General features: G+C 32.7%; 4 protein-coding genes and 1 long non-coding RNA gene across 5 annotated transcripts in view; 4 read left to right on the top strand and 1 right to left on the bottom strand.

The window, feature by feature from the left end:
• LOC128181508 (G-protein coupled receptor dmsr-1-like) overlaps window positions 1-6,688 on the bottom strand; it is a 23,278-nt gene extending 16,590 nt beyond the window's left edge. Inside the window, exon 1 of the mRNA XM_052849933.1 lies at window positions 6,310-6,688. The gene's annotated coding sequence lies outside the window, so the exon portion shown is untranslated. The remainder of the gene's footprint in view (window positions 1-6,309) is intronic.
• Window positions 4,189-5,352, top strand: LOC128181509 (uncharacterized). Its single transcript, XR_008243327.1, has 3 exons — window positions 4,189-4,468; window positions 4,860-4,937; window positions 5,061-5,352. It is a non-coding gene; the product is annotated as an uncharacterized LOC128181509 (long non-coding RNA).
• A 34,778-nt stretch (window positions 6,689-41,466) lies between the features above and the next one.
• LOC128181842 (uncharacterized) lies at window positions 41,467-47,138 on the top strand. The gene is made up of 5 exons (XM_052850385.1): window positions 41,467-41,712; window positions 42,138-42,250; window positions 42,465-42,768; window positions 43,353-44,599; window positions 46,976-47,138. The coding sequence occupies exons 2-4, from the start codon at window positions 42,152-42,154 to the stop codon at window positions 43,736-43,738; spliced, it is 789 nt and encodes a 262-aa protein (XP_052706345.1). The 5' UTR covers window positions 41,467-41,712; window positions 42,138-42,151; the 3' UTR covers window positions 43,739-44,599; window positions 46,976-47,138.
• A 3,282-nt stretch (window positions 47,139-50,420) lies between these two features.
• On the top strand, window positions 50,421-51,920 carry LOC128181841 (glycoprotein 3-alpha-L-fucosyltransferase A-like). The gene has a single exon (XM_052850383.1). It carries the CDS (start codon window positions 50,421-50,423, stop codon window positions 51,540-51,542), a length of 1,122 nt encoding a protein of 373 aa, XP_052706343.1. The 3' UTR covers window positions 51,543-51,920.
• An 11,800-nt stretch (window positions 51,921-63,720) lies between these two features.
• Window positions 63,721-70,766, top strand: LOC128181392 (glycoprotein 3-alpha-L-fucosyltransferase A-like). Its single transcript, XM_052849786.1, has 2 exons — window positions 63,721-64,043; window positions 68,595-70,766. Exon 2 carries the CDS (start codon window positions 68,600-68,602, stop codon window positions 69,713-69,715), a length of 1,116 nt encoding a protein of 371 aa, XP_052705746.1. The 5' UTR covers window positions 63,721-64,043; window positions 68,595-68,599; the 3' UTR covers window positions 69,716-70,766.
• The last annotated feature ends 1,323 nt before the right edge of the window (window positions 70,767-72,089 follow it).

The following is a 72,089-nucleotide window of genomic DNA, read 5'->3' as shown; positions in this document are numbered from 1 at the left end:
TAAGGTGGGTTTTTTTTTTATTCGTGCGTGTTCGTAAGTGCACCAGTGCTGAGATTGGAAGGGGGGGGGGGTGAGTGGGTGGTAGGCGTGCAATTAATCAGCAGGTCAAGGATGTCCTCGGGATTTTTGTTCCGTTATATACATGTATGTATCGTTGCAAAACAATTACTAAAGTTCAACGCATGATTAGATTAACAGTATTTCGTGTACTGAGATCATTTTCTCTTAATGCAATACTCATCTCAAATAATTGGTGCAATCTTTGGTCATGTAAAGTGGAATGAAAAGATTGTAAAAATGATATTATAAATGAATTGATGCTGTGTGGGAGTAAATTCATTTTACACAATTTAGTAATCTCTTCCGAATGAACTTAAATAGTGATAAGAAAAAGTAGTAATTGATTTGTTAAAAGCTGTGCAACTTTCTTAGTAATCAGTAAAACCATAAGTCAATTTGATTACACATCTTAATGTTGGTACACGCCTTGAACATAATTATGATTTTCATATGTTTTACAAACAACATTGTCAAATATCTAATGGCATATGTTGTTTTGTCTTTTTTAGTTCAGAATTATAAATCGCATTTCGTTGATAAAATCAATTGGGATTTTCTCTCCGAAAATTACCGAGTAATCAAAAAGAAAGATCTAGGAAAAAGGTTTAGGAAATTGACATATAAAAGATATAACAGTTGTTTATAGTTGTGTGGCTTTGCCCAAACAATTGTTAAAACGGCTATAAAATTACGTGGCGATCCGATATTGTGCATAAATCGCATCAATTCCTAAGAACAGATGTATTAAGAGAAAGCAAGCATCGTGTATATAAAAAATAGATAGTCCTTTTATGTTTGATCGTTATCTTTGCTTTGTCATAAAAAAGGGCTAACGATAATTCTGTGTTATTTATAGCATTTCTTGTTAGTCTTCTTAAAGAAATACCACGCCATTAAATATCCTAGATATTATGTAGGATATTAAGACAGAATAGATATTCTAGTGTGATGTTGGACGATATAATTTTTCTTTATTGTTATTAGGACGAAATTCGGTTATGCACTCATTGCAAAGATGATCTTTTTATGGATACTGTGATGATTAACCAGCAAATATATGTTACGACAAAAAGAAGAGCGATTTCCAACCTCAACAGTGTAATACCTATGGTCTATCTTAGCAATTGGTATAAATTTTGTTATGCAATGAATATGTTTTTGGAACTGCTTTTGCTGTTTTGGCATATTTATATTCTACGATACGATAATCTGCTCTTTGCAGCTTATAATGGTTTAAGAGTCATCTATACACAATTGAAAAATGGTTCGTGGATTCTGAAGATGATGCATAAAGTTATTTACATATATGAAAATACATGTATAGTGTTTAACAATTTTGTTTAAATTTTTCAAGAGTTAATTTACTACAAATGCATAAAAACTAAAGATGAGTTGAGAAGGTGCATGCACTTACGCTTGAGTTTAGGAAACAGAGTTTTGTATTCTATACTCGATCTCCTTCCTAAAACACGATTTGTGTATTCACCCTCTCAATTGCAACTGTTCAAAAATTTGACCTAAAACGTTTGTAATATATTATCTGACAAAATATATTTAAATCAATCAAAAGGGTAATCGAAGAGAAAATAAACCGACCATAAAACTGCGAATTAAAACAGTTGAAAGTGCTTGCTTCATGCACTCCTAAGGGTTTATACTTTCTTTTGTTTCTATAAATCACCTTGTCAAAGAATACCGCAATCTGTCTGTTATCATCTTAACCTGAAGCCAGAAAATGAAGACATTTCAAGGATATCAGCCGGAAAGCTCGACAACTTAAGTATACAGCTGTTAAAAATCGATAACTCAACTTTCACTTAAGAAATGAAAAAAACATTTATGTCAAATTTAATCAAGAATGGTTCGGTTTTAGGTAGTTTTTATATATACCTTACGCTTTTAGACGAAAACATTTGTACATTTTTTAGATAATAGTCGCTCGTACATGTATAATTTTAAAAAGATTAATCTTTTCATGGGATTGCTCATCGGAATAATAACCTAATTTTTATGATTCTTGTCCAACTAGAATCCACCACACAAGGCGTCATCATCTTGTTTTAATTTCCCCACAAAATTGCTGGATTTCTTGGGCATTAACACAAAATCTTTTTAACTATATACACTGACGTTTCATTTGTAACGCTAAATTGAGGCATTCAAAGAAAGGAAAGTTTTTTCCCTCTAACACAAAATCTTTTTAACTATATACACTGACGTTTCATTTGTAACGCTAAATTGAGGCATTCAAAGAAAGGAAAGTTTTTTCCCTCTAGTGGATAATATAATTTTTGTAAGTTTTAAATAAAGAATTATCTGTTTATCTTTAATCTTTATTCAAATAGGAAACGCAGTTGGCATGTGATTTCTGATTTCCATCTCTCGACTTTTGGGTGGTCGGGTAGCAAGTATCCACCTAATGGCTCACTCAGTTAATAAAACTGGAATCTTAAGATAATCGACACCTTTTCTGGCAGTAGCTTTTCATACAAAACCTGTGAAGTTTGTTCTAATCTTAAGTCAATTAATTGTCTTCGATATCTTCGTTTGTCCCTGTTGGGAATTAATGAACGGTTGCTTTTGAAATATCTTTTGATTTTACTGAGACTATGTCTGTTGATGGAATGATATCGAACCACGGTTGGGGAGAAACATGAAAAGGCGGATTTTGTGTTCTTTATTCTTGGTCTGAATCGTTATTTCGGAGGAACAATGAAGAAACTGTACCAATTAAGCTACAGTCAGACCCTTCAATACAATTCAATCAGCTGCCCACTCGTCGTTATTGCAGTAAGAGAAACCCATTTTCTCCTTAGCATATATTTACGTATTTCAATATAGCGTTTGCCGTAATTATTTTCACTTTGAATTGAAATTTCGTTAACAATGTGTCTTTCGTCCATAAGCAAGGTTATCTTCGGAATCAATCGGATGTTTTTGTATAATATCATCGTTTCCGTGGGGCAATTATTCGAAACGTGTTGGTGGAAAAATTGCAAAAATGAGTCTTAATACTTCCTAATACTTCTTTGATTTATTTCAATAGGAAATATTTTATCGATAGCTCTATTACAAACATTACTGAAACATTTCCCGCCGCAAATTCTCTTATAATAAAACCTAATCGGAAGTAGAATTTCATTAGGAAGAATAAAAACTCATTTGATTCCCTTTTTGATCCCATTTTGCACGATCGCTATGATTATCCACTTGCTTATTTGTCCGGTGACCTAATATCACGACAAAAGAAAATGTGGATATTTTGTACATTGATAGCGGCGTTGCTAGGAAATCTATAACGAGGCGGAAGTGCTCCTACACACGGGCATGCATCGTGGCTTCCGGTTACCACTGACTGGCGATTGCCTACCACGATAAGACACGAATTGGTTTTAAAAGACGCAATGGATCGTTCAAGCCATAGTTTGAAGTTTGAATACAACAACTCTCTGTAGTAGAAACTGTGCCATTTTAATCATTCATTTGGTATGTATTCAATTGGTTTTCTGCAATAAAAACTTTTACAAAATACATTTACATCATGTGTTGCACTTCAATATTTTTAAATTTTTAGTTCCATTATTACAATCATCATAATTTTTTAAGGGAGCACGTTTTTAACAAAATCAGCAGTTGCAACATTGAATTAAAAAAAGTACTTTTAAATTATTTAACACCAACAAGGTTTTTTTTAGTTTTTAAGTTAGTTTTACGTTAACTAAGAAGAATTCTAATCGTACAAAAATAGGTTTAAATCAAACGAAGATCAATTTATACATACATAAACACTGCATGGTGATATTTTATTGAATCCTCATGATTTGCAAAAAAAAAAATAGGTTATGGCAGTTGCTCATAGCTCTTTTCTCAAATGTTTATGATAAAAGCTCAGTTTTGACTATCGATTACATTATTGCTTTAAGGTAATAGTGATTTTTTCCTGGTGTCATTTTGACTCTCATTTACTATGTGATGCAAATTAATCTAACGTCTACATCCTTGTTGCTACAACCAGTTTTTCTTTAGCCACAAATCCTAAAATCGCAAATGATGCCGAATATAAAGAGAAATATAATGAAGTTAATTTGCTTCTTCACAAGACCTTTGTTTCTAAATCCTATGTTAATGGTTCCGTAACATAAAATAGCTGTCGAAAGAACAAGAAACAAAATCCACAGACATAAATGTTACGTAATAAATAATGACACGAAAACTGTTTTACCCATCCGGGCTTTTTTAAAGACGCTACAAAATTCCCCATCATCATCATTATCTGCTCTTGAATCATGTCAATTTTCAGGGGATTAAATACAAAGACCTTGCTAACTGTTATATTAATGTGGTGCGTTCGTAATGAGACTGCTACAATTAACAATCTCTTTTGGATATCCGGCCTTGGAAAGTTGAAGTAAGTACACTGTGTGCTCTGTAGGCTGCCTAAACAACAAAGACAGTGTTCCAGACAGGTTTTTTTAATGGTGAACTATATTAAGAATATTTAACAAGATCTACCGTTTTGTCAAATATAACAAAGCTTATTATATAATATACTATGTACAAAATGTATCTGGAAAGAATGGGTTATCTTAAGTCTTAGTCTTGCAGTTCGTTTCGTAGCGTTTTTCTTATACTAGTATTTATTTTACTTTTTGGCTTTAATGTTCATTGTGTTGAATCTGTAAATCAAAACCACCACTATAAATCTATTTACTTATCTTGATCGTATCAATGTTCTGTTTCTTAAGTATTCTAACGGAATGTTTTATTATTCTAACATTGTAAATGATTCTTCTTTCAAGGATTAGGTTAACCATTCAAGACAAAAAGAAACATCGCAACATAAACAGTCGATTATCACACACTAATGAGTTTAAGTTGTAAGTGTAAATATTTATTATCAACATAATTGGTTTCTTTCCTAACTTTATTTTGTATCGTTTATAAATGTTTATAATAAACCCGATTGCTCTTAATTGCTTTTCCTTCATTTTATTTCGCAGGGGTTGGATTGATGTTTTCGTATGTAGGACACATTGCGAGTGCCATCCTTGATACGTTCACGTATCCTCTTATTACGTTTCCATCAAAATGCAGAAATATCGTACAATATTCTAGCAAGAGACAGATACATCTTGATTTGGTGTCAATATGAACAATTTGCCGCAAGTTATTGCATCAAATATTGCATCAAAATGGAGCTATCTTATATTCAATATTACAAGCAGATTTATATGACATCTGAACTTTTTTTAATCTTCACTTTCGATGTTCTTACTGCGATCTAAAGCCAAATTAAAGCACAACTCTTTGAAGAGTATTCTCTGTTTTTTTTATCGGAAGGACGGTCTATAGCCATGATGCTATCGAGTAGTATTAAGCAGAGCTAAGCCTATAATCTGAACAATATTGAAGGAATAAATACATGATATATAACACTGTAACTAGTTTAACCTCAACGAAAAACATAGAGAGACTGTATTTTGATTAGTCTGAACCAATGACATGAGAGAGAGAGAGAGAAAGAGAGAGAGAGAGTGAGAGTGTGTGTTTTATAAAAGAATATCTTTCAGATTTCCGCCCATTAACTAACGTTGTCCAACCTCCTCGTGCTATCAACAGTGGCTGAGAACACGACGGATAAGCCACCCAGCTGCTTAGCACAAAAAACACTCACAATTGATAGGGCACGCCAAATCGTAACCTTACATAAATCAAACAAAATACTGAAAGGAATGCAGCGCTTTCTAATCGTTTTATTTGCAAAATAAGTAAAGACTTCTATATACTTTGTTTTTAGCAAAGAAAGCTGTTCAAAGGACCGTTTACAAAGTAAGTACAAAAAACCTAAATAACATAAGGAGATCGAATAACATAGATGCGTTTTAAATTATATGAACTGGAGAGAGAGAGAGAGAGAGAGAGAGAGAGAGAGAGAGAGAGAGAGAGAGAGAGAGAGAGAGAGTCAATGAATTAATCATTTTTCGGACAATTTTGTTTCTCACATGTCCCTGAAATAGGCCAAGTGAAATCGTTTACACGAAATATCGTGCATAAAAGTTTGCACACAGATTATTCATAAATTCCGTCTTCATATATATTTAAATAAAAATATTTCTATGCTAATAAATATGAAAAATATGTGATTCTTTATACATTTACGTAAGATGTCTTGGGTAACATTATACAACATGTAATTTTACCATCATTTATTGTTCGGGTATTGAATGTATCCAAATAAAAAGAACTTACCAGTAGAGACTGCTTCCCTCTTCCCTATCCTCCCCAATATCTCCACTCAATGAGTGCGATGCAACACTAATGAAACTTTGAGTCAATTTTCTCTCCCTCATAAACTACTTTCTGTCAATCACTTCCCCCACTTTCGACGGTACAACAGATAAATAAATCTTGTCGAGTGTCTTCAAACTCGTGACAAATTATATTATAACGTTCTATAAGCAATAGAAAACAGTGAATTGTAAATACATACAGACGAAAGCAATGGAGAAGGTTGAAGTGGGAGCCATTGACAGAACTGTTTAATTAAACCCCCTTTTGTAACGCTGTAAGCCTTTAAATGTGTTTACAAGCAGTTATAAGTGATTGGAATATTGATTGGCCGACCTGCTTGATTCAACGGTAGCGGGGATGAGAATCCGCCAAGATCCTTTCGTTTTATAGATCAACCCTTTTCTTGTCCACGTGGTTTGCGGTTGAATTGCATTGTTTAACTTTGATCAGATAGGGAACGGTGCAAGAGCTTTAGTAAAATAAATACACACATACACGGCCAATCAATCGGGCCCTGTGGCGATTAATTGACAAAGGATCAAAACTCACACAGATTTACGCATCGAACGCTCTCCGGAGGGAGGACACAAGAGATGAAACGTTTGCCTATTATATTTTTTTCAAGATCAATTAATGAAAAATACCTTCATAAAACGGACAGAAATCGACATCATCAATAGAATTTCCCCTGTAATCAATTTTTATGACACAGTTTACTTTCTCAAAATTTTCAATTCAAAGAGAGTTTTGATTCTTCATCAGACGTTAGCAGACTCTACCCGAGGACGTCGTTTTTCACGGGGATTTGTTTTAATCACAGTTAATAGAAATAAGGAAACACGGAATAAAGGGAACATTAGCTCCGTTAAATCACGCACTCAGCGGCGATGCGGCAAATTTTTGCGCTGAAATTACGGCAATTTCTTTGATTTGGTTATTATTCACGTTATTTTTAGCGACATGTCTCAGGATGCTATAATTGAATTTTGCCGTGTTAGCGAAATATTCCATTTCAAGTAGCAAGTGCTCAGTTCCACCCTGCCTTAAAAAGATTTATTGATCATGTGTATCATTTTTCACATTTATAAATAAATATTCATTCAAAATGTTTTAAAGATAACGTAACATGAGAAACCCTTCCCCTTGAGTATATGCCATTTCTAAATATTCTATGAGGTTTAAAGAAGGATGAACGAACAACTTAAATGCCTCCAAAACACTATTAAAAACATTAATAGGTTTGAAAAAAAATTAAACAGCGAATCATGTTTCTAGTTTCCTTTTTTCCCTTGAGATTTTTTTATTTCATTTTTCATACCACTTATCACAAACTATTATACAATCAAAGTTATTTTATTTCAAATAATTTGTATACAGTATCTCGTTGACTTGCTTTAAAGTGAAAAAAACAAATAAAAATTCCGGGTTGAATCAAGGTTGAGACAAATTGTGTTCTTTGTTTAAAAAAATACAACAAATATTTGCTGACAAACTGGTATCCCAATTGCATGAATCTGAATCGGCCGACGCGGGACTTCCTTTTTTCCCAATCACACAAGATAAATTCCCGATAAAAGCAAATACATGTTGCATCTCTCATTTTCCCCCTTAACACCAACCATGGAGCTTCAAGATTACCATGGTCCGACATCGATAGTATGTGCGCCACTTCCTAGTGCTAGCCGAACAAAGTCTCTATTCGCTAATTTTGTCAACTGTAATGGAACACTAAAGGCCTATATTGCCTTTCATGATGAGTCAACAAATAGTTATTCTTAAACAATACGGAAAAGATTGAATCAAAATATATGTAACCTTAACATCTACAGCGTTATCGATGCAGTTGCCAAATAAAAAAGCAAAAAAAAAAAAAAATTTGCTTTTTCATTGATGTAAGTGAAAAGACAAAGAAGCATTTTTAGAGCGGGACAATAGATAGGGAGCAATATTGATTACTTTGAATATATTTATTCAATATTAAATCACAAATGATAAATATTCATTAATTGTTTATTTGTCGTCCCTTTGGTGTTTTCAGCCATTCTGACCTCATATGTTATTCATGACGTTTTCTTAGAAATCAAAGTATAACCACTTTTTTCTTGGGGGAGGAGGTGGGGGCGGGGGTTGTCTCTTGGTGTGACGACATGATACCCAGTTTGGTCTTGAGAACTTACAGGTCATGTGGATGACTGGGAACTCCAGTATCAAAGCAAGCACCAGCAAGATAAAACAAGTCCGTCACTACCACTACAAGCAAAGAGCAACGGTTTGACGCCTTGTACAGATACTCTCGACGGATGAAAACAACCAAACAATCAATCAAAGATTACAAAGACTAGTTTTTGATTTAAAATATACATGATATCTTATCAATTCTTAATTATGTAAAGTTATATATCCACCACGTACCAAAGTAATTAAAACATGAATCAAGAAACTCCATTTATGCATGTGATTCTGAATGCGATTCATAAAATATTACGGTTATTTGTTTTTTTTTATTTCTTCCATTTCAAAACGTACAATGTAGATATACACTTCATTTAGATTATAATAATGTACATGCAATTTACTACACCCTACTGAACTAGACAATACTGTGTACTTTATATAGACTTTAAGAGTAAAGGGTTATTTTCCTCATGCCCTCTTAAAAATATCTATGACATTCATCATTGATCCGGGTTACCTCGTTTAAGTTTACAATGCTTCCTACAGTCATACTCGTATGAACCACAAAAGAATGTTAGGAATTACTGCTGATGCATAGGTGATAATTTTCAGGAAAGAATAAAAAGGTTTACTGACAGTTACAAAATGGTTACATTTCAATCTGACAGAAAATGTAGCCAGTACAACTAATTTGTGACATCAGATAGTTTGATTCCTTTTATTGAAGTAGTAATTGTTTGATGTTTGGTGGAAATGAAATTAAGGAATACAGTATGGTTCACTTTGAAAGTTCACTAAATCGAGCATCCGAAGCTTTTAATGGTGCTTTCATGTGAAACATCATGTAAGATTAAAGACGAAATACGAGCCTTTTACACGCTAGGAATTTTTTTCTCTCCAAGTTTCGATGTTCAAGGTTGTCCCTGCTCATTTTTCAAAAGTCGAATATTTCCGGATCAATTATGAATGTCATCCAACTTCTGCTACGATCGCCCCCCCCCCCCTTCCATCGTTCGTATAAAACACTATAGAAACTTCTGTTATTATAAGTTTCTGCATCGTCGGATACCCACGGGTGATTGCGTCTTTTACTTATCTTCTGGAACCTTCTTCAGTTATACAATACCATGTGAAGCGAGTGAAATACATTAAGTTATCGATATTGTTAATCAACACGTTACAATAGCAAATTCTTCCTTATATGGAAAGTTACTAATAATCTACTTATTTGGAAGTCTGATTCCAGTCTGTGTAGCCCACGTGCATTTTTTGTTGTTGTTGTTGTTACTTAATGTATTGTCTATATAATGACAAATATTGTTGATCTGTAAATAAGGGGATCAGTATACTACAGATAGGTCACATTTGTATTGCGAGAATATCTTAGGGTCTGAACCCCTATCACTTTTTACAGTTATTTATCCATTACTTTCATCATTTTGAATAAGTGACATATTTTGTCTCTTCAATCACTTTTTACTCAATTTTTACCCAGCAAAACAACCTAAATGTCAAGCACGAGAAGCCGTGGATCATGAGAAAACATAAATGCAGCCGAAGTTTTGATCGATCACCAAGACTACATGTACACGCTTGCATTATGAACCTCAAATGTTTCAAATACATGTGAAGGACACGGTTTAACATTATGTGATTAAAATAAATAATTGATTTTTAAGTTGTCACGCAATAAAAAGTGCTTATTTTAAAATACGTGTACTTTTGAATGCATTTTTCGGCCCTTTTTTCAAATCACAGGTGTCAGATCACATACTGGTGTCCTCACAGATGTTAATAATGCAGCGCTTGCAGTCTTAAGTGATCTTGTGTGGGTTATATCAAGGACTTCAAATCAAATAAATAAATAAAGTAACAGGAAGATAAATAACACAAGAATATGTTTTATATTTAAGTCTGCCATCTTAAGTGCGGAAAGTTTAAATAACACAGATATATCATGATAATTTATCGAGTTCTCATCCTTTTTCCACACATATCAAGCATTGCACAAGAAATGTATAGTTTTGGCAGAAATATTTATAGATCATTCATTCTGTAAAAAAATAATAATATATAATTTCTAGTTTAAACGAGCAGTCAAAGAAATAAAAATGAGATGGTGTATCTGATAGCTTTATATATAAAATGAAAAAATAGGCATTGACCATATGCATAAGATGGCTGGATATTACATGTAACTTCTGGAAACGATATACTCTCTGACTTATTTAGATGAGCTTTGAAAACATTTTTATCACAATTTATTATCCTCTCGCGCAACTTGTTGCGAAGGGGATATAGCATCGCTGCTGTGCGCGCGCGTATGTGTGTGTGTGTTCAGCTTGGAAGCAAGTTTAAAAGAAAACCCTTGCACGGATATTAACAAACTTCGCACACTTATTTGACATAGTAAAAGGACAGACCCTGTTATTTTCCAAGTCAATTAGTTGAGTACTTTTTAATATATCGTTAAAATTACACAGGTTTAAACAGAAATTTTATGTACGACTTGACAATAACCACTTCCGCTTCGGTGGCAGGGGATAGTTTCGAAGGAAAGACCCGGTCAAAATTTTGAAATAAAGGGAAAACCTGAGGTTTGGCTGGTTATTTGAGGTGTATAAATTGCTAGAATATTTATTGCATTCACTTTGTGGATAGAGGAGCTCATGTCAATTTCATTGATATATGACACTTTAATACTGGTAGCACTTTTCATCAGATATGGAATGAAAATGCGAAACTGTGGCCAAAATTTTCACTTTCGGTTTTGTGCTTGAAAAGTAGGGTGGGTTCAGAACACGAAATGTCACTCGAAAAGAAGGTGATTGACCCCCCATCAATTGGTGATTATTTGCATGGGTATACATTAAGCTACCAATCGTATGGTAGTTTATGGCAGTTGCTCGGGACTGGAGCGTGGTGCTGGACCCGTGAAAATGTGAAAAAAGGGCAATTTTTCAGAAAATTTTGAGACCGTCCCTGGCTATTCTATATAGTGCTATATGTAAGTTGTACTTGTTTTATTCTGAAATGCTTAAAAATTCTCAAGAGTCGGGACCATGTGTCCCCTGCGTGCAAACCAATTTTAGCAAATTTAAAAATCCACTGAAAAATTAGATCACATATATGAGCACTATCTGCCTCACATTTCCTCGACCAAAAAAACTATCCCCTGCCACCTTCAAGAAAATGTCAAATTTTTAATAGGCTTTAAGTTTAACAGCATGGGAACAGAAAAGATGTTCAATGTGTGTAAAATGGGAAACTGGCTGAATTTTTATGATTGCTCAACCCTGTAATGAGATTTAGGGGCCAAAATGTAGCAGGGGGTGGTCCTTAGAAAAAGTGCAATTTTCTAGTATTTTGGGTTTGTCCTTATATTAAAACCCTTTTTATGCATATTATTCCTATTGAAATAAGATGTTGGGTTGAATTTGGATTAACTGAATAATATTGTACCATTTTCATGAAATTTTCTTGAAATTAATTGACAGCCATGCAGTTTTATGAAGTTTTAAACCCTTAGATTTGATAAAAAAAATTGTAAAATGTTGTTCTTTCTCAAACTAAAACAGACAAAAAGTTGATTTTAGGGCTAAATATATATTTTACATGTGCTACATGTAATTTACATGTAAATACATGTAATTCTGAATAGTTAATATCTGCATTTTAAGTCATTATAAACAATTTTAAAATGTCTGATTGTCAAAAAAGCACCCCCCCCCCTTCAATTTTCTTCACCGACAACCAAAAATAGCCTTTATTTCACATTTCTTTTGATAAAATCTCATGCATACATAAAATTTCTCCTATTTAAAACAAAACACATATGTTTGGTTTCTTCTTTATTGAAAATATACCAAGAAAAATTGAATTTGTGTGCATTTTTTAACCATTTGTCATTTGCATGTATTCCCACCTCATTATGGGGGTGTGGTCATGATGTTCAAATTTGGTATTTCTTTGTATGTAAAACATGTATTTCAATCTTTATAACAAATAAATCTAGATCTTTTGGTATTGGTTAAAGAATAAACAGAGAAATTAGGTTTCATCATCATCCGTTCAGCATATTTGGGAAATAAGTCCTTGGGTAAGATGCCTGATTGCCATTTTTTAGGCACCTTTCCCTTTTGAAAATATGAAAGTGAAGGTTTTGTGTAAGCAGTTCAAATCAACAACTTGATATTTTTTGGATTTAGATTTAGTACAGGTAAAGAAAAAGTAGTTTTTGTTGTAATGGAGGGTAAGTAGAATATTGTCTCATCATTTACATTTAACATTAACTATAAATTCCTTAAAAATGCATCCCTTACACAATAATTCATGTCGCGAGGGGATGCTCCTCCTAGCGATGACCTAAGGCTTGTTTAATTTCATTTAAAACATTTGTACAACTACTTTAGGAAAATCATTTAAAACTAAACAGCAGATAGAATAAAGGTGATGATATGTTGTCCTACTAGTAGCTGATGGCGCGTCGGGAAAAATTGCTACATCACACACACCGCCGTCTCGTTCAGTCGCTGTTATAACATGCTTTTTCTGTTAAACAACACGTCTTTGCGCTCAGTGGTCCGTTGCGCTAATGCACCGACCCTCAACAAGCCATCACGTTACGAAAACAAGATCATGACAGCATGACGGCGTTTTGGTGTGACATTATTTTCATTTGAGAAGTGGGCAGGCCTAGCCTATGCCTATCCGCTCCTCAAAAGAGAATAGTGTGGCATCTGAAAATATTAGCGTTACGTACGGCGTATCGTTCAAAAGGGCATGATCACGATTTTGGTTAAATATTTGGATTTTTAATTTTTTTTTATTATAATGCTCTTGTAATGTATTTCTGACTAATGATCAACCCAATTTTTAGTGTCATTCGTAGAGTTATAAGCAAGATACTAAGCTCGTGATTCTTTGTTATGTAAACAAGGCTCGTGCCATGTTTTTGGTTACTATTGGTTTAATATAAATTCCATTCAATGTTTGACCGAAATCGTGAACATGCCCCTTTAATGTTGTGTTAGCACGATAGGTTTTTAGCGTGTTGTACGTTGGTAGATTTTTCTCAAAGCGCTGTTTAATGTTTGCAATACACAATCTGAACAACAGTTTTTTAATAAATCAATTAATTACTTGATGTTTGTTTAGATAAATCCGGACCTTTACTCTATTTGCACTCAATAACGAAACCACTCCCAATCTTAATAGTCCCAAGTGTCAAATAAAGAGCGCAGGCGCAAACACCAGCCATGTTTCGGCAGTGAAACGAAACAAAGCTATACTTTGAATAGAAACTTTGTCTCATACCAGAACTGGATTTGAGATTTGGTGATCGTTGACAAATCTATTGAAGAATCAGTAAGTATATATGATGAAATAAACAACAAAAGAACGGACAAATAATTTTTTTTTACATAAAATGATAATTCTTGGATTTTCTTATTCTTCTCCAGATCCATTTACATGAAGATGTAAATATCTATCGTCAACATATATCTCTTTTAAATCGCTGGGATTTTGAGAGACATGTGCCAGCTGATAGATATTCAAAGAGTGTACATGTAAGATAAATATGTCATCTATTCTTGGGAGCAAAAGACTGTGGAAAAGAAATGCTCACTCAGTTGAATCAGATAACAGATTTTACCCACGCATCTGCGATGACAGCCAAGCTTTATATATGAATTTTATCGTTAATGTGCAAGTTTTTGTATCCACACCTACACATGCCATTGCTTCTGTTCTTATAAATTTAACCTTCACAAATTTAAAGTCATTCAATTAAAGAGTTTACTACTTTTTTTTTTAGTTCTTATTTTTTCATTAGAATTTAAGTTTACAAAATAAGAACATTTGGTGTTTGGCCATGCTCGGTGTAGTTATCAAATAGTGTTAAACTTTACTTATAATTAAACGACACAGAATACAATTATATGATGTACTTGTCATACAAACCTATTATATACTTGTCATACAATACATCTTCAAAGTAGTGAAACACATTATTACAAGGTACATGTATTACGAAAATTAAGCATGAAAAACCAAGGCAATGGAAATTACAAAGAAGTTTTAAAATATGACATAGAAAATAGTTTGAAAAATTGATATGCATCTTTTGTTTTTGTTTTTGTAATGCATGTTCATCCAAAAACATGACATAAAACCACATTATAATATCTCTTTAACGGATTTCTGGATGAACACATCTTATCAATTTAAGTCTAAATTATTCAAAAGATATTTTAAGGCTGTTTTTTTTATTGCTAGCGATTGATTCTGCTTTATTTGCTGATCGCATGACTAGTACACATAACAAAACAATGAACTGAGTAGTAACAGTCTCCACTCAGTTATTCATAAAACGAGCAGATGAAAACACGAGCCAAAGAAGTTCAGACTTTTAGTGCCGACAAAGGCATCTTGTCAGTTTGATAATTTTTAGCACACTGGCATTCCATTGCTTATATGCGATTTTGTATTTTATAATACGGTCGAGCTGATTTAGTTTAAGAAATTTAACACGACACATTCTCCAAACGTATTCATAATGTAGAAAAAAATTGAAAAAGATGATATATAACAACAGTACTTCAGAGCAATGCAAATCTAAATTCAAAATGCAATTCAGTTATCCAAATTCAAAATTCAGAAAGGAAACAGACTTCAAGTTGGCAGCTCATCATTTCCAATAAATACAATTCAATTCGACATTTTGAAAAAGCAAAGAAACTAAAATTGGCAGCTTATCATTTCCAATAAATAATTACCATAACCGTATTATCAATACGCTAGATTTAAATACAGTAGACAGTTGATTGTGTGCTGAAGCCATTTTAAAGGATATTAAAAGTAAAAATTTGAGAAACTATCCGTTTATTATAGTGTGTCACATTTTGCCACAAAAAATAATTAACAGTATTCAGGGTCAACATTTTAAAACATGATAACCCCTTTTGAAGATAAGTTTTGAATACATCGTTAGGTTTGCCAGTAGTCGAGTTGACCACACGTTGCATGAATACTAATACCAGATGAGAATTACCCTTTATACATGTATAGACTTCACGAACAGTTCAGCCAATACGATTGCATGATATGGTGAATGGCAAAGGTCTGGAATAACGATGTGAAAAATCGCCCATCCAATACCTAGATGAAGGAGTCATTTCCTTTATTAAGCTATACTGATATTTCATGCTGTCCTGAGTTAAAGAAACAACCAGTTTCGTCGTTTCCATAACCAATGTACGGGTATTTATGAGATGTTTTTAATTCTGCTATCAATTATATAAATATGTAACATTGTGTTACATCATTGAGAACAAGTTTCTTGGTCTTACCAAATATACACAGCTTGTTACTGCTGGGTTAGTATACATAACAGTTCTATTCCATCACTGATAACCCAGAAAATGTGGCTTGTATGCATCGTAAAAGCTGTTGAAGTTAGACTACCGTAGAGATACAGTCAACTGCTACACATTTGACATTAATCGTTATTAATTGAGATGAAAAGAAACATCAATTTGATGTTATTTGCCAGGCTGTCGGATTTTATAACCTTGCAAGGAGTTCGATTGTTTCGTGATCATGGTAAGACGTCCAGAAGTTACATGTATACAAAAAATTGTTACATTGCATACCTAATTTGAAGTAGTTGACCCGTTTCTAAAAATGACATGAAATGCAACAATAAAATAGTATCTTATATTGTTTATGCTTCATATGTCTCTGTATATGTTTTCACAATTTTGCGTCATTGTTGAGAATGTTTCATATACAGATAGCCACATCTGTGAGACAACCCATGGTCAGAAGGTACTAAAACAACAAATTTTCTGAATTTTGATGACTGCACTTTCACTCTGCACTTTCATTGTTAAAAGAAAATTGGAGGGGAAAATATTAACAGATGGCTTTAAACAAAAATTGCTTTTTATTATACCAACTCTAAGCACGAAACACTATAGAGAAATCTAGAGATCTCAAGTTACATATTGCAAAGTAATGACCATTTCGTATCTACACAGCGGTCTTAATCGACGGTCAATAACATTGATTAAATCCCCTCACTTAATACTTTTCACGGTAAAATACACTAAAACGGACGTTAAACCGTACCTTACAATTTTTCGCTATTGTTTATCAGAAAGTCTTCATTGATAGTTGTTCAAACAAACGCAAAATATCAGTTGCATGCTTCGTTCCATAAAATCGGACAAGGTTTCATGCAATCATACTCTAGCATACCTATAAACGAAATTAGCTATTTTCATTGCACTGTGTGTCACGAAAATATTTACGTTCATTTCTTCAGTGTTTGATACCATATCCATTGAGGTTCTAGAGCAAATAAATGCATGCAAACAATAAATAACGGATCTTCCAGTTGGATAATGCATGAACAAAGAACGAAAGGAATAAATCAATAAAAATAGAAAACTAAATTGATTATTAGATTAATTATCACAATAAAATGATTGTATTCAAGTTAAAATATTAGTCAAATGTAGGATGCATGCATAAAACTTCATTAGGCAGAAAACCTTGGATGGCTTCCTATATTTAAACTGAATTTGCTCTGACAGAATTTTGAATTATCTTTGTTTCTCTCTGTAATTCATAAACTCCTTTGGTTATATTAAACGCATGATTGTACATGTATCTATTCCAGTCTAATGAGATTTGTTGTGCAAACTTAATGCCAGTTGTCATAAACCAGTACTGGAGACCAATCTGTGATGGAAAGGGTTTTATTGAAGGCATCCACAAATTCAATTTTTCCAAAGACCTATGCTGAATAGGAACCAAAACAGCTATCACCATGCAGACAAAAAACCGTTTGAAGCCCGATCTTGTTAAGGAGTGAGTCTCTAAAAGAGAAAAAAAATTCCGACTGTGTCGTCATCACCGTCAGGAAATGCCGATGGATTTTGCGACATAATCCTCCCAGCCCCAGAGACCGATTATTTATTGAGTTGTGCTCAGATAATGATAGTGTTTAAAGCCCCTTGCCTATCATGGTCGAGGACAGATTAGGAGAACTAACCATTCAACCTGATAAACGATTCATTCTGTTGTTGTACAGTTTGATATAGATCGAGATGCTGTAATCACAACATACATATTCAATTTTTGGCTAATCAGAGTTTCTAGAATTTCAGCCAAAATTGCATTCTTAATATACATTGAGGGTTTTTAAAAAATTATTTTACAGAGAGTACTTGATTTTGTAGATTTAGATTTACAGTATTTTAATCATGATTTTAAAATTTTTTACATAAGACCCTGATTAAACTTTTACCTAACATCGAGTTCTCTTTGCCAACACTGTGATGCTTTTGCTTTCGTCATAGTACCCTTGTGCATCAAGTTATTGCAATCAACTTTACCTAGCTCTCTAAAACGCCGATCAACAATAGTTGCACAGCACAAAAATTAAAGAAAGATAAAGTATGAATAAATAGTACGTCAGCATTCTTTGAGAAAGACCTGTTTATGTGTATTTTCTGATTTTGTAGTTATACAAGTCCCATCGTTTGTCCAATTAATGGAGTTGGAAAGCACTTGTCATTCATTGACTGATAAACAGGAACATGTATCTCTTCAGTCAGAGAATAAAATGATAGTGTTATGCAATCAGTAATTTGACATAGACAAAAAAAGAACTTAATTTAAAGCACAAAGATACATTGTTTTCAATTCCTAGGCAGAATGTCTTCTGAAATCTAATACTTTTAATGAAATATGGAAATTGAAGGCATTTCTAGATCCTGCAAAACATTCCCATTGGCGTCCCTGGGCGTAAAACTTTCGAACGGCATGCATTAAATACAATATCAAATTTTATGAGACGTTCGCAAAACATTCCCCGATGTTAAACACGAAAATTGCAACATAAATCGGAAACATTTTGTCTTCTATTGCTGGTTTCTGTAATTATATTCATGTCATGCAGTGCTATGTAATTCGTCCAAAAATGTCAAAACTCAGCGAATGGATGGAAAGGGAAAGTTATTCCTTTTTCGCTATGGGTGTAATCATTCAAAATTACGAACAGCTTTTATTTCATAAATTATTTATTAGAAACAAAATCCTACCCACCAGCAAAGCTTTGATATTGAAACATTCTGAATATGGGCCCGGAAGTCTGATAGAATTACTAATACTCGAACCTTTATCGATTGAAATAAAAGTCGTGTTTTATGTTTGATGTGTCGTATCATCAATGAAATATAATCATTTTGTACCCCAATTTTACTGGTTCAGCCCTTCATTACTTTCTCATAAGGCTGGATAAATCGTTTACTTATTCACATGCACGATGGATAGGGTCTCTGTTAGTCCTTTTAACAGACTTTGAAACTACATGTACACCTAACACGTTCAGTTTTAATGTAAAACCGATATGCAATAAGGTTTGGTGGTGGGCAAAAGGCAGCAGGCATGTAATATTGCATACTCTGTCAAAAACTCTCTTGAAAGTAATTTGTATATTTTTTTAATTTGATACATATTCATTAACTTCATGTAATTTGATTTTTTATTAACTTGAACTAACTACTGTACATGTACGATGGTATCAGATCTACTAATATGACCACCACAAAAACTTGACCAATAAATGAAATTGTAGTAATTTCATTTGCTGTCCTAAAAAATTATTATATTGATTTTAAAAAAATTATTAAATGTAATTTATGAGATCTTATATATTTAGAAAAAAAAAATCTCAAAAGCCTGGATCTACAGAAAATTCATAAAAACAAACTGGAATTTGTTTTCGATGGAGATGAATCAAAACAAACGGACACCTGATGTGTTATACATGTAAATAAAGATTATCTAATTGCAGGTTGAAACTCAAAGGCTAGTGGTATCAAATCTAAGCAGACCACACAGGTTAAAGTGTGAAAAGCCGATGATGTTTATCCTCAGAGTTCTTTGTTAATTATTCCCCCTAAATTTAAAGAGAATATAGATATGAAATGCCAAAAAGCCGCCATCAGAGATACACTCAAACCAGATTTACGATCGTCAGAAGCCGTATGCCTTTCTCTATAAATCTCCAGGAACTATTCACGGAGAGTTATAAATAAGACGCAAGAAATGTAAAGGGCGGAACGGGCCCCGCGCAACAGTTATATAGCACAGTAGGTAGAATAGTTCTAATTTGAGTGATTTATTAAGTAGAGGTAAAGGCACACATTACTGAACCCTAAAGAATAACACTGACAGATCGTTAATATTCTAAGACTTAGCGATGTTTTAGAAAGGTTAGTGCTTCTTATCTTTCCCATTTAATTCAATGTACTAAAATTCATATTCTAAAAAAATTAAGACTTGCTAATATTACATGAATATATGCGACAACCTGTCGCCACAAGACATTATTTGAATACATGTATCTAACACGTGGTTTGTTGGACCAACCAATCATAGCGCTCGATTAACTTAATGTCAGATATTGTATCATATTCCTCTTATCAAAAACCAAATACAGATAATCTTTACAACTTGTCATTTTTGAAAGATATTAATTGCTAAGGATCTGATACTCTGATGCAATAGGTTATGCCAATATGGCCTCCTGCCACCCGAGCCCTGAAGATAAATCAGAAATCTGAGAATCAGTTGTGATAGGAATTTTACTTGGTTCAGCAAACTTTTAAATTATGTAGGCTTCCGTGTTGTCAATGTTTTTAAACAATCTTGCTTCAATCGAAAACATATCTTGATTAAATATTCCCAGACGAAAAAACATCGATGTTTATGAACAAACACATTCTTGGATTCTTTTTTAAGAAAGATTTAAGCAGTTCAAAATCAAATTGATTCATCATTTTATTTTAAAAAATAAATTTAATGTTATAGTTAAATGATGCATTGCTCCATAATTGCGATTGTATATTGATGTAAATAACCAACATTATACAATTCAATAAAATTTTTGTAAAATCCACCATCACATCAAAATTAAAAACACTGATAGATGTTTGAATAACAGAAGTATTTTTTGTAATTTTTTAAAGGATGTTATTGTGTGCTTTAAATTGACGATTTTTCTCTACAGAAAAATTCCGCCTTTTCTCTTTTATAACTATGATAGCTTAAATTTATACTTCAGTGTATTTTGCCGTTAAATATTTTTTATATAAACAAAAATGCAAATCTAAGCATTCAATTTTTTTTTTAAATCATTGGAAGGAATATTACTCTGAACCAAAATCTGATTTGAACTTTTAAAATATCGTCTCCTGTTACCAGTTCTATTTTTATATATCTGAACATTATATCGCTGAAGCAACAAATCATCAGAGGTATGATTATATTTAACAATCTATCAATATTTTTATGATATCCTCTTTGCTTGTTTAATGATTTAGCCTTCAATTATTAGTTATGCATGTGTTTTCTGAAATAAAAAAAAATGTGTTTACCGAAACACAACAAATGCACTTATCGGGATGCCTTTTGTTCCAATGCTGACATTGCAATAATTTTACAAAATAGTCTTCAATCAATTTTGCAAGAAAGTTAGTATTTTCTAACTTTCTTTTAGTTAAACTGTAAGACCTTACTGTTTCTGCTGATTTCTATTTCTATTTTCTTACAAACCTATATATCGAACTTTTTCTTTGGACTCATCACAATAAAGGCCGTGATATCAGCAACTTTGTTTTTAAATAAAACTGAGGGTTTTTAGGATGTTCGAATAATTTTACCACTCTCGAATAGCACCAATACTTATGTTCCGTCGACTATAGCTTGGTAATGTGTTTTATTCACATATAATTTAGATTCAAACTTGTTTATATCCTGTATTTCTTATTAGACTAAGAACAAACTTTCAACAAATTTTGACTTAAAACATGCACTGTTCCCAATAATTACGGTATGCTAGTGCCAATGTTGCATTTTTGCACCCGTCTAAGGTGCAGTTTCCAACATCATATGTCATATGAAAGACTACTACCTAAAGTTATATTACCACCTTTGTTTTTACCTGACAGGTGAGAGTCCACTTGCAGCGTTTGATTCAAAGAAATACATACTACATAATATACTTTTAACGTTGGTGTAATGCAACTATCCATTGAATGAATTTCTTATTCCAGGGAATCCGCATTTCGTTTTAAAAGCATTGTAATTTATTTTTTTTTAAAGTAAAGAATAAATTCAAAGTGAAACACAAACCTCAGCTGAGATATCTCATGTTTAAATTCATAGCGCTATACAGCGACTAAAAGAAAATTATTATAATTAAAGCTGCACATTCTATAAAATAACAGCAATTTATAGATTGTTTCTTCGTATCAAAGCAACGACTTTTCGTTGGTGTATCATTCTATTAGTCATTTTATCGGCCATTTATTAGCCGTGAACACCGATTGCATAAGCAAATACGCGTAATAGAATTATCCGACATTGTTTCGAAGTGTTCCAATGTTTATCACAGTATCTGACAATTTTCTATGCGTTGTTCAAAAGTGCGGGGTGTTTCAATGTAGAATAAAAGCCATTTCGATGAAAAGTCATTGAACTGTATACATGTTTGTGACACTTTTTATGCTATTGCAGTCATTTACAAATATTTGGATCTCTCTGCACTCCGTGTTTGGCAAGAGGTGCAATTTTCCACCAATAAATATGCATCTTTTATTTACTGTTGATCATGAATTTTACTTCGACGACACGAAATACGTGTACCCTGACTGAAGTGTTAATGATATCCTGTCTGACTTACCATTTTCAAAGTTCATTACCATTAATGTTATCGAATTCTTGTAAGCAAAACCTACCAGTCGAGGATAAAGTCGGACAGGTTAAAAGCCGTGCAGACAAAACTATATTTTGTAAAAGGACATTATGGGATCATTTTTAATTAATTGATAAGACAGGCAACTGATGACAAAGATAAGACGGCGTTTACCTGCATCCATTTAAAGTCTACTGACTCATAGGTTCTCGGCATACACGTACTGACTATTTTTATGGTATACAATAAGTTCTTTACGTTATAAATAATACAATACATACAATATATATTTCTACTATTTACTTAATGTAAATATGGCATGTAAGTCATGGTTTTTTTTTTCAAAAGACAAATATTTTATCAAACCAACCTGTTTAATTGAAAGTACTATCGACACATCACATTTATGAATTTTTAAAACGCAATCGATCGGCAACGTTGGTTTGAAAAGACCATCAAGAAATAGCAAAACATTGAAGACTCAAATTCCATCAACCCATTTGTGCTGCCTTTTTACTCGTCATGCAAGATGCATTATAAGTACCATAAAAGAAATGGAAATTGTGCCATTTCTCAGATATCCGATTAATTGTCTCTTTTTTTTGCCATCCTTGATGGTGAAAAAACAAAATTAGCATGCAAATGGGGCTTCTTACGAACACAGTATCTTGACAAGGATGGTTTATTTGTGGCGCCAACAGTGGCCTACATATATTAGTCATAAACAGTGAACATTTACTAAACTTGTTTCTTTTTAAATCTGTTTTTTTCTTCTTGTCGATATGAAGGTTTTGGTATTCCATTATGGAATGCCAATATCTTTATATCAACAAGAAAAAAACCCCATATGGACCATAACATACATCGTCATTATTTAGTTGGTTATGTCTGTTAATGTACTCTCCGACTTGATTAATACTTATCTGCAGGTTATTTTACAAGACCTGATGTTTAATATAAATCCAAAAAGAAAGGACGGCACAAAGGAGTTAAGATGCCTTGAAACATATCTTTCTTTAACAGTTTTGCATATTTGAACATTGGGGACATTGCAGTTTTGTCCTGTCCTTCAATCTCACAGTAAAAAAGCATTAATTTATTCTGCTATAATTTATAAAAATAAACAGTAGCAGGTCAACTTTTTAGGTCTGGAATGCAAATTTAAATGTAAATCAGATTATTAGACTCAAAACCGCTTTCCCAGCGCTTTGAAAGTTTTCAACGTAAATAACAACAAACGTGTACATAATCATCGCGAGGACCGATAAATAAACTTTAAACATAGCTATATATATTGTTGTTAGCCATATACTGATAAAATGGAAGGGAACCATAGAGTCTTTATAGTTGTTCTTTTTTTAAACGACTCGTTTTTTAATACTTATCAGGTTTGTCCTTAAATATAAATCTTCTACCGATTTTTTCGAAACTTATTTAGCGCATAAAACGTCAATTGGGGATGCCGGTAGGGGACATATAATGGGTATGCAATACTCTCTGAATGCTTGTTGTCGATAGCCTCTTTTATCTTTTTAACTTAAACAGATCGCTAGTGTGTAGAATTTTTTTGTACCAAAAAAGGAAGAAAAACTCGAAAAAGATAAATAATGCATTGCTTTTTTTTTTAGTTATTCACCAATCTTCTTTAAACAACATATTTGACGATAAAATATAAAATGGGATAGCATTTTCTTCTAGTTGATTCTGTTTCAGAAATTTAATCATTTTATTACATTGTAGTATGACCATGTCAAATAATGCAATTATCTCATGATACATGTACATCGATATACATTCATTTAATTGACATGTAAAAGATAAATAGGTTCAATACTAAAAAGAGGAACATTATTGGATAGACAATGTCTTCCAGTTCTTTCTCAAACCGATATGCAGATATAATTATGATCCTCTAGCCAGATGGGTATCGCTATGGGGACATGAGACAAGTAGCTAGTAATCCAAATTCAAAAAAGCTGCCAAGATCAAAATTCAAACGGACTTTGTAATTGCAGACATCGGCGAGATCAAACAATATGTAGTTAAACCACGATCAGGGAAAATATATAGAATGTCAAAACAAACTTCAAAAGTTACGTCTCTTAGAGGATATCACGTTTTGTTCTTAGATACTCTAGCTTTAAAGCCATAGTTTCGAGTTTAATTGCCTTTAAAAACAAAGGTTTTCCCCGTTTTAAGATCATTTTGCCATAAGGTCTCATTTATTGTTAATCAGAACTTCCTTGTATGATGAAACCTAGCTCCCTTTACCAAGCCAGCAAATTGAACTAATTGCTTTAATGCATGTATAAAGTCTCTTTTAGCATCTTCGTCTTAAATTAACAAAGACAAGGAATTTCCAAGTTTATGTCACTCTAATGATAACATTGTACTGTCCTTTTCAACCGTCTTCCGTTAACAAGAAATTTGTTAAGTCATCACAATTTTACAACTTTTTCGTGTTTAGTAAGTTTAAATTTCTGTTTACTTTTGTTAAATGTAGTGTAATTATACAAGATCCATGTACAGAATGATATGTTTAGTTTCCGTTCTGAACGTTGTACCAAAAAAACCCGAAAAGCAAGTGTGTAATGTTTACACCTCTAATCTGTTCTATTTTGTGAGGTACACACTTAAAGAGTATCAACAACTTTTATTCAAAGTATTCAAAAAAATATAAGATATGGAATCTAGTTTCTTCATATCTAAATTCTTCGTTTGGCCTCGGATAGAAACATCAAAAATTAAAATATTTCGGTTTATAAAATTAATGTATAAAGCTCTCTGAATCAGTGCTACTCATTCATTTAGTTTGCATGTTGTCTTGTTATAGAATAAAATTATTTAAAGAAGACATAAAACATTCTATCAAAACATGGATATTTTGAATAAAAATAAACGATTAATGTCGTGTAAACAAATGTATTAATATGCAATCCTGATGATTCGCCAAAGCGTTACTTAAGATGAATCGAAGTCCTCAAAGTATTGAGAGTACTAAAAGTCAATTTTCATTTAATGCAATTGTACACTTTTTGACACAAAAAATAACAAATTCACATTTTTATTTATGATCCTAATATAGTAGTTCTTTTTTAAAATGCAAGCATTTAATGAGTTTTTGCCCAATTTTTATTTAATCAAACATACCATTATTACAACAAGAGGAAAATATTTGCTAGTCATACCGTCAAATGTTGGTTTTTTTTTTCAGTATATGCAATTTAAATGCAAATACACGACGCATTACAAACAAGCTTTCTTACCGCTTTCCAGTACTATCAGTACTTTGATTTCTTATGCTGCAATGATTATAAGGTACCTCACTACACCTATACTTTAACGTTATAAGACACATCACAAGATGGCGATTAAAATATTTCGCTAAATTGTTTGTATCAATCGATTTGTTTGTATATCTACACAGTTCAATGGGTAAGTACCGGGCTTGTGAACAGCAGATCATGAGTTCCGGGATCCAATCTTAACATCTTATCAATCCTACTTTCTATCATATACAAGCAATCTTCTGCTGATCAGAGAAACTGTTTGAAGGTGTAGTAAGCCATCTTAAATAAAACCACCTTGAAAATTTCCGCGTTTTCATTCTTGAATTATAGTTCAGAGGCTTATTGATAATGTTCTTGGCATCAAAATGATACTAGCAACATCAACGTTTTTGGGATTGCTTTACGCAACGTTTGAATACTAGAAAATCATAATTGTTTTTCGCAATATTGGAGCAAATCATTATTTTTTAGGTGCCATGTTGGAATAAACGTTTCGCAATTAAATTTTGTAAGGTTGTTTGATAAATATGAATTCTTGATTTCAATTTTTAAAATCAAAATAATAAAGGAAAAACGTTGACATAGAGGTGATATTTTCACGTCAGTTCAATCAATCTCTCTCTCTCTCTCTCTCTCTCTCTCTCTCTCTCTCTCTCTCTCTCTCTCTCTCTCTCTCTGTTTTCGTAAGCAAAATGTGGCAGTCCACAATGACCTCGAATGTTTTTAAGTATCGTAATACGTAATATTTGTTTGCAATTCACATTTCAAATCTATCTAAAAATGTCAAATTAAATTGTCGGTATTAATTGAAATTGTATTGATTAAAGGCAAACAATGTGTTATTAAGTAACCATGAATTTCATTTCTGTCTCATTTCCCATGACAATTCCTCAAGCTTAATTCACATTGTGCTAAATTGATTGTGAAACGCGCATAAACATTTTGACACAAAAAGCTTCTTTTTTTCGAACTACCAACGGAATGTGAAATTAACGTTATCTCTGTTAAGTAACACAAAATTATAAAACATGATGTCTAGGATGAGAACCTTTCATGTCGTTAAAAATCTTACTTACAAATATAACATGTTGGTATATTATATGCATGTGTACAACGAAATCTCAGGGGCGGATCCAGGGTTTGAATTTAGAGGGGACGCAAGTTTTAGGCAGGGGGTCTGGAGGCCGCGTTGAATCCCCCAGTCGGTCCAGGGCAAAGCCTTGGTGGGGGTCCAGGGGGCAAAACCACCGAAAACATCTGGGTTCCAGAGATTTTGTAGGGTAAAAATGATGTTTTCAAATTAAGACTTTTGTGATATTTCTTTTCTTGATTGTAGCTAATATAGTGCATTGTACAACCTCAAAGGTGGCCGACTGGTCACATTTGAACCCAAAGAAAGTGTAACTGTGATGTACGTTACAATACTGCACCCACGGGTTTTCTTCATTCTACACCGTTGAAATCAGTTTCACGAAGAAACATCCCATGAGTTTCCAAAACGTTGATAAAATACTCGCAAGTTGTACATTTTTTTTTTGCCAGAGGGAGTATGATTTAACTTTAAATTGACAATTTTAAGGGGGAGGGGGGTATGATTTTGTGCAATTGCTTTATAACTGTACAGTTGCTTTTTTCAAACTGATTAATGTACAAGAATACATTTATTTAGATAATAGAGGCTTCATATACTGTGGAATCATTAGATTTCATGGTGGCTTAATTTTTGTGGATTTCGTGGATACCTCTCATCCACGAATTAACACACGAATGAATAAATTACGGTTTTAAAATCATACATGTACTTCCTTTTGTAGGCATAAGAGGATACACGAAATTACGTCTTCACGAACCGGTGAATTTTAAGTAATCCACGAAAATTGGTCACAACGAATTCTTACGATTCCACAGCAATGTTTAGACTTCTGCTCAGTGTTCAATTACATGCAAAAAATAGGTATATGGTGGTTTTGTGTTTTGATACGAACAAAGGGATTTTAATTGGAAACTATCAACCAGAGCAGACTACTGTTTTAATTACATAATAATGACCAAACGGCGATAAACAGACACCTTTGCATGTTAATTTTGTACTGTGTTGTATAGAGTAATGTATGTGCATAATGCTTAAAAACCGTAAAAAGACTTAGACTTACCCTTTCAAATGCTGTCCCAAAATATACACTTTTAGCATGAGATCAGCTTTGAACATACATGTAATTCGCACGGAGGCGTGACTATATAGAGCGTTGTTTTGTTTTTGTTTTTTGTTTGCTTCTTCCTATCTGCGGATACACCACTTTACTAACGGATGTACCGGACCACTGGAGAAAACTCGTTTCTCAATCTGACGCAATCTTAAAGGCGGGAAATGCAGCTGCTGTGTATATCTACTTTCCATGGAGACATCGCACTGCGATTCAGTGATGGTCAAAGTAGCTAATTGTCCCCGCCACATCCGCTCTCTCTTTTCTGGCTTTGAAATTCGTACTTTTCCTTGTTATTTAACAGCTTCAGTTCTTTCAAACCACAAAACAATCAAAGACTTTGATCATCAAAGACTTTCACGAACACAGATCTTTATGTTTATCCAAAATGGTCCTATCCCAACTTTCAGAATTTCCGTGTTCCTCCGAAAAGAACAGTCATTTCAAATGTATCGATATTATTCGGTTCTTGTAGCTATCACAATCGCGAGGAATCTAATTTATATTCAAAAGAGTATGCGGAAATGTCTGATTAATCTCCTATATAACCCTTTAGTTCACCGTTTTTCGGAATCGAGCGAAAAGAAAATAAAGAAATCATGAATATTTGGCACTGTTGCTATATAATAGCCCCTACGCACGGGACAAAGAGAAACAAAAATTACACACACTAATGTTTCACTTTGAGATGACTTCTGGAGTTTGTGAGCATTCTCGCTGATTTTTTGTCATCAGCTTCTATGTTTTTCCGCTATTTCGATTTCCCACAGGTCCCAAACCCTGAACATTCCCATACGTTTTGCTAATGTAATTCATCATTTGAATGATCTGTGAAGGACTTTCATTCAATGCTTGTAGTGTCTGGCCTTCAGAGATTCGCATGATTTGATTTTCATGTCTCATAAACTGCAAGTACTTGTTGAATATCAATTTAAATATCATGATATTCTCTAAATATGTCATTTTTATTGACTTGTCAATATCATGCAGCATTGACTTACGATGTTAATGGATCTCCGAAAAAAAAAAAATAGCTTATCAGGGGAACATTACAATGAAACGCAAACATTTACAATGGGCCCTTGAAAATGCTGGCAACTTTTATATTAATTTTATCTAACAGAATAATTCATCAGTATAAAATATTGATATGATGCTTAGACCCGCACAATAAATTTTGATCAATTGTTTTGCAGGAAAGAGAAAACAATTAAATGAAGCTGTAACTGAGAAGTAGTTGACAATGTATTGAAATCAGATGACTTTCGAACACATATAAATGAAAAAGTTAAAAACCAACCAGACACGTGCACGCCTACGTTATGTTAAGAATCATTTTGCTAGATTGCAATTCTTTCTTGAAGTGATATCAGATGCTAATGTCAATACATCTACATGCATGTAACTGTGAAAGTCCAGATGCAAATTAAGCTCTCTCTCTCTCTCTCTCTCTCTCTCTCTCTCTCTCTCTCTCTCTCTCTCTCTCTCTCTCTCTCTCTCTCTCTCAAGAATTACAACTCTTCCCCAACATTCTAAGTGACCAATTATTATTATTAAGGTCTTCCGTTTCCAACGGAAGACCTTATAGTTTTCGTACTGTTTCTTATTATTATTATTTTTTTTTCCAAATTTTGTGCACGCGATTTCTCAAAAACTATTCGGCCGATTTCAGCCATTTTCTCACAGATGATGATTCATGGTCTGAATTTTATATGTTTTTGAAATTTTTGTTGTCGTCACTTCCGGTACCAATTTATCGGCCATTTTGTAGTTTTTTAACGACCTATTTTGTGCAGAGCTGATCTCAGAAACTATCAGAGATATGACTATGAAATTTTCAGGATAGGTAGTCTATAGTCTGAAGTTGTGCACTATTATTTTGTTTTACGCCAGTGGCGCCATTTCTTGGAGCTCGCCTAGGCACGAAAATTGGGTACGAATTTTCATTCAAAATTTTCATACGTTTTGATCTGTATCTTTTTATCAGTTGATATTTTGACAAGACATATAGAACAAAAGTGGTAGAGAATAAAGAGTTCTTTTCAACAAAATCAAGAAAAAGGGGCCGGCCCCTTTTTTGAGGGGCCAAGATACTCGTAAACTCTTTAAAAAAAACCTAAAAACGATCAAAATTTTGTAGTGCAATATAGAAGCAAAGTTGTTGATTGTAGCAATATTTATCAGATAAAATCATTTTCACACCCGTTTATGACGTAATTAGGGATTTTAAGGGGCCAAAGTACTTAAATTTTGACGCGATATATTTAGAGAAGGAGACATATTTTGTTAGGCAATGTAGAATAGAAAATGTTTGCATTGATGATTCTAATCGATTCCATCAATCAAAATACCAATGTCTGTCCCCATTAAGGATCTTGAGGACTGGCCCCTAAAATATTCAATCATCTGTATCAAAAAAAAATTGATCAACAATTTTAGACACTTGTAAGAACAAATATTGTTAGTATTTGTGTGACCTTTTGAATGAACTCAGGAAAAAGGGGCTGACCCCTTACATTAGGGGCTAAGCCACTCGTAAAGTCGTTTTCACATACCTTAAAAACAATCAAGATTTTGTAATGCATTACAGAACAAAGTTTTTGATCATAACAATATCAGTTTGTAAAACTCATTGCCACACCCATTGATGACGTAATTTGGGATTTTAGGGGACTAAACTCTTAAATCTTTAATATGCAAAATGTGAAAAAGCAAAACACTTTGCTACGCATTATAAAGGATATTGACAATCGTTTTCATTATCTGAAAGGGAGTGTTTTAGGTGGAATTCTGAAATTTCATTGATATTTTAATCGTATCGTTTAAAAATTGAACGGAAGACCTATTCGTTACTCGTAACGAGATCGTATCTAGTTATAATATCTCTTGGATCTCTTAGATCAACAGACAGTTGAGCTACTCATATTTCGTACCTAAAAATCGTTTAATCCATAGATATATCAACATCATATAAAAGCATATGAGCCTCGCCCTTCGAGCTCGGTCCATTTACCATTCTGTGAAGGCTATATTTCTGTGGGTTGACCTCATGAAAGGGCTATATCAATATAATTACATTCACCAGTTTTTGGTTCAATAAAATACAGATTTTTTTTTTACTTTTCTTTTATATATTATATGAAAAAGGTTCCAATGAAAGTATTTTGAATATTTCAATAAGGAAGCTCTATTTCTATTTTTTTTTGTTACATGTACCGCCACTAATAATTTAAAAGGTGTTTTTTTTAATTAACATTCATGAATGTGCATGTATTTGTTGCTTCAGCATGTTCTGCAGAGTCATTTTAATACGTTACATGTATATTTGGTTATTTGGTTTCTTTTAAAAAGAGAACTCGTCAGTATAATACATGATGTTGGTGTTCCTATGCGAAATAGCATTTTCAAATAAAATTTTCAAACGATACATTTAAAAGTGGAAGAAAAAATTAAGGAGCAGTTTTATCGGTTTGTTATATATTGTATTATATATTCGTACAATCATATGTAACTTTGTATTTGGCATCATCTAAATCAAAACTTGAAATCGTCTTAGTTGAATTTTTTTGTTTTCATAAGGATTTATTCTTACTGTTATTACAGTAAAACACGGTTATAACGAAGTGTCAGGGACGGACGATTTTACTTCGTTATAAGTGTATTTTGTTATATCCGTCAAGTTTACAACATGTAATATAGTCAAGGGGAATGAAAATCTCTTCGCTGTAAGCGTGTTCGCTATAACCTTGTTTTATTGTTGATATTACCGGTATATGTTTTACTTTTTATTCGATTATCGTTTCAAAATCATGTAAACGATTTTAAGATCAGGAATATTTATTTACGAGATTTCGTATTCAACAAACAAGGATAAAAAAAATTTGTGCATGACGTCATGCCTTTTCCGTCATACTTGGTACATTTTGTATATAAACCAAGTGAAAAACTTATTCATTGTAGTTATGAAATAACTTAAGTTGTTGGATAGTCACGTAAACTACACCCTTTCAAACTTGTTCTTTTAAATCTACATCACAAAGACACGTGTTTCAGTATGTTTCTTCACTCGTTCCGCATCATCATGTGTTTCACTGTAGGTGAAAAAACATAAATTATTTGAAGTTATTAAATGTCAAATAAGGCCTACTGAATAAATTTCAAACATATTCATGTAACAAGTTCAATGTTTGCGTGCATAAAGATTTTTTTTATCAAAATTTATGATTTTATGATTTTTCTCCAGAAAAAAACTTCCGTTGAAAAAATAATCCCGGAAAAACACTTCTGTTTGACCAACAGTGAATTTTCTTTATAAATGTTGTGTAAGAAAAATGATGATCAGTCTGTGCAAAAAATACTTGGTACATTAATACTCTTTTTAAAGGTTATGATCATGCGGGCAGTAAAAATGACGAGTGAGAACTTAAACGAGAGCATATGCTCGAAGAATACTTCAGCAATTTAACTTTAACATATTGTACATGTAGTGTATCAAGCTACGTGCAATAGAATTGCTTAATCATTTATTATTACGTTCAAATTGACAAATTAAAATACTCAATACAACATACTTTTTGAATTTTTTTTCTTTATCTCTTTCATTTAACTTTTTTAGCTGAGTTTGACAAAATCGCAACTCTGAAATCTGTCCTATTTTCTTGGGCGTGTAGCCTAGCGTAAAAGGATACTAATTACGTCAATTTATTTGTTAGTGGGGCTGTATTGATCAGTTGGCATACTATATTACAAGCTTCGGTGATCTCACCCCTTCATCGATACGATCTCCCCTCAACCCATTGTCTCTAATACCGCGAAAAGTTCACTTTATCTTCAGCCCGTATGAGTTTTGTTAGTCGGGATTAGCTTGGCATAATAAGTAGTGAATGGATGATATAATTGCAAAATATGTTTTTTATGATGTATAAATGTCTTTTTTCTTCCGTAAATTAAGATAAGGCTTTTGAAAATAAGATACCACTACCCAGCGCCTGATATTGGTTTTATTTTGGTCGAGATATATCGATATTTCTGTTGTTTGCGTTTGAATGCTTTTGCTATCAGAGCGAGATGTTTTGATAAGTTTCAGAAAAATATAATAAAAGATATCTCCTTTCGCTTTTTTCTAAATCCCTACTTAAAATATTGAATTCTATCTAACAGTCAGGAACCCGTGCACCGGAACTTCCATCTTAATAAAAAGCTCATCGTGATAATGGTATAGAAGTACACCTACCTTAAAAATGCACAGTAGGTCTCTCTCTCTCTCTCTCTCTCTCTCTCTCTCTCTCTCTCTCTCTCTCTCTCTCTCTCTCTCTCTCTCTCTCTCTCTCTTATTAATCTAAATATTCCATTAATTCTGTTCTTACTTCCTATGATGGAGTTTTCTATAGAGTGACACAGATAGGGACATTACTCCAGCAGAACGGGTACTGACTTTCCCATCTTTGAGCTTCTAAGCATAATCTGCATTCTTCTTCAACACTGTCGGATGTGTCCTGATTTCATCTAGCGCCATGCAGATAAGCTGTGATACAAAATGAAAAAGAAACCCACAGCCTTGAAAACCCATGGGATCCCAAACTGATCAGATTAGTAAAAAATGTTTTATTAAGCCTGGTTCTGATTTAATAACAATACCTATCTGCACTCTTAAAGAATTTTTGCGGAGGTATATCTCTGTATTCCTCTATCGAGATTACATTTTTCATTATTAAGAAAAACCGATTGCAAGATAATTATCGATCAGCTTAGCTTTTAATAATTAGGACGCATGTAAAATTCTAATTATGAATCTTTCTATAAAAAAGTATTGTAATCAGCTCTTCATAATTAATCTTATATCAAAATTCTTCGTTACATTTTGTTTGGACTTTCAATTTTTTATAATTAAAATCTGTCACTAATATTTTTTTCGTTATAGAACACAATTTTTTAAAATTGTGTATATGATCCTCTTTTCAAAATTTAATCAAGAATAGCAACTAGGTAAGACCACTTTTTTCTGATTAAAAAAGTAAAGTAAAGCACATTTACTATGCAATGTGGCTTAAATATTATAGCTCAATTACAAAAATGATTTTTTCGAAAAAAAAAAAATCCTGATACTAATTATCTTTGGCTCCTCAAACTCACAAATTGAACATTTCATTTTTTTTTTGGTGAGTGGTTTAAGTGGTCTTGTGTATATAACATAAAAAACTCATGAAATATAAAGATTTTGTATTGGTCAATTAGGATATTGCTGCATAAGCATTTAGAAAAATGCAAAGTTAAAGTAATTGAACCACCTTAAAATAAGAACTAGAGAATATGTTAAGTGAAGTAGATATCGTACTATGTTAATGTACAAAACTTTTTTTGTTTAAGGTTGGCTTCGTATTAAAAATTCATATTCAAATATATGACCCTATTTTCCTGAATGAAAGGTATCCTTTAAAGTGAAATGTTGCTGTGTTGTGCGTGGTGTAGTGGTTTAAGCTAACTGTTTTTGCTTTAATGTCCCGGGTTCAATTCCTATTCATTTTACATGTATGATTATTTTTCCCTCTCTCTATCTATGAAGTATAAGTATTGTAAATGCAAGAGATTTTCAAATTTAATGGAAAAAGTGGACCAAGAGAGAAATTTTATTTCAAAGCTTGAAGTGCGTTGTATGCAATAAGGGTTTTAAATTAGCCCAAGTCAGAAAAATATCTGTAAAACAACTTGAGTTTTGAAGCAGAAACAAGAAATATAACAATACTGACAAAAAATGGGACAATCTGCAACGCGAAGGTGTAAAATATAGATTGAACTATCTACAAGCAGACCGATCGCTAGCCAACCACTGTCGCCGAGTTCACGGAAGAACAGAATAGAATTATCTACACGCAGACTGGTCACTTGCCAACCACTGTCGCCGGGTTCACTGAAGAACGGAATACATGTGATGCTCGCAATGACTTTGACGAACTTTACTATTCCAATGATGTCTGTCAGCAAGTCACATAATGTTTGTGCAATATGTAGAGCAAACAACAAACCTCTTGTTTGTATAGGGGACGATTAAGGGTATTTATTTACCAAGGTGTATTATTGAGAGAAGGGGTGGGTGTTGCAAAAGATGTTTAAACGGAAAACAGTTAGAGCTTAGTTCTATCATAGACAAATCAAAGCTTCGTACCAAACACGCAACAATAACCTGTACAGCTGCTAGAAAATCTACGAAGGTTAGCACCTACATGTATGTCATCACCAAGGCGCCTCAACTTTGACTTTATGTATGTCATCTTCAATGACCCTCAACTTTGACTTTATGTATGTCATCACCAAGGCGCCTCAACTTTGACTTTATGTATGTCATCAACAAGGCGCCTTAACTTTGACTTTATGTATGTCATCATCAAGGCGCCTCAACTTTGACTTTTTGTATATCATCAACAAGGCGCCTCAACTTTGATTTTATGTATGTCATCAACAAGGCGCCTTAACTTTGACGATCTGGATACTTGTACAGACAATGACATTCTAAAACAGAGCTAACATAACAGCAGTTTACGGAATTGGTCGAAATGCATGGTGTCATCTCTCAAGGAGTCGAAGTTAAGGTCACTCAGATTCGCTATTGGGGTGCCAATGGTGAAACTATATAAAAACTTGGCTTTCTCAAAGGTACATTGGTTAAAAGAATAAACAAAAAGGACCACTTATATTTTTCTGTCGCTATCATTTGCATGTAATCGTGAAAATGAATAGATTACATTTCATAACACAATTAAAAAACCCACAGTAAAGCCATTTTGGCTAGTTTCAATAGGAAAAAGTAATAGAGAACAAATAGAAACTAAGAAACCTTGATCATATTCAAACAGATGTTCCTATCCTAAAATATGGTTTATTTTTATTGTAGATTTGTTGGAACTCTTTTTGGTAAGAAGCAAAGACAGACAAACTTCAACGCTTCTACTCATAGAAAAGGTACTTTTCATTTAAAAACCAAAGGCGGCGAAAACATGGGAAGGGCGCTATACCTCTTTACTTTTAGTCAATTATTTTGTTGCATTTAATTAAAAAAAGAAACGCTTTGTTTTTCTCCACATTGCCTGCTAAGCTCTAAGGGTGTAAAGGTGTTGAATATGGCATTGCCTAATACTATTGAATACTTAATATAGTATGTATGTGTTAAAAGACGATAGTTACAATTTGATATATATTTTATTCTGCGTTTACTTTGAAAATCAAATGTAAAAAAGGATGAATTGTTGAAACGGAGGAAATTGACTAATACAAAGGAAACTTTTTGTATGCTGTTCTACTCGGAGAGCAGTTTTTTAAATATAAATTTAGAATTATGACGAGCATGGACAATTGAAGTTATCAATATGATCTGCAGACAAAAGAGAATCGTTAATTAAAACGAAACGACCTTACCCCTTTAATTTTTCATGTCATGTAGGAGAATATTAACCTTGATATGTATTCTATCTAAGATCACGAGGGTTAATGCAAGAAACACATTTAGAATAATTCATTCGATTTTCTATTTTACATTAATCTGAAAGAAATGAAATATCAATAGTGATGGGAAAATTATTCCATTTAGAGCGGAAATGGAGCTTTTGGAACTGTCGGTTTTACTTTTAAAGGGCAAAAATTGTAATCGGCTTAGAATTCAAAGAAAAATTGGAGAGATTGGAAATTTTAACAACAATATCGAAAACAATCTTTGTAACGCAAAGGTAAAATAAATGTAAATTTTATTGGAAACTTTTGAAAAACGATCTTCAATCCAAAGCTAGGGCTAAAATACCACCTCTCTAATATGTTAACCTAATAGAAAATTTTCGTGTACATTAATTTCGCGTATGAATCATTTTAACTAAAATGATACCATGGGTTCTTTGTTGTTCTCATGTGGCTGATTAGGTAAGGCCCTAGGAGTATTGCGGAAAAAAATATGTGAATGTTTTTCTGCAATGATTGCTATCTTCACAGCCCGTATAAAACACCAAAGAAAGCATTTTATCGTTTGTTGATATGAAGTACGTCCTTTTTTGAAAATGACGATAATAATCGTGCATCATTGTATAAAATGATATGATAGGAGGCTGGGTGGTCAGCTAACTGACCCCCCCCCCCCCGAAAAAAAAAAATCAGATCTGCTTTAAATTTTGAAATGCGATTATTTTGGCCAAAAACTATTATCATTCAGTAAAGAAAAGGTCCAGGCAATTTGGAATGATAATTGAACATTCTACTGCATCATTAAACAGAAATTAATTATCGTTTGATTTTCCAAATTTTCAAAAAGGTTTAAATTATGGTTTTTTTTTAATCATTGGATTTTAAAAGAAATTTATTGATTTTGCGAACAAAACAATGCAAGAAATATTGTATTTTTAGATCTGGTAATGCTAAACTACCTATTGAGACAGGTAGATGTTTTAATATTCCTATAGATATCAGAATTTGTAATTCGTGTGCTTGTTATGAATTTATGGATGAGTTTCACTATCTTTACAAATGTACTAATGTATATGTATATCAAATTCAAGGGTTGTGCATTTACCAAAATATTTCATATCAAATTAAATCTATTAAAAATGTTGTAAAATTTGAAACACTGTTCAATCTCACAAACAACATCAACTCATCAATATTTGTAAACTGTTACTTCAGTTATGAGAATAACGTTTATTGTCATTTAACTTAAAACCCCTTTTTTACCCATCAAGGCAACATTGAAGCTCGTTTGTTTACATTTAATCGTCAACGTAAATAAAGACAGTAACACCTCGTGATAGCTAAATTATTGTCATTTATTTAAAATGAAGCAAAAATCATAGAACATATAAACATAAACAAAAGTGGCTGGAAGATCCACAAACATTTGACTAGAAAACAATTTGAGAGTATATAGAACAAAAAGGGATCTCCCAGCCACAAAATTGCTATAACTAGTACACAAGCTAAAAAACTACAAAAATGAAATAGAATGGAAACATTGCCATTAAAAGGAGGTTTATATTATGGCCACACCCGCCCAGCTATCTTGAGACTTTGAGGACGAGAGTTTACTCCGCCACCTACATGTATTATACCATGACAGACTTTCTTATACAAAGCAGTTTTTTGGATTTAAAAACTTTGTTTCCTACATTTGATTCAAAACATCTTAAAAATATAATTTTTCAAAATAGCAATGATTGACAAATATAGGGTAATTAATTTGTCTGTAATAATACTGAAAAATCTAGCTTAGTCTGCAACTAGAACCATTTTAACAAGAGCTTGGACTTTGGGTAGTTGTGTCAAACAATAATGTGACATAGGCCTGTCTATTTCATTGCTGGCCACTCAGCCATCGCTCTGTGAATTCAACAAGATTTGTCTGGCTTTTGAGCTAAGACTACCAATCTGATGCATATTTTACTTGAAACCAGGTCATTTTCAACTTGTTTTGACCAGAAAATAGATAGATTCATCCTAACAAAAGTCCAAGGTCTTTTTAAAATGGTTCTAAAATTACAGGTTAGAAAACATTGTATAAATGATTCTTTTTAAACGTAATGTTTATTTGCTATTTTGGTATTAACACAAAACTATGTTTAATCCATACAATACACAAACGTTTACGGTGAACCTGAGCGTTCTAAACTGCTATAATTACTGAGCTAAACTGCTATAATTACTGAGCTAAACTGCTATAATTACTGAGCTAAACTGCTATAATTACTGAGCAACATTTCCATTGACGTGCTATGGAACACTAAATATAAATATCAAATTATCCAATGAGTAATAAAACGCTTCTTCAATTACTGCATGCAGTCCGGTGAATTATGCCATGATTAATAATTTCATTTATCACTCGTTTCTCAATGCATAAAACAGTTAAACCAACTTTCACCCTGTGATGTCACAGATTATCGATCGGCGGACCATGCCTCTGTTTTATGTTATGGTTAACTCTATTCCAAGACCAAAAGCTTATATTAGACGTACTTATTGCATAATTAGAAAGGAAGTACGGTGCATTTGCCTGTCTCACTAATGAGCAAACGCTTCTATTTTCAGCGCACCAACCCCGTCCTCAATTAGACGGTTCTAGACCTTTAGAACAGAATTCAATAGAATGGTATGTAGACGTTTATAAATTTGCTTAGAACGGAAGTTATGAGGAATAAATATAATATTCGTCTCGAAAATGTTTTCTTATACATGGTATATTAGTCCATATACATCACGCTATTCCAGTCCTGATAACCTTTTCGAACTTAGTATATGTCCCAATGGGGACAAAAACAGTTGTATGCTTATCATCTCCCAACACTCTTGCCCACACTTGGTCTGACTGATATTCCTTCCATCACGCAAGCAGCACGCATGTACCGCGGTACCGTCGCCGTGGTGTGCCTAAGAACGATTGAATGATTCATTCAACAACCACAACAGCTCGTTGTGACCGAATTTGACGTCACGTGAATTGTTTTACAGGTGACTACTAACAAGTCCGTAAAGTTAATGACACGACAAGTACATGTATAGCTATTTTTTAACTTGCCTATAAACAACAATATCAACATTAGATATAATAGCGAATGATAAATCTAGCGTTAATCTTCATACAATGTGGCACATTTCAAAAAAATACATTTGGTTTGTTTAAAGTGTCCATGCTTTTGAGAAGTCGAAAAAATAAAAAAACATCACATGCTAGTTACTTGATTATCTTAGGGAAAAAGATATCTTAATTAGGTCGTAGTATTTTGAAAAAAAAACAACAACCAAAAAACAGAGGGAATACCTCTACATTTCTGCCTCTATTGTTTAACAGATATTAGTGTCATGTAAAACTCAGAGAAATTGTGTTTGCATATAATATCAAAAGAAAATGAACAAATATTTTCAATAGACAATAAAGATATTGCTTTCAACAAGTTTTACTGAAAAAATAAAGCGTCCATTTTATTCAAAGCAATATTTTTTTCTAAAACATTTTTCGTTTTCTCTTTTTGGGGGTTGATTTTAATCAACTCTCCTATGCAGTTACTCTGGCAAACCCAAAGTGAAACAGTGTTTGGACCTAAGCATAAATCATCACCGCTCACAAGACTTAGTTGTTGAAAATAATAGAAAAATTCAAAGTAATGTGTGCTGAAGCATTGTTTTTCAAGGAAACTTATCAATAAACACTTTGAAAATAGTCAGATTTTATATAATACGAACAACTAAGAAATTTTTATAGTCTCATGTATTCTTACGCCAGAGTTTAATAAAGCCTCGTTAAACCAAACGCTTTGCTGTCTCCGTAAATCTTCGATAAGCAGAAAGGCTCTCTTGCTTGTCGGAGATTAACGGGGACAGCCGAGCCTCAGGTTGAACAAGTCTAGAGTTCGATATCAATAGTGCTTGGATCTATAAAACTTTTAGAATTGCTTCGATTACTTATACATAGTTTGAAATCTATCTTTAAATATCACACAACATGATTCAATACATATGGGGTTTCTCGAAATTCTTGTCGGAAAAGTCTAAAATCCATATAATAAAAAAGTGCGTAATTCAAATACAGACTAGAAACTAATTGCCATGCAAGATAAGTTGATTTTAAGATAAATGATAATCGATAAAATCAACTCCCGTCAGTACTTTGATTTTTTTATGGTGATCGAAAATCTTGGACAATTGTTAAGTCGTTCGTAAATTAGATCTCCCTTGCGCCGAACAGCATTTCAACAACGAAGTAAATAAAAATTTAAACACCATGCATTTTCTTCCAATCACACAAAAAAAATAAAGGCACAACCCGAAGATTACAAATTATATACAGTCAGCTTTGGAGAACAGTAATTATTTGGCTATTTGCGAACAGTTATTGTTATTAGCTTGACCCAAATACATGTATGTGTACAATATAATAAGAATGGTATAAAGCGACTTAACAACACCTATTATTATATGAAGATAAAACATTAAATTATTGAAAAGTAGAAACTCGAGGGTTATATATAGTAACTTAAATTGGAGTATTTCTATGTTTTTGGTAAACAGCAACTTACATTACTCTTCGATTCATGTGATTGTATATCAAACGCGACTTTAATGTCCAAAACAGGCTTGGTACTAAAATGCACATACATGTATATGAGGTGATATGGAGATTTTAAAACTAGAATCACAATACATATTTACTATAAAATGCAAAATATAATTGAAATAATTCACTACCTCTGAATCAAAATACAAGTAACTGGTAAAGGGCATTTGAAACAAGTTTTTATTATAAATGTAAGATTTAGATTTATAAGTTTTACCATTATAGTGAAAGCTATGAAAATATACTTTTTTTAAGTTAGCATTAAATATATGAAATTTAGGTGATTTGAAATTCAGACAGCAGGATCTACAAGAAGATGAGGGGGTGGGGGTGGGGGCAGGTTTTTCCAAATCTTTTTGGGAAAAAAACTTTTATTTCTTTTATTCATGTAAAGATAAAATAAAATAAATTGGTCCCCTAAAGATTAAAGTAAATATAAGTTTGTACTGTAAGCAGAATTGATGGGCTCTCACTCGCCCCCCCCCCCCAATTCCCGTTGATATTTTAAAGTTTAATATATTTTTTTTGCTACTCAAGATATTGAGGGGGGGGGGGGGTCAAAAGTACGTGCTAGCCTGCAACTGTATAGGAAGAGAAATAACTCGTGAATTAGTTCTACCTAATGAAGAGTCTCTTGCACATATGCAACTAATTAATTATGCATTATTCATTGTCATTTGTCAACCAGTGTGTTTTCGCCTAGGGGGGATGACGACGGACTAGATAATCTATCCGGGTCATTCACAAAACAATTTTAAAGGTAACACGCAATGTAGACTTCAAGGAATGTGTCAAAGTGCGTTGTAACAGTGCACGTTAGAAAAGAAATTCACTAATCTATAGGTAAGATTTCTGATAGTCGAATATTAGATTACCTATCAATTAACTGATTGCTAATGATATTAAATGGTTATCATACAAATGTATACATGTATAAGAATGAAGCGCTCATATTTATCATTGGGGAGTGTGGTTTATTTGTAGTTCTTGGTGAAATTACTCAATAGGCCTACTTTCGGTTTAGAGTTCAAATTGTTTACAAGCACGGGCATAGACCCTTCTCTCTCTCTCTCTCTCTCTCTCTCTCTCTCTCTCTCTCTCTCTCTCTCTCTCTCTCTCTCTGTTGTGCGAGAGACTTAATTATCTTGATTCACAATCTAAAGAAGACAAAGGCCAATTTCAGCGCACCCCACCCCCTTCCATGAAACTGCAAAAAGAGAGACAAAAGGCAAATCAATTTCCAGCTGTTCCTTTATTTTCTTTTTCAGGAAAAAAAATCCTCATGGCAGAAGAACCTAGTGAGAATCCAGAACATTTATCATTTAAGGAAAAACTTAAAAGATTCCAATATAAAGAAGCCACTCCGTCGGGCTCAGTGAAGGTAATTACGGTTTTCAATATATGCCTCGACCTCAAGCAGGTGTCGTGCTTTGTATTTTTTCTCATATCATTCTTATTCTTTGTTTTTTTCTATAAATTAAATTGTATCTCTGACATATTCCAAAAATTATAACCCTAATACAGTCGTATCTTGTGTACCGTCATATATCTAATAAAATGAATTGAATTGTATTCTAAATAATAATGGTTTACAGGATAATGGAAGACCAAACGGAAAGGAAATAATGGTTAAAGTTTTTCCAAACGCGAAGAGTCTACAAGCGAGAAGGGATCAAGCAATTCTTAAAGACGATTTCTCTTCTGGCGGGTCGCGACGAACTCTAAAAAAGCAAGACAGCTGTGAAGTGTCATCAGACTACTTGAGTGATATCGGGGATGAAATCAAGGATTCGGATTTTGTCGACGATGTCTGTGATTCAAAACGCTCTCCTGTTTCGGAGGAAATCTTGACCAGCAGCGATTCATGCTCGAACATTGAGGATTCAAGTAATAGGAACGGTAAATAATAGTTCATTTTGCAAATCACTATTTCTTTAATTCCATGTAATATCTCAAGCAACTGACTTGCAATGAAAAAAGAAATCTGAAAAATTATCAAAATAATATCCGGACTTATATGCTTACCAAACATTTTTATCTTCGACTTTACAATATATGTATCATATTTTTTTAACGATAGATTTACATAATAATGTAAATCAATATGAACATACAAAAACAAATAGAATTGATGGGCGTGTAGATTTATTTTAATTGATCCAGGATCCAATGAACTAGTTTAATTTCAATCGTCATCCTTTATATAATTCCCCTTTTTACCTAATGTTTCTGATTAGAATCATAAGTGACAATTACATGTATATTCAAATTTTAATCAACTCTCTTTTTGACCTTATAACTGAGGGCAAACAATGACGAAAGGTTCACATTATTGTTAAAAAATACGTCTTATTTTATAAATACTTTGATTCTACAGACGCAAGCGATTCATATATCTCGATTTAGAACCCTTGTAACTAATTTAAAACACATCTTTTTTTATTTAGCAAAGATGGCATTGTAAGTTGCAGTTTATCTTTCAGATATTGCTAAATGTACATGCACCATGGAACACGAGCTTGCCGTGGATAGTGTAACCCCCCACCCGGTATCTGACTGTCCCCGGGATGAGACTGAATTACAGAGAGAAGACAGTTCCGACCAAGCGCCGCTCCAGCCCCCCTACCCTGCTCCCCCCTACCCCCTGGTAGACGTTAAGTCCTTCACAGGCCGATCGATGAGCGTCGGGAGCTGCCCTCCCATTGGTTTTGAGGGCCTCTGTGACCACCGCGCCCTTTCTATAACCTATCCGAGTTTAAGTTCGCATATAGGCGACACAAGCAACTACTCGTCCAATTATATGAGTGAACCAAAGCTGAGAATGCCTTTACCTGATTTTGGCGGACTTCACTTAAATAAAGACTCATAAAATTACACATGATTTGGGCACTATTATACGGTACCCTAGATCGGCTTCATGCTGTTATTCTTCTGGGGAAAAACGTATCATCGGAGTTGGTGCATGAGAAATTTTAATTATGCACCGTCCTTGAAAATCCTCTTTGAGATGAATTTTAAATATTTATTGTCAAGTCGATCGAAGAGGAATGGTCAATACTGGCATCACTTCGCAAAAGGATGGTATCTTCTATTGGTATCTTTTTAAACAATCTTGATGTTTACCTATATTTGAAAACTGTTTTTAAAATAAACATGTTCATAATTTGATTATATAAGTTGTTGATCATTTTGTGATGATCGTTATTTTCAAAGCAGGTGTTGTACAGTACCTTTTTCCCATAATACATGTAGCTTTTCCCCTTGGAAAACTAGCTAAATAGTAGTCTTTCCCCCTGGGGGTAAAGACTACTACATGTATCTAGTAGACTTTACCCATAGTTTCTCCCCCCGCGTTTTTTGATCAGATTTTAGAAAACAGTTTATGGAAAGCCATTCGGGATGAAAATCAATGTTTTTTTCATCACTAGGTTACATAAACCAGCATACATCTGTACACCTAACGTGTGTTTTGTCATTTATTTAATATAGACAAGTTTTAATTTGGTTCATATAAAATACAGAAAACTTAGCGAACTGACGTAATAATTTTATGTATTCATAAAGTATAGCATGTAATGCAGTCACATGCAAAAATATGTTTGCAAATTAAAAATGTCTTTATACAATTCAAAATATTTTTTTTTTCAAATTAACTGAGCCGTTGTCCTTTTGGTCGTTTGTCTGATCGTGCAATCTCGTTTGGACAGTATCACTGCTCTTGAGAATAAATGTGAGTATCTGCGTCTTACAAATATTGCCAATGACTTAAAGCAATATGAGCTGTATTTTTTAGAATTGTATTTTGTTGTAAAATCCTGCTAGTATGATAATTCTGCATGTGACTTAAACTTTTACGATAAATACGGTTGGAAAAAATCATTAATTTTTGTCAGAGGAAAGATAATTCTTTTAAGGAACATATAGTAAATCAATTTTTGTACAGGACGACAATAATTCAATTTCGCTCCAATTAATGCTCCTTAACGGCCCTTTTCACACAAATTTGGCGAAAAGAAATTTAAAAACCATGATATTTTTGTCATTTTAGTAAAAAAAAACATTTTCGTTAAAAAAAAAATCTTATCATGAAAATTGCAGCTCATATTGCTTTAATGGTGTACGTGAATGTTTTTCTCTGATGTGTTTACGATAATCAAGCAGTACTTTCTGTTTTTCGACCAAATTATGTTTCTTGAGTTTGTGATCCGAGTTATTGTCACACAGTTTTATAGTATACTTTCATTCATGTATAGAGCACGTTGCCTTCGTCACAAAAGGACGTCTTTGAGACCCGTATTAAAGGGGCAAATGAAATTTGAGAGTCAGTCGTAGAGTTGTAAGCTAAATACAGGGCTCACAATTTTTTTGTCACGTAAACCAGGCTCGTGTCCTGTTTTCTGTTAACATAGTTTCAGTATAACAGTAAAAACCTTTCTCAAGCTGATTTGTTTATATCCTTATTCAGGCACGTAGCATCGTTTTTGAAAGTGGGGGGGGAGGGCAGACCCATCCAAAAAATCTTGACCAAAAAAAAAAAAAAAAAAGGAATTTTAAAGTTTAAAAAAATCTTCAAAATCCTAATCCGTGGGGGGGGGGGGGGGGGGGGGGGGGGGGGGGCGGACTCAACTATACTTCCAAAAAAAAAATTCTTCCCTACCAAATTCTTTTTTCTTCGAATTCATGAATTTCTTAATCCGTGGGGGGGGGGGGGGGGGGGGGGACTCCAATGTCACTACTCATTTCCTTATTTTCATATCAATTTTTTACTACCTTCCAAAAAAGTGGGGGGGCCAACTCCATTATAATTCATTTTTTTATATGTAAATTTTAAAAAAGTGGTTGCTGCGAGAAAAAGTGGGGGGGGGGGGGGGGCCAGGCCCCCCCTGGCCCCCCCCCCTGATGCTACGTGCCTGTTATTCATTTTAAGCATGAAAAATCTTGCTTCTAAGCTGAAGAAGACGCACACACATACACACGCACAGCAGCGATGCTATATCCCCTGCGCAACAAGTTGCGCGAGGGGATAATAAACAGTTTATAACGTTTAACACACTCATTTTAGGTCTAAAACTAGATTTTTCACTTCCAACATTCAAAATACATACAAATGCTTTGTTTACACAGCAAAAAACTGTAAGCTCTGTAACTTGCTTACAACACAACGAATGACACTCAAATTTTAGTTGCCTCTGAAAAATGCCTTACTGAAGCATTGTTAACATTAAAATCGGTAAAATAATTTTCGACCTAAATTGTGACCATGTCCCTTTAAATCCTTTGATATTTGATATTATAAAACGTACAATTTAAAGGGACATGGTCACGATTTTGGTCAAAAATATTTTTCCGATTTTAATGTGTACGATGCTTCAGTAAGGCATTTTCAATAGGCAACCAAAATTTGAGTGTCATTTGTTGAGTTATAAGCGAGTTACAGAGCTTACAATTCTTCGCTATGAAAACAAAGCTTTTGTTTACATTTTGAATGTTGAAGTGAAAATTCCCGTTTTAGACCTACAATGAATGTGTTAATCGTTAGGAACTATTTATTTATGCTTAAAATGAATAAGAAAATAGACAAATCAGCTTAAAAAGAATTTTTACTGGTATATTGAACCTATGTAAACAAAAACATGACACGGGCCTTGTTTACATTACGAAGAATTGTGAGCCCTGTATGTTGCTTAAAACTCATCGACTGGCACCCAAATTTCATTTGTTCATTAGGAATGCATTTTTAAAGCATTGTAAATAATAAAAACAAAAAAATAAAAGTTGACCAAAATCGTGACCATGTCCCTTTAAAGCCAATTTATTTGCTTACAAACCTTTACATTGTATGACATGTACAATGCGTTTTTTATATAGTTCGCTTGCAAACATATATGGATCCGCTTAGAGGGATTTATAAATATGTCAATATTTGAAAACATAGTTGAAAATTAGTTTTTATTACATATTCAATAATTATCCTCATTCTCTTAGAAATACCACTCATTGCAGCCATAATTTCTCAAGTTGCTCGTGATAAAAGCTGGTCATTATTGCATCCAGTCGCCAGATATCTAGAAGTAGAAAGTAAAGCTAAAAATATCATTTTTTTCAGGGTTTTACCTCAAATGAAAGGCAATTGGAGGATGGAAGGGGTAATAAATTTTGCAATCTTTAACCCCTTCTTCAAAAGATACACACGAAGTTTAGTCAAGATTTGCCAAGCTCGTTTGAAGAGGAGCTAAGCATTTATCACCCTTCATTATGAGTAATTGCATGTGAGTTGATAAAGTTATTGTAAATCTATCGTCTATCCCTGTTTTCAAGATAGCTTAGCAAAATAATCCACACACCGTAAATAAAAGTTGCAAAGCATACACATATGTCTCCACATTGTTTGCTAAAACAAAAATACTTAAACAAACCATAAATACCAAAGCCTATACTGACGACTAGATAGAAAACGATCGAAAAAAACCCACTACAAAATGTTAAAAGAGCACACATCACACTTTGAAATATAAATTCTTCCCCCAGGAGCCAGGCTGCAGCATTTATCTCGCTTTATCCAATTCATGAAGATGTTCGTAAGCCACGTTAGGCCAACATTTATTTCGATTCTTTTCTATCCGTCGAATGATGTCCTTAGCTAACTTCAAAACAATGCTTCTTTTCAAAATGTGCGAGTGGGTTTTAATATCTTTTACTCTAAGTCAAATACATGTAAAAGTGTTTTCGGTATTTCTAAACATTAATTTCATTTAATAAAATTGTCTTTAAAAAATTTTAATTAGAGATATGGAAAGGGAGAGGGTAATGTTAATTTGTCTGCTCTATTTTATTTACAAGCTAAAAAAAACTATTTTGACCATAAATTTAGAAACAACAGGTTAAAGAAAAGTGTATATCCCTGCAATTAAAACCTAACTGTTCAATATTTTGTAGATCGAATGGAGAAGAACTTTTACTCAGAATTTTGCTGGGGGGGGGGGGGGGGTCATAGTAGAATAGCAGATAAAACTTTGAACGGTGTATACAAAATATAAAGACATTTATTGTGGGCATTCATGAAGTTCATTAGCTCATGCGTTGAAATGGATACGATAGGACAGCCAATATGGCAGGAAACTCAGAAACGCATTTTCTGCATACGTCTTCAATCGGATTAATCCATCCATTTTCCGTACTTCTACAGGGGAAAACTAATAAGTCAGATTAGATTTACTGCAGACTGCAAAACATCGATTACCACGCCGAGTGCAGAACGTACAGTTAATGCAAATGTTGGGGAATGAATATTTGAAGAAGCGGTAGCCATAGAAGCCAGAAGCGATACTAAGCTTTTGGTTTGCTAATAATAATCTCAACAAAGGAAACCGTCCAGGATGTACTTTATAGGTAAACCCTGGACGCTAATCTTCTATTTGGTTCCAAACAAATATCGATTGCGTTCTACAAACCTAAAAGTGACTCAATTCTATTTCAAACTCCGCGAACGCTTACCTGTCTAAGACAACAATGCTTTCGGTTAAGGGTCGATACATGGCGTGAAAAGGGTCAAGAGAAAATCTAGAAGCTTTTGGCAAAGTATTATGGCTTGGCATTAATTTACACTCTTTTAAATAGCCTGTTGAGAAATCTTTGCAAGCATGCATATTTATGTTTAGATAAAATTCAAAATGCAAAATGATATATACAGTATGAAATTTTTGAAGACAAGATATGATTACTTAGCTTTAAGTGTCTTCAGCAACCTAAGAAAAATCATGGACTGCACGAAATAATCATAATGATGTCATGATGATTCAGCTTTCCATTAAAAACGATAAGGGTGTTTTTTTTATCTAACGTACTTTTTGTACATATGTACATTAACAATAAATTTCGTTACGTAAAGCGTAAAGGAAAGATGTCAATTTTTATAAAAAATAAAATGCTTTCTTTGATGATTCAACGCGGGTTAAGTATTTTTCTGCATTTTCGCAATCTTCATATCCCGCATGAATCACCATAGAAAGCATTTTATTGTTAAAATGACTACCACACATGTCCCTATAAAAACTATGGAAGTAAATAGATGAAATAATTTGCTCTTTAGAATGTATTCAAATAATGAAAATAAGCTAATTTTGGAAAGTTTTAAATATTTCAGTGGGGATCACAGAACACAGTTGGAAATCACATATGATAAAAAGGATCAAGTTTGAACATGTAAAATGATTCAGATTGCGGTTAATGAAGGGAACATGATCCAGTCCAAGTTTATACATATTCAAATACATGCTATTAGACAAACATCTTTATCAAAATGTAACATGGCTTTATGTTATAAGATAGTGTCAATTAAGAAGCATGAATTTAATTGCACGTGTTTGAATGATTAAAATTATGTCAATTATTGTATGAAAATTATTGACATTTAAACATTTTTAATGTTTTGTATTTCATATTTAGCTAATAGACTAAAAACCAATCTTTTACTTTCATTGCTTTTTCTAGTGAAATTTACAGTCTGTTCAAAATATATGAAAACTGGCTATCGATTTTTAGCGTTTTGAAGAATTGGTATGAAAAAAAAACTAAATGAAGGAACCGTTATTTATAACTAAAAAACCTCATTTTAATAGAATAGGAATGTACTTTCTGCTTGATTATTTTAATCAGTCGCCTTGCGCATGTAATTAATAACCTGCGCGACGCGTAAAATGTGCATATAATGAATTATCTTTGATCCTCGGTTACCATACAACGAACACAGCATGGATAGAGTGGACGTGATCGATTATACCTATTGTAGCTTTATCGATCCGCCCACCTTCCACATGAAAGGGAAACCCTCGGCTTCAGTGGCATGATAAAAGAGTAGACATTTTACTTGGGTGAAAATTCAATAATAACGGATGTAAATAAACAGCTCAAAGAGGTGCATACCTCAATTTTTTAATTATTTAGGAATTCATCATGTTCTTCGAGAGCCAAATACGGTCAGTATTTTTACGTCGTATTTATTTCTTTTTTTTTTATCGCAAACTTTGTTTTATTAATACATCCTACTTGCCATAGATATGTAGTGAATAAACATTCGAGATCGGGATTTTCAAGCAATTTTCATCAATACCAGTTCTGAACATCAAGGATATCTTTACTACCATTCCTTTAGAAGATTTAACAAAACTAAGTGGTTTCCTATTATGTTGTCAAACATATCAACTATATATTATCATATTTGTCTTACTTCTTACAAAATAATACCATTGATTAGATTCTATAATGATTGCTTATTGCTGTGAATCCTACAGCTTCAAGCTTAATCGGTAAGCCGATCATAATATGCTACTTACCGAGCAAATGAAGTGATGTCATCTTCGGGTTATTAATTTGACATTCATTTGAGAAAAGCAAACAGCTTGAATTTTTCATTGCATTAAATATTTCAGAAAAAGCAACAAACCGATTCAATCGTGCTTTTGAGACCACCAGCACCCACACCATATATCACAATACTCCTTCGTCAACCATGTGATGACAAGGATATTTGACTGGAATCGGGCAATCAGAAAATGCCCAGTAGTACTCCACAACCTGCCGTCTACTTCTTGATAGTGGTGGTGACTTCCATTCTTGTGTCTGTATTTTGGATAGAATTTCTTTCAGGATTTAAAAAAGAGATAAAGGCATTCAAATTTATTAACAAAACTGCCAAGAAAAATTCAACTAAACCTATGAGTCGAGCAATCGAGTCGAAAAAGAATTCGACGCACGTGATATTAATATACAATGGGCACTATTTAAAATTATTTATGGAACATTTTCGGAAAAAGAAATGTTCACTTGTAAAAAATTGCATCGTTACTGACAATGTAAAGGACATCAATAAAAGCCATGCTGTTATATTTACTCATTCAAATTTACCAAGAAAGCCACCATTTAAAGGAACAAATCAATTTTGGATATTCCATGCTATGGAAACCGTGCATTACACCCACAAACCACCGAAACATTGGGATGACAAGTTTGATTTCACGATGTCTTTTCGAAGGCACTCAGAAGTACTTAGATCTTATGGGAAAATTGTTCGCCGTGAAAAGGAATTAATGAGAAACTACAGTGAAGTGTTTCGAAAGAAAAAGTTGGGGGCAGTGTGGATGTCGGGCCATTGCCCTGTTCCTTCAAAGCGGAAAGCATTAGCACAGGAGTTGGGAAAATATATGCATGTTGACCTCTTTGGCTCGTGTGGTACACGGTCTTGTGGAGGCAGAACTACTCTTTTAAGTGATTGTTTGAAAAATGTGTCTCGAGATTATAAATTTTACTTAGCTTTTGAAAATACGATATGTCCTGATTATACCACAGAGAAATTATTCAATTTGTTTTTGTATGACCTTGAAATCGTCCCAGTAGTAAATGGACCTTCCAATGCAGCCAAATATATACCCAATGGGACATTCATTAATTATCAAGATTTTCCATCGGCGTCAGAACTTGCTAAAAAGTTGATAGAAATCGGATTAAATGAGGAAAATTACACGAAATATCTCAAAGAGAAAGATAAATATCGTGACATAGGTAATGGGGAAGTTTTTTCCGATGCAATGTGTCAGTTATGCGATAAACTTGCAAATAATCTGACAAGAAATTCCTCCCAAAACTACTGGACATGGATGTTAAAAAATAAATGTTGAAATAAATTTTTGTCAGGAACTTTACGTTTTTCGTGGACCCCCCCCCCCCCCCCATAATTATGCTAGTATTTTCATCAATAATTAATAATTATGTATGCATACATTTTTATTTGCATATGGTATAATCTGAGAGCTAGGAAAAAAGAGAGATGTAAAATGCGATGGTTTCAAATTTGCAAATCTTACTGATTCATTTTTCATAAAAAAAATTTATTATATTAAAGCTTCCTTTTTTATGTGTAACCCCCTTCCCCAACCAATACCACACATGTAATTGTATGTTCAGACTGAGCCAAGGACTTCTATGAGTTTTACTGTTGTAATTGCACAATTATAAAAATAGTGCCTGTTTGGGAGGGTAACAGTTGAAATGGACACCCCGAGAAAACCAATGGTTTTCGAGGGGTGTCAATTTCAATTGTTATCCTCCTAAACAGGCACTATTTATTTTGTTATACTGAATGTCTTAATTTTTAAGAAAATTTTACTGCTTTTATATATGAATAACGTGAATTCTACAGCGAACCGTACGCACATAATTTTGGCGCATGTAAAAATTTGTAATGTTACCCGTTGCTAAGTGCGTTGCTAACGCTGAGGGTAATAGAACGGATTATGAACTGCGTCTTAACGAATCAGATTTCAGTATTTAACATGAAAGTATAACAATAATAGTTATTTGACAATTGCAATACAACTTTATTCTCATAACAGTGTATATAAAGTATTTAATAAGTAAACTTTGTAGTTATTAAAAAATATTGTAACGTGCATGAAAAAAGGGGTAACAATTGTAAACCAACAAAGGTTACTGTCTGATTGTAGTATTTAACAAATTACACAATTTAATAAACTTACTTTGTATTTGTTTAAAATTTTATTTGTTTTGGTAGAAGCACATTGATGATTTAAAGCTATACATGGACATATATGGCTATTTTGATGAATGTTTTTAAAGAAATAAATGATTGTGAGTTGTTTGTCATCAAGCTACATAATTTTTAAACTTTCTGCAAAATATACAATTTAATTCAAATGCATTTTAAAGTTTATATGTTTTCTCATGCTGCACACCCTCATTCAGTCTCTTCAATTCATCCATATCAACGACTATTTATTTCGTCGAAAGTCGATTTTATTTCATTTCGTTTTGTATATCTTTTAATGATATAATTAAATTCCAAATATAAATGGTATTTTATATATTTTATTTGCATATTGATGACTATGAATAACACATGTACAATAACCCATATTTATTCTTGTTATATTAAGTTTCTGCATCTAAGACAAATAGATCAAATTGCGACCACTAAAATGGTGTCTTGTTTCTTGATTAAAAAACAATATTTACTTCAAAAGCAGTGTATATTATCTGAATCACTGAAGCGTCACTTGAGATTTTTTTTTCATTTACAAACTGAACTGTCTTTTCTACATTCTCGAGCATAACAAGCTTGTTCCAATCCTTCCTTCTAAATTTCCTTGACAAATTATGGAACGAGAGTTTGAATTTTTCTCATTCTTAGAACCAAAAGACATGTTAACTCGTAAACAAACAAATCTTAAAATTGTATTTTGTTTAAGAATATAATTCGATTTTACTTCAGTCAACTGGTTCGGATTCAGATACAGCCATACGGACTAAACTCAATATAGACTACTATCACCATTTCAGAATAAGTTATACGTTTACGAAGAAACTGCCACTTCCAGAATACGTTACACGTTTACAAAGAAACTTGACCTTATGTAGTTTATTTAGATAATCTGATAAAAACTAGCAAAACCAGAATTAATTCTACAGATACAACCACATAAAGTTTATTTCAAAATCTTGTAAAACATGACTAAGCTTTTCTCGGCATCTCTAATATGAAAAAGTTTACCAACATTTACATCGAACAACGATTTGCTTTAGATTCTCATGATGTTTAATTTAAAATATCATTACTAAGTTTTCTTTATTTACAAAATGACAATAAATGTTGATGCTGAAATTAAATATACATTTACCGCTACAAGATTTTTTGTTGCCGTAGCTTCATAAAATAAAGCTTCTTTATATATTTACAAAGGACGAGTGCACTTATGGGCCCCGCTAAAAAGTGAAGAAATGAAGATTCAAACTAAGCATAATTTCCCCCTAGCATCACCTATTGATATTTATTCCACAAGAATTAACAAGTTTTAGCGTTTAATTTATTTTATATAAAAAGCACGAAGCTTTACAACATAGTATGGGTGATTTTGTATAGTAAATCGAGGACGGGCATTGATTTCAAAATAATGCATAAAGTATAATTCAGCAAACGTACCAATCGATCCACCAACAGAACAATGTTGATTTAAATAGACACAATTCAAGTAGGTTCGGTTCGATTTTTCCGGATTTAGATTATTTTGTAGGCATTAAAAAATCCTCAGTTTTTTAAACTGTATGCTAATTTTGGTAAGTTTAAGCGTGCATATAAATCAGAAGTATCCATCAGTAACTATTCCGAGAAAAAAACAATTTGTTGATATATTCTACATAAAACGGCACTGAAAAAGGGCCCATTCTCTATAGCTTAAATATACCTGTTCTTATCCTTGATAAAATTGATTTCATATGCATTAAGATAATGACAGTTACATTAGATATAAAGATTTCAAATTAGTTGGTTTAAAACAAAGCAAGAAAATATGGAGATCTTACCCAATCACTGATTTTTAGAAAAATATCACTACATAAACAATTAAAAAGGCATGATCACAATTTTCTTTAAATTTTGCCTTTGAATTTTTAGTTTTTACAACTCAAATCTTTGTTAATTAAGGTATTTTTAATAGTCAGCCAATTATCTGCTTTAGTTTTTAAGTTATATGTGAGATACAGAGAGTTTCATTGTTATGTAAACAAAGCTTGCGCCTTGTTTTTGTTTACATATATTGAATATCATACTGCTTGAAAGAGTTTCGTCTTGCTTTAATTTTCTTGATTTTTGTGTACATAACAAAGAACTATCTCCCGTATAACTAGACAACTGGTGTTTACATTTTGACTGACCTTAGAAAATACCTTAGTTTTAAGAATTGTAAATAGTTAGAAAATACCTTAGTTTTAAGAATTGTAAATAGTTAGAAAATACCTTAGTTTTAAGAATTGTAAATAGTAAAAATTAAGAAAATCGTGACTATGTCCTATGAAATGGCTATCTTAGATTAAAATGTGTACAGTTTCATAAACATTGTTAAACAAGACAACATTCATTTCCGGACAATTGTAATATGCAAAAACATATTTTCTAGTTTCCTTTCAACGTAAATGAGTTATTAGACCAATATTGTTATTTTTTGTTTGAAATCATACAAAACTAATACTAATAATAAAACTTAGCGTATATATATTTTTGAAATATTTCAGAAAAAAATATAAAAGAATATGCCCTTTACTTCTTGATAGTCGTTGTGACACTTACTAGACCTAAAATGAATATGACGAACGCTAGGAACTGTTAAATGATGTACAAAACAAATTAGCAGATTAAAAAAAATTAACAATAAATTGAACCATTGTAAACAAAAACAGGGCACAAGCCATGTTTACCTAACAAAGAATTGTAAGCTCTGTATCTTGCATATAACTCTGTAAGTGACTCTCATATTTTGATAGATAATTTGAAATACCTTACTAAAACATTGTAATCAATGCAATAAAAATAGAAAAATTAAATTTGTCCAAAATCGTGACCATGCCCTTTAATCTATAGTGGAAACTATAGAAAGCCATATTTAGAACAATTCCGATAGAAAAAGTGACAATCTGTACGAAAGTGCGAAAGTCCGGAAAAATCATTCGAAATTTGCAATTCAAAATTAAGAGATTCTATATTAACCAATCAAACCATGGATCTGAAAACATGTATCCTAGCGACATCACACTGGTAAATAAAGATCACTGTAGATGCTATTACCTACAAATAAACTTATAACATTTCTTAAATAATGGTTATATAATAGTTAAATCAACTTTGATGAATTATAACACACAGTTTAAGCATTTTGGTATAACCCTTTAACTATTTTTAGAATCAATAGGACAACGAAGTAGTACCTTTAAGCAAAATAGAAAACAAGTAATAGCTTTCCAAAAAGCTTGCCTGACTAATCAAAATTATTCAATTGAAGCATCCATGTATAAATTAGGCTATAAAAACTTTAGTCTTTTCTTTCACTCTAGTAGTATATGACTAGTACTAAAAATTAAATTATTTCATTATTTCAAATATTGCAATTGGATTAGATAAAACAGTCAAATTTTAAATAGTTTTTGTTGTATTAAGATGTAAAAAATGCGTTTATTAAATTTCCAACCATAGGAAATATTAAATCGTCGTTTTGAATTGTTTGTGGAGGAGATGGGCCCCACAGCTTTATCCAAAACATCTTGACAAGCATCTATACTACTATATTAAAATAATAGACTCGAATTTTTGGTCTTTAATACCGAGAAATCGGAAGAATACTGTCATTTGTTTTATATATTTTAAACATCATTGATACTTGGAGACTACCAATTTGTTTTTATTTTTTTCAGTTAAGCTTCGTTAATTAATAATCAACGAAAATTCCTCAAAAATCCCGGAAATCACCTGGATTTTTTGGATTTTACAATCTTGCGCTTGCGCAATACATTCACGCTAACGGGATCTTTAGTTTATGTTTCCACAATATCACATCTCCATGAATAAACTCAGAAATGATAATACAGATACGGGTAAATTTTCATTGGACTTTTGCTATATATTCTGTTCATATATATTAATGATTTCTTCTGAGATAAAAGTATAAAATAACAAATATACATTTCAACTAGGTACTTACTTTTGTCTTCATGATGACAAAAAATATTTGATTACATGCAAAAAAGTTACATTATATTCGTTAGGAGAGTGAAGATAGAATATGTTTTATCGTAAAAATGAATAATGTCCTACAAATGTACGTACCCAGTTTTACAAAGAAAATACGTGTCCGTTGGTGAAAAGGTGTTGCATTCTTCCATTCTATGGATTAACATTTTTAGTTGAAAGGTATTTGCAGTCTCAAAAAGGTTTGCTGTGATGAATTTGACTGTTATTTTCAATGCAACTTCATTAACTTTCTCCAAAATCGTTCCTGAGCGATTCTGCAATTTTCTGCTACATTACGGGTATATGGGAGGCATTTTAAGTGTGGTGAGGGCCTTTCCCGAGACACAGGTTATTCAAACTAAGGAAAGTGTAGTGAAATTAATAGCATTATTGTAGGCTTATAGCTTTGCTATGTAAATGTCAATAATAAGGTGTGTTGATGTACCTATTTCGTAAATCTCCGATATGCAATGTCAACCCGTGCACGCACGGGTCAATGTCTAGTTCCATCTAAAATAAAAAAGGCAGGGGGATTTCTTAAAATACTAAACCATGGTGGGGAGGAGGGTAGTTCAATTCAATTTAATTAGAATTCATTATTTCCAGTTTCATTTATTATACAGCTCCAACAAATCCATGATATTTCTGTTTTTATATATAAAGTTTATAAAAGTGTCTGCTGCGAAAAAAGGGGGGAGGCACCCCACCCTTCCCCTATGCTACGTGCCTGTGATGTATACACACGGTGTGCTGTGGAGTATTCTCATCCAAATTTGGACTCGTCCACTAATCGGAGCGTAAAAACGATGAATGAGACATATTATGGCGCGAAGTCCTGCCTTACCATTCACGCAACGACTGAGATCTCAAGCTGATGGTTTGAATGAACTCGTCCATTGGCGAAAATCCAGGGGGGGGGGGGGGGGGGTCAAATGAAATTTTTGACATTTGTTTCTATCGATTTAACAAACATAATTGTTTAATGTACCCTTTTCAAGATGAATGAAATCGCCTTATCAAAAATCGGGTCACATCCCGCTTCGGCGATTTGAAATATTCCAGCTGTGTAAATATAAATTTGGTTTAATCCAAACTGATTCCTTTTTAATGATGATAATCCAACACCAATTATTACTTACATTGTACTGTAATTAATATAAACAATGTATAACAACATGTTACGATGACCCCCCCCCCCCCCCGCGCTTCCTTTCCACAGTTCAAATATCATTTATATGGCAAATCTATTTTTAAATCAGGATTACAGACTTGCATGGCGAACCTCCCTTTTACTGAAAACTCTTGGTAACTGTTGCTCATTATAATCCATAATACATTTACATCAATTGTGAATGTAAACATTGACACATTAAACGTGCATCGGTTTATCTTTTTTATGAAAAATCTTAAAATTGCTTTCTCCTGTTGCCTGCACGGTTTCGGAGAAGGCAACTTTTAAACCTCAGATATGCAAATAGTTCCTATATAAACTTGCAGAGTGTATATACATTAAATCAGAATGCTTGACACATGTCAGAAAGAGGATTTGCAATTTTAAAGGGGCATGGTCACGATTTTGGTCAAATTCTACTTTTATGTTTTTATTACTTACAATGCTTTAAAAATGCATTTATAATGATCAAATAAAATTTGAGAGTCATTCGTTGAGTTATAAGCAAGAAACAGGGCTCACAATTATTTGTCATGTAAACAAAGGCTCGTGCCCTGTTTTCGTTTACATAGGTTCAATATACCAGTAAAAAATCTTTTTCCAGCTTATTTGTCTTTTTTTTTATTTGAAGCACATTAGATAAACAGTTCTTAACATTTATCATGTTCGTTTAAGGTTGAAAACTGGAATTTTAAGTTTAACATTCAAAATGTAAACAAACGCTTTGTTTACATAGTGGAGAATTTCAAGTTCTGTTATTCCCTTATAACTCAACAAAAAACACTAATATTTCGGTTACCAATTAAAAATGCCTTTCTAAAGCATTGTAAATATTAAAATCAGAAAAATAATTTTTTACCAAAATCGTGACCATGCCCCTTTAAAAGCAAGTGTCAGCAAGCAAGTGAAGGAAAGAATTGAAATTGTTTGATGTACACCCTCTCCAAAACTGTGAAATTCCCTACTTTTACTTTCATTTTCAGAGTGTTTTAATACACACGCACTTTGCCGGAAAACGAATCTGATTTCACATCACGAAATTTTAACAAGAGAGAGATAGTTTGATGAGCTTTCATTCAAGAAGTCCCTCGTTGCTGAACGAAAATTAGGGCATTTTGCATCTTAAGGTCATGATCTCGTAAATGATTGTCTTTTTGGTGCTAGAACCTTTATGACGTCATAATTGACTTGATGAATCTTTTCCCGTATTTTATAGCTTTAAAGGAATTAGGTTGAAAATAAAGCTATATTTATATATTCTATATTTAATCACGGGAAAAGTAATCCCGGTATCTATATTTAATTTGCCATCATTTTATAGAGATCAAGAGCTTGTTTAATGCCGTTTTTGGAGAGACTGTAGGCATTCAAGATATATTTCATTAGTCAAAAATGGACAAAACTCCGAGATTTGTTACTTTCATCCTTTATATTTCAAAGAAAATGGTCGTATAAAAAATGATTTTTCATTGTGTTTACCAAAAATTTAAGCCCCGGTACACCCTATGAAACATAGATATTGTTTTGAAGCATCATTGAAAGAATTTACATCTTGAATTTCATAAACCTGTAGGCATATGAATATTAAGTATCTTCATCAAGTATTTCAATAGGCGGACCTTTTCTTTAGTCATAATATTAGATCCTCCTCCTAAACTAAAATATTTTTTTTATCTGCATCCAGTTAATCAACAGGCGGACCTTTTCTTAGGCCATAATTTTAGGTCCTACATGTACATGTATACCCATATTAAAATATTTTCGGGATAAATCAAAGCAAGTATCAGTATGAATATTAATTATCTGCATTCAGTATTACAACGAGGCGGGCTTTTTCTTGAACTATTATATTGGTTCCTACCCACTGAAACAAAATATCATCATTAAATGAAAGTTACACAAGTGTCAATTTGATTAACCTTTTCCTATTTAATAATGATACCAGTATACTGTATTTCATCGGGGCAGATCTTATCTAGGGATGTAAAATTAGGCCCCTCTCCGACATTGAAGTCAGAGAGAGAGAGAGAGAGAGAGAGAGAGAGAGAGAGAGAGAGAGAGAGAGAGAGAGAGAGAGAGAAAGAGAGAGAGAGAGAGAGAGGAGAGAGAGAGAGAGAGAGAGAGAGAGATGGGCTGTGAAGCCTAAAGTGAAAAAAGAGTGAATGAATAAACACTTTATAAGTATTCAATCAAAACATGCTTTTTAATAATAGGTACATGTAACTTCTAATTAATTTCTACTGTCTTGTCACACCTTTATACATGTAGTTTCAACAGTTAGGTATGTACACTATATTGTCAACGTTTATCCCTATGTTCAGGTAATCCACATATGCGGCCTCTTATTATTTATCTTAAACTAATGATAAATCTATCCAGAGACTTATAAATTATTAGCATATTATCATACTTTCCGGATCTACTGAAAATTAAACAAAACACGAGCTAAAAAGACAATCTAAGTTGTGTAGAACACTACAGCGGAGAATTTTTTTTTCTTTCTCAGTTTCAGGGTGTATTCTGAATAGCACAGGTGTGAATGACTGCAGGGCTTCTTTTACCTGTGTTACCTGTCGTGAAACCCTCTGCTAATACATGTACACCGGATGAGATTTAAAAACAAAGGGACTAAAAAGTGTGTGCAAATTTTAGTCAAAATACTCCTGGTTTTCCTTTTTTTCAGATTCTTAACAATATGTCAAAAGCTAACCCGCTTTCAATATTTAATGTTCCAAAGGTAATTTAATTAGTAATATATACGGTCTTAAATGTACGATACGCAAATGTCCGATTGGATTACATATTAAACAAAGACATCTTTAAGATACAGGTACATGAGCAAAAATAGAACCATTTTAACAGGAGCTTGGACTTTGGGTAGTTTTGTCAAACAGCAATGTGACGTAGGCCTGTCTATTTCATTGTAGGCAACTCAGTCATGGCTCTTTGAAATCAACAAGATTTGTCTTGCTTTGGAGCTAAGGCTACACAATCGGTGTATATTATGCTTGAAACCAGCGTCATTTTAAGTTGTTTTGACGCAAGAAATAGATAGTTACATCCTACTGAAAGTGCAAGGATTTGTTAAAACGGTTCTAATTACTTTAAGAGAACTTTCAATAAGTGACTACTGGTAGGACCTTTTCTTATAGGGGAAAGCCGGACCTTAAATGTTAACATCAAAGGTCCGGCCGGATCATTTACGGGGTGGACCTTAAATTATACGATACCGGAGCTATGAAACCGAACCTTAACTTTACCGCTTATGGAAAATGCATCAGTGGACTAAACCTATTTAGATTAGAGATCATATCGTGTGCTTCGCGAATCTAATTGTTTTTGATCGCCCAGTATAATATACTCTGCCTCGATACGTTTTAACATTGTATTGACAGACATATCTTTAGAGAGTTACTAATACACGAATACATGCAATCGTGATTAAACTCGTATTGTCAATTTCGGCCGAAGATCGGGGGGTCGGGAAAATACAGAAAGATTCATACCCTAGTCGAATGTTTCCGTATTTTTCGATCCCCCGAATTCAAGCCAAAATTGATAGTTACATTTTAATCATGCATGTACTTCGTATATAAGTAACTCTTTGAAGATATGCCTGTCCATACATTCTATTCTTTCTTGTTGATAGAACAAAATAAAACAATTAAACTAAAACAGTAAATTTAAGAAAATACTGGTAATTTTTATGTTTATTAAAACATTTTAGATAATGATTTCCATACGCGGATCTAGAAGAGGGTCGGGTTCCAGCCATCCCTCTCAAAGGGTTGAATATACCAGGTGTAAACGCACCGGGAGGGATGACACGCCGAGCGAGCAAAAGTCGCCAAACACATTGCATACTTATAGTTATATATTCTAACTAATCATACAAATAATCATTAAACTAGATCTCGTTACGAGTAACGGGTAGGTTTTCCGTTCGATTTTGTTTTATGTGATACAATGAAATATCGATATTCTCTGCCAAATCTGAGATCCTGGTGAAACAAGGTTTTTTAAGACCGGAAACGGACGAAAGGAAGTGATTAATGAAAATAAAAGCTTGTTTTTCTTTATACATTTGCCTAGTGTACATCACTTTTTTATTATCCTAGATGAAACACCAAAGACAGTCAGTTAAACTTGTTAAAAACATGAATTGTATCAACTCTTCTCGTGAGTTCCGGAAGTTACGGTTGACAAAAGAAACCCGTTAAACAATTCTTCAATCAATTGCCTATCATTCATAAATGTTCGTGTCTCAATCACTTACAGTGACTAAAATCTCGCGGGTATCAAGTTTGAAAAAGGATAGGTACCAAAGATATTTGATATAACTCCCCAGAAGTAGAATATGTTTGCTTATTTAACATATATATAAGATTTCAAGAATATGTTTGCTTATTTAACATATATAAGATCGTGTAATGATATCCATGTAAAAAAAAAAATAAGTAAAAAAATATTTTTAAGTGCTTCCGGTGACGCCCGGAAGTGACGACAATTCAAACAAAAAATGTAAACACGGATACATACTTAGGGCTATCATCCAACAAAGTTTGGTTGTTTAAGTCATCGCTGTTTTTGAGATCTCGTGGAGTCATTGTTTTTTTTTGTCTCATCACAGGAAACGGACAAACGGAAATGCTCAGCGAAAGTAAAATCTTAGTATTTTATGAACATTAGACACTTGTACTTTATTGTTTATTACTTGAACTAAAATTGTCAAAGAAAAACAGATAACTTTCAAACAGCTTGATTTGTTTTAACCCTTCCGGTGAGGACCGGAAGTGACGGTTGACAAAATGAAAGCGATTACACGCATTTTCTATCGAATGTCTATTATCTATATAAGTTTCGTGTATTGATCACTTTACTTTCTGAGATTTCGAGGGTAAAACATTTATTCAAAAAACGCTTTCTGAGATATTTGAGATATCTCACCGGAAGTAGATTTTTTTGTTTTTATTTAACATCAGATATATGACATATGAAAGGATTATTACTTTAATTTCAATTTTATATGAAAAAAAATATAATTGCAAAATTAAAAAAAAAATTGAAGTGCTTCCGGTGACGACCGGAAGTTATGACGAACAAAACAAAATAGTTTAAAGACATCTACCACTATAGTTCTATAATCCTACAAAGTCTGAATGCTCAAGTCCTTATCAATTTAGAGATCTCAATGTCACAAGCTTTTTGTCGCGGGACAGGAAACGGATGACAGGAAATGAACTTTGAAAAAAAAAATTGGATACTTGAGATATAATTTATTTCTATCACTCCTAAAAATTTCAAGAAAATCTATCAAGCCATCTCTGAGAAATCGTGTGTGCAAAGAAGGAGAACAAAATTCGTACCCAATTTTCGAGCCATAGTGAGCTCTTAAGAACGGCGCCAATGGGGTAAAGCAAAAAAAATAGGCACAATTTATCTATGGTCTACCTATCCTGAAAATTTCATATTCATATCTCTGATAGTTTTCGAGATGAAGCGTGCACAAAATGGGTCGAAAAAGTGACAAAATCAGCAATAAATCGGTACCGGAAGTGACGACGGCAAAAATATTAAAAACAAAATAAATTCAGATCACTTCCTATCATCTTTGAAAAAATTGTGTAAATCGGTTGGATAGTTTCCGAGAAATCGCGTGCACAAAATTCGTGGAAAAAAAATAATAATAAGAAACTACGAAAACTATAAGGTCTTCCGTTGAAAACGGAACACCTTAATTAGAGATAAAAAAGCATTTTTGTAGGTAAGAGCATATACGAATTATCTTTAATTGGAAAAGTTTGATGTTGCTAGAATACAGGTTTTTAGATCCATGACTTGACTGTTTATTTCAGATTTTGAATCTCGTATTTCGAATCTCAAGCCTACTGGGCTTTCGTAGATCTGTAACGCGCTGCATTGTAAGGAATGTTAGCATTTTTATAAAATACATTGTGTTTGTGCAACAGGTTGTGGGGTGGGTTTTTTTGCCTCGATTTCCACAGCTGCCAGCCTGTCTACAATACCTGTAGCTATCGAATACACGCATAGACAAAGCTGCTACAGGAAAAAATTACCAAGGACAGCACAAAAAATATATAGTTAAAATACAATGTAAAACCCTACAATTTAAAAATAGAAAAGCAATATTGATTGGTTCAACGTTACTACTACCTATACAGTAACTGATATTGCATGCCGTCACGGATCGTCACCCTCGGCTAGGGAAGGTGTATGCTGGCTGTCCTATCAGGAGAGCGATTGCTTCTGTAGAGGTCGAATGGGTACAGTCGGTAATATAAGGAACACGAAATTTGAACCCCGTCTTTTTTTATTATGTTAAAAGTGGAAAAAATATCGAGGCATTTAAATATTAAGGACACAGCAGGAAGTTTTACACATGTGAGGTGCATGCATGAGAGATTGGCCCAAAAGGTAAGAATTTTAATAACGCTACGTTTTTTATGTTTGTCCTGCAACGAAATTTGGAAGTAAAATCTCAGCATCGATTAACCTTTGTCACAATCGGCAAATTATATTTAGCAATTCTTCAAAGGTGCTATATAATTTTGAAAACTAATGCGTTAAATTCAATAGGAAATATAATTAATAGGATAAAAAGATTGTAGCTTATAAGATGTCTGTAAGCTGAATGAGATCTTTAATGGCTTTCAACCTGCATATCTTCATAGTCACTCAGTATCAAACCTGAATGTGATTTGCTTTTTCATCTATGAACAAAACGTTTTTTATTCAATCAAAATTAAATGAAATAACAATGATTTTTTTATGAATTTATTCATTATGGCCGCCATGTTCCCGTTTGTATTTTGCTGCCTGCTGTCAATAGAAAATTAGAATGTAAACACGTGACTATTTTTACCCAACGAGAAAGCGTCATTTCAACAGTTATCAGTTATATACTAGGCAGCATTGATTCTTTTTAATTGCAGTCAGTCGAGTTTTTTTCCCGTTGTGACATAATTTCAAACCTTTTTAGAAATGAAAGAGTAATGAAAGGGTAAAATATTAACGGAAAATTTTGAGAGGAATTGCCGTAGGGCGAAATAATTTTAAAAAGGGTCAAAAGCATTAATTTTGATACTTTACTGCGCAGTAGAAATACGAAACATTAGAAATACATTAGAAGTCGCTGCTTGCCACCAGACAGTACATACAAAGTTTTATATAATTGATGCCTAGGAAAAGAGGAAGAGAAAATATCGTATAACTTCAGTTGTAACAAGTGTCATAAAATTTAGTAGACAGCTTTATGGTCTTTATTGATAATTATTTTGCAGTCAGTTTCTATCGTATTTGAATAATGTCGATAGACCTAAAGAATATTATTAAACATTATTTACATTAACACAGAATTACCGATTTTGGCCACCCCCTGCAGTAAAAACCCCTACCCTGGGGGTCATGGATTTAACATTTTTGGTAGAGGGTTTAATAATCTTTTTAAATATGCAGCCAGTTTCAATTCAGTTTCAAAAGAGGTTAAGAAGAAGATATTTAAAGATTATACATGTATATATTTAAAGGGGCATGGTCACGATATTGGTCAAATTTTATTTTTCTGTTTTTATTATTTACAATGCTTTAGGAATGCATTTCTAATGATCAAATGGAATTTGGGTGCCAGTCGATGAGTTATAAGCAAGATACAGGGCTCACGTATCTTCGTGATGTAAACAAGGCTTGTGCCCTGTTTCTGTTTACATATGTTCAATATACCAGTAAAAAATCTTTTTCAAGCTGACTTTTCTTTCTTATTCATTTTAAGCATAAATAAACAGTTACTAACGATTAACACATTCATTTGAGGTATAAAACTTGATTTTTCACTTCAATATTCAAAATGTAAACAAATGCTTTGTTTACATAGCGAAGAATTCTAAGTTCTGTAACTCGCTTAAAAGCATTGTATACATTAAAATCGAAAAAATAATTCTTGACCAAAATCGTGACCATGCCCCTTTAAACCTATATGGCTATTTTGGCACCGGACTAGAGTCAAAACTCCTACCCCAGGGGATATGAAATTTGCAATCTCTGTAAAGGGCTTAATGATCTTTCTAAAATATGTAGTCATTTTTCATTCAGTACAAGTAAAAAAAAAGATTTTTAAACATTTTATACATTTACACTATATGGCCCTTTTGGCCTCTCCTTAGAGTCAGAACATCTACCTTAGGAGACCTGAAATTTACAATGTTGGTAAATGGTTTTATGGTCTTTTTTATATGCAGTCAATTTTTATTCAGTATCAGCAGAAGTAGAAAAATGATTTGTAAACAATAAATGCATTAACACTATATCACCATTTTGGCCCAAAACTAAAGTCAAAACCCCAACTCCGGAGGACATGAAAGGACTATATATGGTATGGGCCTAAACTGCCCCCTAAAATGAATATTATCATTTTACTTTAATTCCTTGCTTTCTTTGTACATATATATGTGATGTTTTTACTTAATATTCATTTTGATTCAAGTGCCCACAATTTAGAAATATGGCATTGTAAAGACCACCTTTTTCCCGCCTTTTTTTGCATTTTTAGCATAAAACAGCTTGTTTTCTTTCAGAAAACATAGAGTGCATGCTTGAACAAACAAAATATTTTAATCCGAGATGTATCTAGCCAAGACTAATAAGTGACCAAAAAAAATTCTTGTTCAAGCATGCGCCCTATATTTCCCATTCGTAAAAAGATGAGAAAAATGTCTTTTTTTTATACTGATTTTGATTGAATTATAAAAAAGGCGTCACTTCTGACGTCATACACTGCAAGTGAGTGCAAATAAATCAGATAGATATGTGAAAAATATATTTCATATCAACTCTTCTAAAAAATAAGAAATCATATTGACGCAAGCGTCAAATGGGCCGCAAAAATATAATTGTTGTATGAATCATCACTACAAAGAAAATAACGAGTTGGTTGTACTAATTTTAATTGTAGATTTTAATTTTAATTACTATATTTTCAGCAACTCGTTATTAACATTTTACTTTTCGATAATTTTTTTCCAAAATGGAATTAAAAATCTTATCTACACTACAGTTTATAAAGATAATCATTGTTATTTCAAAAGAATTAAAAAATAAATCAGGTTAGCTCAAATTTTCAGGTCCATACAAATTTTCAGTTTTTTCATATTTTTGCGTAAAAAATGATGTCATTTCATGATAATCTACCAAAAAGCACATAGCAATATTATAAATTCACACACAAATTTATTTGACGCAGCACATAGAAATTTAAATACATCATTCATATAAAAGTTCATGTCATTCAAGTCTTTAGTATTTCAGGTCTTTAGTATGTCCCGTATACCGATCCAAATACAATGGAAAACTCCGAAATTTTTCGATTAGATTATAGTTTCGATAAAAACACGTCTAACACGACTGTCTATGAACTTCTTTACATTTACGAGCAAAACAAAAAAATATGTAATATTTTAAAAAGGCATAAAATATATTTCTACATGCAATTTTACTTTTAATTGATAAAAATGAGCATAATATTAATTCATGATGAAAACACTATCCCGCAGAAACGCAGTTACAATATTTAAATGTGTATCAAATAACGGGCCGCCTCCTGGCGGCCATAAAATAACATTTTATTGTATCAAAAACACTTAAAAAATGGCGAATTATGGGGGCCAAATTAAATCATATCATATATAGTTCTTTACTCTTTTGTATATGGCTTTATGATCTTTCTTTATATACAGCTGGTTTCTATTCAGTTTAAACGATATCTGCATCCATTAATAATATGCTATTCTATGACCATTGATTACATAGTATCTTAAATACCCTTTTTCATTAAGACTTTAAACTTTGAACATAAATAAATGTTATTGAGAAGGAGTGCACGCAACCAAACTATTTGACTTTGGCCTATTTTGCCTTTCAAGCGTTTTCTAAAAAAAATATTGTCCGGACCATAACACAAGATTCCTTTAAGACTTTAAACTTGTATCTATCCCAAATAAATACTATATAACCTATCAAACCCTACCCAAAGGTTTGACCTTTATATTATATTTTCATTTCAAGGTCAATTTAAATAACTTTGAAACCCTTTGACTGAAAGACGCTAAAATCAAAACAAGAGTTTAATCTAAAAAATGTCTGGCCTAGACTTATTATGAATTTCAAGGTCATTTATAATTTAAAAGATATTGCCCTAGTAATTATGTAAGAAATCCTAAAATTGAAGACTTGTTCCAAATATGGATGATAAAAAAAACAGACTTATATATGGATTTTAAAGAATAAGTTTTAAAAAACAAGATTTTGGCTTTACCTGAATGATAATGATATGACATTTGGACTAGCTATCATCATACTTTCTACCTATTAAATTTGCTCCACATTACAAACTAAGGGGGGACATCTGGGTTTTAAAAAATACCAACCCAATAGTAAATGATGGAAATTGTTGTCAAATTCACAGAAACTAGCAAACTATTTATCTTCTGGGACTTTTTTGGGGGTAAAATCTATATAAGTTATTATGTTTAATTGTAATGTTTAATGATAATACCTACAATGTGATATGTGTTTTCTTTTTTGTTTTATCACGTTTAATATTTATTTACACTTATTATGTCTTTTACTTGGTTGTCTAATGATTTTGTAATTGTTTGGTGTCTATCTCTTTGAGTCAATATTCTGTTATTAATTCCATCTGTGTAATAATAAAGTTTAAACTAATTAGTCCACGTGACCATTATCGGTTTGTTTACTTGAGGAGAAAGCCACGCTTATTGTTAGTCATATTTATGTATCTGTCATAAGAACCTTCTTATTTCCACATTTTCAAATAATTTTATTTTCTTATCTGTATTTTCAAAAGGCCCATGTAACATTCGTATATATTTTAATTTAAAATCTGCTGGAAAATGCCCTCTTTGTTCAACATTCGTTAAAGTTTAAAGTTTACATTCTTATTTTTTTTTCCAGAAAACATGCAATTTCAACAACATACAATTTACTTCTTCATCATTATAGTGACTTCAGTTCTTGTTTCTGTTTTTTGGATAAATTTTCTCTCTGAATTTAAAATGGATTTTATTTCATTCGGAATTACAAATACGAGTAAACAAAAAATTTGGATTGTGCCTAAAAAAGAAGTTGTCAAATCAAAAGAGAATTTAACGTTTATTATATTGATATATAATGGGCCATATCTAAAGCCATACATAGAACCTTTCCGAAAAAAGAAGTGTCCGTCAGTAACAAACTGCATCGTTACTGACAATGTAAAGGACATTAATAAAAGCCATGCTGTTATATTTACTCACATGTCTTTACCTGGAAAGCCACCATATAAAGCTTCCAATCAATTTTGGATATTCCATGCTATGGAAACCGTGCATTACACCCACAAACCACCGAAACATTGGGATGACAAGTTTGATTACACGATGTCTTTTCGAAGGCACTCAGAAGTACTTAGATCTTATGGGAAAATTGTTCGACGTGAAAAGGAATTAAAAAGAAACTACAGCGAAGTGTATCGAAAGAAAAAGTTTGGGGCAGTGTGGATGTCGGGCCATTGCCCTGTTCCTTCAAAGCGGAAAGCGTTAGCACAGGAGTTGGGAAAATATATGCATGTTGACCTCTTTGGCTCGTGTGGTACACGTCCTTGTGGAGGCAGAACTACTCTTTTAAGTGATTGTTTGAAAAATGTGTCTCGAGATTATAAATTTTACTTAGCTTTTGAAAATACAATATGTCCTGACTATACCACTGAGAAGTTATTCAATTTGTTTTTGTATGACCTTGAAATCGTTCCCGTAGTGAATGGTCCTGCCAATGCAGCAGAGTATTTACCAAATGGAACATTTATCAATTATCAAGATTTTCCATCGGCGTCAGAACTTGCTAAAAAGTTACTAGAAATTGGATCGAATGAGGAAAATTACACGAAATACCTCAAAGAGAAAGATAAATACCACGATATTGGCAATGGCGGAGTCTTTGATCTTGCAATGTGTCAGCTGTGTAATAAACTTGCGACTAATCCGACCAGAAATTCTTCTCTAAATTACTGGACATCGTTGATGAAGAATAAATGTTGAAATAGCTCTATTTTCATGATTTGACATCAGTTTTTTAATTTCTTTTACGGCAAACTACTGAAATACTTCGACGATATTTGCTTGACATGCAATAAAGTTACAAAAATCTATTTCGTTAAGTTTTGAGTTTCAGATTCAATTCAAATTAGTAGGATGAAGAAGCGTAACACACACTGTACATGCTATGAGGTGAGGTCAATATCTATTGTCCTGAAAGTAAAATTGCAGTCAAAAAATAATTGTCTAGCAATTAATCATTTGTTATGTTATGCTTTACAGTAGAAACTAGTCAATCTGAAATATAGAGTAGTTCTTTGTAAGTCAGCATTCGTGATACTGTGGTTTCATCAATAGTTTTTTTTTAATACAAATTTTGGTGGATTTCGTTGTTAAGTTTATCCATGAAATCAAATGTTGATTGAAGTGCAATTTTTACTAACAATTTGTATTGTTAGGGTCATTTGCCACGAATTTACGTATCCTTGAAATTGTGATTTTCACTTTATTTACGAAATTTGATATCCTTGAATATTAATGAAACCACAGTCGTTTGAGTAAATAGATAGGTCGATAGACGATTTGCGTAGTTTTGTAAAGCATAATAACCTATGCGATTATAATCACTTTCTGTTATGAAAACTAAATGAGTTCATACACTCATATATCAAGAACAAATAGGCAATATTTTATATATAACAAATATTTGCATTTCTTTTCATTAGTATGTTGTCATTATCACTGTGAATTCGGACATGCAGATATATTGAAAAACTTGGCGATAATATAAGAGAGAAATTCAAACATTGATTTAGATATGGTGATGTGATAGTCGGATGAATGCTTAGGTATCGAATAAAGAATTCTTCAGATTATATGTTTTATTGCACTTTTCTGATGAAAATGAAGTTTGTAAGGGATATATGTTTTCAATGATCATGGTAACATTTTGTGGACCGCAAGTATATATATTTACTGAATCATTGAAATTAAACAATAAAAGAGCTACTTAATATTCTTGTAAATATATGAAAATTATTAAGTAGCTATGTGTTTCTGTTTATTGTGTCCATAGTCTTAACGAAAGAGAGAGAGAGAGAGAGAGAGAGAGAGAGAGAGAGAGAGAGAGAGAGAGTTCTGTTGAGAGAAAAGAAGTATACGAATTAAACTTCACAAACACAGTATATCAATCTTTAAATCAAACATCACAAACAGTGCATAATACTTCATTGTTAAGTATGCTTCCTTTCTCTTTATTTGAAATCAAACATCAAAAACAGTGTAGAATACATGTACTTCATTGTTATACATACTTTTTTTTCTCTTTGCTAGAAATCAAGCATCACAAACAGTGTAGAATACCTACACTGTATAATTCATTGTTAGGCATGCTAGGGTATGGCGTTTTCTACCTTGAGTTTGGAAATCACTATACACAGGAAATAATATCGACTTAAACTAAATATACACAAGAAAAGATATGTGTACATAAATAGTTTGCATTGTATTTTTCAAGTTCGATTTGTATGCATTTAATAACATGTACAGTTTCCCATGTTGTTTTGTGATGCAACATTATTTCCTCCTTCCTTTTTTGTAAAGAATAAACACCTTTAAAGTAAATCCACCCTCCTGTGACGTTATGCATTTTACATAAACCATAAATTCATTAAAATTCTTGCAAGTAGATTTGTAATTTCTATGTTTTGATAGGTGCACATCAAAAACTCAAATCATTGTTTACTTGGAGATATTTAATAAGCGTTTTTCATCCTTATATTCGACATAATTCAATAATGACAAAGGGAAATAACTCTTTTCCACTTTTCTCTAAGTGATATATCTAAATGCATTAATTTTTCTAATGTAAACAATTTTTTTCTTTTTTCTTTTTATTAATTTTAGTTTTCTGGCAAAGTAAGCAATAAAATTTAAATAGACAAACAAGTATCCATCCACTTATATTTAGTTTTTAAACAAAAGAAAGTGTGATTTTCAGATGATAATTTCAGCCTTTGGTTTTTATTACCTTACATCTTAAATAGTATGGATACATATATATTTTATTTATTTTTTGATGAAATTCAAGTCCAATAAGTTAAAAAAAAGTTAAGTTCTTAACTTTGAACCCATGATTTTATCGGTACGGAGTTACCTTAAGTAGTAATATAACAAGCTTATAAGGTTAAAATAAGAGATCAACATTATTTTAATATTATCTACCTAACTCTGATGTCAACCTGAAAAATATCCTCGCGACCTTAAATTGCCATAATACTAAACCGCTTCGCGAATATTCCAACATGATAAGCGGTATGTGCGCTGTTTTTCCTTAAATATAAAAAAATCATATAAATTTTCATGAGTTTAATTTCCT

This window comes from Crassostrea angulata, chromosome 4 (genome assembly GCF_025612915.1).
Source record: "Crassostrea angulata isolate pt1a10 chromosome 4, ASM2561291v2, whole genome shotgun sequence".
Taxonomy (NCBI): Eukaryota; Metazoa; Mollusca; class Bivalvia; order Ostreida; family Ostreidae; genus Magallana; species Magallana angulata.
Note: the sequence above shows the minus strand (reverse complement) of the source record. Positions and strands in the feature narration are given on the sequence as shown.

What these genes read in the sequence shown, in the direction of transcription:
- LOC128181842 (XM_052850385.1), top strand. Translation starts at nt 42,152, where the DNA reads ATGGCAGAAGAACCTAGTGAGAATCCAGAACATTTATCATTTAAGGAA. An exon ending in CTCCGTCGGGCTCAGTGAAG is followed by an intron (nt 42,251 to 42,464) that starts GTAATTACGGTT and finishes AATGGTTTACAG; the next exon opens with GATAATGGAAGACCAAACGG. An exon ending in GGATTCAAGTAATAGGAACG is followed by an intron (nt 42,769 to 43,352) that starts GTAAATAATAGT and finishes TTTATCTTTCAG; the next exon opens with ATATTGCTAAATGTACATGC.
- LOC128181841 (XM_052850383.1), top strand. Translation starts at nt 50,421, where the DNA reads ATGCCCAGTAGTACTCCACAACCTGCCGTCTACTTCTTGATAGTGGTG.
- LOC128181392 (XM_052849786.1), top strand. Translation starts at nt 68,600, where the DNA reads ATGCAATTTCAACAACATACAATTTACTTCTTCATCATTATAGTGACT.